Consider the following 60,948-nt stretch of genomic DNA (forward strand, 5'->3'; position numbering starts at 1 on the left):
ACCTTCCTGGAGAGAGAGGCTGGGTCTTGGAACAAGAATGAAAAGATATTAGCAGCCTATAAGCCAAAATGTACATGCTAATTCTGCCTAAGGCAACAATTCTGAGGTCCTACAATCTCCTGTGTCTGATGTAATTAACACATTACCTTGTCTTTTATTCTCCTCTGGTCTCACTGTCTACCACCTCATCTGTATGATGCATCTTAATCCTTTTTATTAAAGCTCTATAGAGATAGGAGTGTTGGATTTTTTTAGAAGGTATTCCAGGAAGTTTCCCTATTTCTAAACCTCACCTCTATCACACTGTTTTAAAATCAGCTTGTTGTGATCTTTCTCACGATTGCAGTTGGTGGTCAGAGATTTGATACTGAAGAAAAATTAAGGGCCAGGCCAGGCATGTCTCATGCCTGTAATCCCAGCACTTTGAGAGGCCAAAGTGGGTGGATTACTTGAGGCCAGGAGTTCAAGATCAGCCTGGCTAACATAACGAAACTCCATCTCTACTAAAAATACAAAAAATTGGCCAGGCGTTGTGGTGGGCACCTGTGGTCCCAGCGACTTAGGAGGCTGAGGCAAGAGAATCGGTTGAACCCAGGAGGTGGAGGTTGCAGTAAGCCAAGATCGCACCTCTGAACTCCGGCCTGGGTGAAAGAGCGAGACCCTGTCTCAAAAATAAATAAATGAATAAATAAATCCATATCTTAAAAAGGGCCAGTTTTTCCCCCAACAGTAATCTTACATCTCAAAGAGAAAAAGTCTAGCTTGAGAAATCCACTTAGCAATAGTTACGTAAATTCTAATTATCCTTTCTCAGAGTTAAGAGAGAGGCTGGAAAAAAGAGAGCTACCAGACAATAAGAAGGGTGGGTATTGGTCCAGGGAGGCTAAAAATACTGCAGAGATGAATATTATACTCAACTTGCCCTTTTAGTTGGCACATGACACAAAATAAAGATAGCTCGAAGTAGTAGCAGTAGGAGGTCCTCAATTCCAAAGTTATGTGATTCCAGTAACTACGGTGAGGAATCAAGCCCAACATGTGCCTAAAGCTGTCCTTTCTTCTCAGTAAAAGGAAAAAAGAGGTCTGTCTAGGCAGCCTTCCTCGTGAATCCACCTCACCTCAAGCACCTTGTTCTCACTGCCAGGAGCAAGGAACATATTTAGAGCTTATGTTTCAGAGACTTCAGGTGCAGGTAGGATTTGAGCCCTCTGGTCACTCGATGTGTTTATCCCTGAGAGGAGGCTGAAAGCCAGCCAAGCAGATATTTGTAATTGCCATGCAGTGGAAGACCTCCTACCAAGTACAGAGATTGCTTAGATGTGCCTGGCATGAGCCCCTTTACCTGCCTCAGATATAAGTGCATTTGCTTCTGTTATTTTTCCAAAGTGAGACAAGCTGCATGTTCCCTAATTAGCTGGAAATCAAAGATTTTACTGTTGAATCCACAAGACCAAACCCAGTCCCATGCAAATTATCCAAATGTTGTCTATCCTGGGGAGGCCATTGTGTTAGTCCATTTTGTGTTGCTGTTAAGAAATACCCGAGGCTTGTTGATTTATTTTTTAAAAGTGGCTCGTGGTTCTGCAGGCTATACAGGAAGCGTGGCACTAGCATCTGCTTCTGGTGAGGCCCCAGGGAGCTGTTACTCATGGGGGAAGGTGAAGACGCAGCAAGTGTCTCACATGGTGAGAGAGGGAGCAAGAGACAGAGGAGGAGGTGCCAGGCTCTTTTAAACAACCAGCTCTCATTTGAAAAGAGCAGTAACTCATGGATTACTATGGGGAGGGCACCAAGCCATTTATGAGGGATGCCCCTATGATCCAAACGCCTTCCACCAGGCCCCACCTCCAATACTGGGGATCACAATGTGACATGAGATTTGGAGGGGACAAACATCCAAACTATATTACCATCCTATTCTGATAGTGTTTGCTTCCATTGCTAGACCATGCAAAAGAAATAAACTCCTTATCAGTCCAATAGTGCTGTCATTTCTGCCACGGTCACTAGCGGCCACTGCTGGACATCAGCCCTGTGGTGCTTGGTAAAGGCTTATTCACTGGTGTACAACACCCCGTGGCCCAGATCCCTACCAGTGCTGCCGTGGGCCAGGGCTTGAGCCCTGAGTGGCTCTCAGTTCATCTTCATGATCTTTGGCAATGCATCCCAACCACGGCCCTTTGCTCTGTTTCAGAACAAGCTCTACTCCACAAATACACAGGCCAGAGGTGTGCAAACCTTAGGGCCCTGAGAAGCACTGAAATAGGCTTATTTTTTAAATGCAAATTTCCAGGGTCTTCCCCAGCACATTATGATTCAATGTCAAGGATAAAGGGTGATGCACATTTTAACAGTCACATCAGGAGAGAAGATGCACTTTCTTGGCAGATCACACTTTGAAAAACTCTGCCTTATTGCCCGATGGTAAAACCAGTTTATTAGCCCAGATTCCCTCTCTCATGAGGACCTCATGGTGAACTTGGGGTCCTTTTCTACCAGTGAACCTTGACTGAGTCACTCCATTATTCATCAAGAGGTTTTCTCCACAAAGAGTCTTGGAAGTAAGGATCTGAGGATTTCATCCTTTTCTTGAAACCTAGGTCCCTCCTCCCCCAAAACACACACACACACACACACACACACACACAGACACAGACACATACACATACACACACACAGACACACAGACACATATACATACACACACACACAGATGCATACACATACACACAGACACATATACATACACACACAGACACACACAGACACATACACACACACACAGACACATATACATACACACATACACACAGACACATATACATACACAGACACACACATACACACACACAGAGACACACACATACACATACACACAGACACATGCATACACACACACAGACACATATACATACACGCAGACACACAGACACATAGACACAAATACACACAGACACAGACACACACATTTACACATACACACAGACACATACATACAAACACACACGCATATACACATGCACACACTCATGCACATACACACACACACACACAGACACACACACAGTTCTTGTAGAAATGTTTTAACAGAAGCATTGCATACTGAGCCAGCCTGGCACAATAAAGTAAATATCCACATGGCAAGGGAACATTTATAGAACCAAGGAAGGGCACTGTCCTGAACCTTGCAGCACAGGAGACCTGCTCCAACGTGGCTTTCTATCTCTCTGTGAAGAGAAACCCTAGAAGCTTCTCTCCTATAAAAAAGGGGAGGCACATAGCTGGGAGTGGTGGTGCATGCCTGTGGTCCCGGCTACTCAGGAGGCTGAGGTGGGAGGATCATTCGAACCTGAGAGGCAGAGGTTGCAGTGAGCCGAGATCGTGCCACTGCACTCCAGCTTGGGCGACAGAGCAAGACTTCATCTGAAAATAAAAACTAAAAAAAAAAGGGGGTGGGGGGCAGGGCATAGAATGTAGGCCCACTGCAGTCTCACAGAAACACGGGTCAATCCTGCACTCAGCCTCCTGCCAAGTCTTCATACCACACTGCAATCGCCTCAAGAGTAAGGGCTGTGTCTGTCCCATTTATTACTCTCCCCCGAGTACACCCGCGGAGCACTGGGAGCCCAGGAAAGGGAGCCACAGACGTGTTAATTTAACTTATCTGGACGATTGTGCAAGTGGCACTGTCAGAGCTTGGGCTGCTGCTGGTCAGGAGCCTCACCAGACACCTGTGCTGGTCAGCAAGGCTGCCCAGTAAACTATCCTGATATCCAACCTTCCGATAATGGCAGGATGTTCAGGACTGTTTGTCCTGGCCCCCTGGTGTTGAGTAGGGTCAGAGGTCCCGTTCTGGCCCCTGAGTTGTGAGCAGAAGGGATGAGTGTCACCTCTAGGCCATGCTCTTGGCTCTGGTTTAAGATCCTCCAGGACTCACTTCCCCTCTGCACGTCCACCAGCAGCATCTGGGAGGGTTTTGACTTAGCCTGAGGCCCTGAGTCACTGTAAGAAGCAGAGGCTCTTGTCATCATGTCCTGTGAGCAAGACACATTCTCATGCTGTTTCCAGTGGCTTAGACTGTAGGTGGTTCTAGCAGCATAACTGAACCTGTCTTAGCTGATGACACCCCCAGAGCCAGGGACCAGGGCAGGACAGAGGGTCAGGAGCTCAGTCCTGCAGAATGGGGAACAGGGGACAGGAGTTGGAGATCAGATGATAGCAGTCAGTTTGGATGACAGAAAACTGGCAGGCTTGCTGTGTAGCAAGCAGAGGCCACAGCCAGTCCTACCTAGGGATGAGTTGCTCCCCAGTCTCTCCTGCCATCTGGCTCTGCCTCCGAGACTCCACCCTGGCCTCTCTTGGCTCCATAAATCTGCTCATCTTTCAGCACAGAGCCCTTTAGATCCCTTCAAGCACCGATGTTCTGGAGAATCACTGGTTAGGTCACTTCTAAACTGGAGTACAGTGGGGTCAAAACAGTCAGTCATCACAGGGGCTTAAGTGGCGGTAGCTCCTGTTTGCTTCTGCCCGTCACATTAACTCACGGCACTAATCCCCCATACCCGGTATGAATGAGAGGTCCCAGCAGCAGGTGAAGACGCTCACCTTTGTGATTCCCTCTTCCCTCCTGAGTCTCCTTCCCTCCCCCCGGCCTTGTCCCATCCTCCTCCAGTTAAACAAGGTTCTCATTGTCCCTTCCCTTCCCCACTCTTATACCTCCTCTTGGGCAAGCATCTTCAACCTAGGGTAGCTGTCAGCATACTCACTCCCTGCGGGAGAGCCAGAGGGTCCCAGCACAGGGCCTGGCCAGGTACTCAAACAATGACTAGCAACATAACCTCTCCAAGCCTCATCCTCCTCCATGGCAAAAATCAGGTCCATGATGTTTAACCCACATGGTCACTGTGGGCCATGCTTGGTAAAGTACCAGGAACTTTGAGGATGCTTTCTTGATGTCCAACAAGGCTTTGCAGCTCTTGAAGGAAGCAATGACTTTGTTCCCATCAGTGAAGGTTCCAAGACACAGATAGGTGCTGCCCCTCTGATAGCCATGAGCACCTCGGTCACACTTCAGAGACTCACCCTGCTGTATGGACCTTGCTGCTGACTGGTTCCCAGGCCTGAGTGTGAATCATGCCCACTCAACTTACTAACGCCGTGCTCAGAGCACACTCATCGGAAGCTAATAACAAGAGGAGTTTCTCTTTTCCCCTTTGAAGAAAATGTCAGGAAATCCATGGGCAGACACTCTGCTAATGACTTGCCCCAAATCATTTCTCTTTATCCGCTGGGAGAGACTTGCTAACTCTGTTTCTTCCTTAAACTTGTACCTAGGGCAAGGAATGCCCCAAAATGCCAAGACCCACTGTTGCAGGTGCTAATTGAAACAAGTAATGAGTTCCTCTTCCTAAAAAGTGTAATAGGCTCCTCTGCGTTATTCAGTAGCTTGAATATCCAGTGTTTCTTATTCCTTTTAATCACAAATACCCTCCTTAGAGTAGAAGAAATTGCAGCTCATTATCTTGCCTAATTTGCATGCTTGCCAATTACATACCTAGCAATACAAAACACAAAAATACAAATGTTTAGCAGCAAACAATGATTTAAGCCTGGAATAAGCAATTCTCCCTGTTTTCATCATCAGTGTCATACCCTTTTCTTGCTGCCAGACACAAACAGGAGACCAAATCCACTTTAGACAACGGTCTTTGGGGGCCTCTGGGGGTCTTTTTGATTCTGCAAAGCTTTGAGCCAAGGAGGAGGCATTTAGAGAAAGACAAAATCCACACAATAAAAATACTTGTTGGCTGTTAATTGGAAATTCAGAATGCACGGCTGCAGGGCATTTATTCCTGCTGGCAGCCTCCCCGTCCCCAGCCCCTCAGTCCCGGAAATTCTGGAATCTGAGGGTGAGACGTTTTGCTGGCTTTGGCTGGGACATTAAGCAGAGGAGTAAAGGGGTCACAGGGTGATTGTCTCCGAGCAGAGAAGGAAAAGCCCCCACTGTATTTCCACCCATTGCACCCACCAAGTCCAGCAGGGGAAGCTCACGCTGGTTTCTCTCAGACCACCCCACACCCACAGAAATCCCCAGGCTTCCCCTTCTACTTTTTAAACCTCAATCCATGGCCCAGCCCTGAATTCGCGGCAACACAGCCAATTCTCATTCCCTTTTCTTTCCCCTCAATCTGTTTCAACAATCTCCAGCTGCAGAACATTCCAGACCTCTGTGTTCTCCACACTGACTGCCCACTTAGGAGGAGCGTGAGATGAAATCCCCCATCACCAAGGCTGCTGGCACCGTCTCATTGCCTGTCTCAGCTGAGCCTTCAGTCTTGCTTGACTAACTTTTTTTTTTCTTATTCGTCTTCATTTCTCTTTTCATTCTCTACCGCAAACATTCCAAATAGTCATCAGGTAAAGCGCTAAACAGGTGCATTAGTCTCCCAGGGCTGCCTTAACCAATGACCACTAACCAGGTGGCTTCAAACAGCAGGGATTTATTCTCTTGCTAGTCCTGAAAGCTAGGAGTCCAAAATCAAGGTGTCAGCAGGTGGTTCCTTCTGGAGGCTCTGAGGAAGAATCTGCTCCATGCCTCTCTCCTAGCTTCTGGGTTTTCCAGCAACCCTTAGTGCTCTTAGCCTTGTAGATGCCTCACTCCAATTCCTGCCTCTGTGTTCATGGGACCCTCTTTCCTTTGCCTCCTCTGTGTGTGCCCAAATTTCCCTCTTCTTATAATGTCACCAGTCACTGGGGTAGGGTTTTCACTAATACAGTACAACCTCATCCAGTAAGACCTCATCTTAATGTGATTACTTTTGGAAAGTCTCTATTTCCAAATAAGGTTACATTCACAGGGACCAGGGGTTATAACATCTTTTTGGAGTAGACAATTCTACCCATTATAAGGTGTCTGATATTTAGAAAGCACTTGATAGACTTCAGCTTTCTTGTTAAGAAATCATTATCTAGCCCCTAAACTCTCATCAAATAATTTGCATTTTCTTTCATTAACTAGGTATTTCCTCAGCTTTGTTCCATTTCACCACATCCTCATAGTTTCCTCTCCTGTCTCGCAGGGACCTCCCTCTGTTTCCAAGGCTAGCCCTCCACTTTTGTTTCTCTCTTTTTTTTATTTTTGAGATGGAGTTTCGCTCTTGCTGCCCAGGCTGCAGGGCAATGGCGTGATCTCGGCTCACCGCAACCTCCGCCTCCCAGGTTCAAGCGATTCTCCTGCTTCAGCCTCCCAAGTAGCTGGAATTACAGGCATGTGCCACCACGCTTGGCTAATTTTGTATTTTTAGTAGAGATGGGGTTTCTCCATGTTGGTCAGGCTGGTCTCAAACTCCTGACCTCAGGTGATCCGCCTGCCTCGGTCTCCCAAAGTGCTGGGATTACAGGTGTGAGTCACTGGCCCCCTGCCTTGTTTCTATTTTATCCCTAGCTTCCTGACTCTACTGAAAACCCACCTGACACAATCTTGATTAAAAATCTCCCAAGGTACCCACTGCCTCTAGGAGACATCACTCTTTTAGGAACTACTATCGTGCAAGGCCTTCTTAGCAAGCCAGCCTCCTACCTCCAAAGTGAGATCAGCTTTGCTGGCTTCAAGGCATTCAGAAGCTCACCACACCTCTTGCTTCCACAGTAGGTTGCTGGGAAGGTCCAAGGTCTCTTTCCCAGCACCAGGTGAATGTGCTAGAAGATCTGCTTCTTCTGGAAGCATCCCTACCACCAGCAAACTTTCAGAGTTATTGTAGGCACCATGTGCTCTTTGGCCATTTCTCTGGGAACCTTCACTAACATACTCAGGGACCTCGTGCCTTCCCAAGCTTCTGATTGGTCCAACCCGAATTTCATAAGCATTTAGCTTGCAGTTAACAGGAATCTGTATAAAAGTGCCAAGTATCTTGCATTGGGTTCTAAGGGCCATAAAAGCACCTCAAGAAGACGAGAGGACCTGGGTTTGCACAGACAGTCGATGGGAGGGTTTTAGATGAACTGTGGAGTAGGAGGCATCTTTGAGGGATCACAGAGACCAGGAGTAAATGAAACTGAGTACGAGTAACTCATTTTTGTGTCCCCAACGAGAATGTGAATATGGTGGGCTTTGCAAACTGTAGTTCAATTAGCTTGACATTGATCCCAGAAATAATTCTACTGTGGGATATATTTTTGATGGAGTAGTTAATCCCAAATAAGAAAGCAAGGAAAGCTTTACTGACTGAACAACACTCATTTCCTTCTGTGATGAGTTGCTAGGGTTTTAAAAGAGGGATATAGGCTGGGCGCAGTGGGTCACGCCTGTAATCCCAGCACTTTGGGAGGCCGAGGCGGGCAGATCTCGAGGTCAGGAGTTCGAGACCAGCCTGGCCAACGTAGTGAAACCCCCGTCTCTACTAAAAATACAAAAATTAGCTGGGTGTGGTGGCATGCACCTGTAGTCCCAGCTACTCGGGAGGCTGAGGTGGGAGAATCGCTTGAACCCAAGAGGCGGAGGTTACAGTGAGCTGAGACCATACCATTGCACTCTAGCCTGGGTGACAGAGTGAGACTCTGTCTCAAAAAAAAAAAGAAAAAGAAAAAAAAAAAGAGGGATATGCAGTGACCATTGACTCACTGACTTTCTTCCCGGTGTGTTCCATGATGTCGCCATGCCAAGTGCCCTCCAGCCTCCAATCAAGCATCTTCAGTGACGGGGAACTCATTACCTCCTAGGGCAAGTAATCCCATCTTTGAGCTGTTCAGGCTGCGAGGACATTTTTTTTCTTCTGTCATGCCAAAATTGGGCACCCTGAGCCTTCTCCTCATTGCTATTAATTTAAGTATTCACAAGTTCATTATGTGGAATTTGTCACCACCTGCACCCTGACACTGAGCTCCTTTCCACTACGCCTGACATCAAATTATGATTGCTGGCAGCCACATCTCTCTGCTAGCTCCTACTAGGACTCCTCTCAGTTAAAACACATAGCAGTGGCTAAGCCATGGCCACCCCCATGCTTTATGTGTACTATTGGATTTATTACTCAATGCAGAGTCTGACATTACCTGTGTTCAGTTCATTTTCTTAGGTGGTAGTTCTTAATTAGGACTAGGTGCCAAAACCACCTGCAGAGCTTTTTCAAAACATGTAGGTATGGTCCTCTCTTCAGACAAACTGCATCAGTCCATGTAACACAATATATCGTACCCACAGGGAAGATGGATTATTTTCTCCATTTGGAGGGTCCTGAAACCTAGAACACACAAAACAGCCTAAAAAGAAGGATGAATCCAATATGCAGAAAGTTCTGCAATAGAAGGTGAGGTAGGTCCAAGAAATAAAACTTTATTATTGTTATTATAATCCTATTTTCATCCCCAAGCTGGTGCATTCCAAAAAAGCATGGGTTATTAAAATTAAAAGGAAGGCAAAAAATCAGAGAGCAATATTTGCAATAATCATAAGAGACAAAGAGCTAATATTACAATACAAACAGAGTTCATAAATGTCAATAAGAACAGTAGAAACTCCAGAGGTAAACATGCTAATGGTGTTAATTGATACTTACAGGAAGAGAAATAGAAATGATGAATAAATATGGAAACAAGGTCACCACATGCCTAGTTATCAAAGAAATGCAAATTAAAATAATATCAAGATTGTTTTCAGAGTATTTAAAAAATTTGTTCAATGCTCTCTGAAGCATAATGAAGCAATCTCTTACATGCTGCTTCTGAAAATGGACTAGCAACAATTTCCACTTTGGAGACTCTATCATAAAGAAAAACAACATTCTGAAAAGCATGTATGCCCCTACATATTAATTTTAATAATGTTTAATAGTATTTTTAATGAAGTGAAAATGGAAATCATCTAAATGTTCAACATTAGAGGAATGGCTAAGTCAATTACAATTATCTCCTGCAGAGTGCGGTCTGAGTCCCATCTCCCCGGTGAGCACTCAGGACTTACTTCTTGATCAAATCTCTAATATTCGAGGATCACATCCCACTGTGATTACCTGTCTCTGTATTTATCTATCTATTTGCTTCCTCATCTGTGAATTCTTTGTGGCAGGGATGCTTTTTACTTATATGTCCATTTCCATTATGACTGTACTATATAACTTGTAGTAGAGAGTCAATAAATATTTATTAAATGAATAAGAACAAAATGTACATAGATTATCCTGTATTCATAAAAATGATATTGGGAGCATGTTAGGTCATTAAAAATGCTCATGTGATAATGACAGAAATGTCAGGGAGAAAAAAAGTAGAAAAGGAAGAATGTATTATTGTATTCATAATGATAAAAGAGCTTACATTTATTACGCTCCGTTTATGTTTTGTTTTGTTTTTGAGACACGGTCTAGCTCTGTCGCCCAGGCCGGAATGCAGTGGCATGATCTCGGCTCGCTGCAACCTCCACCTCCTGGGTTCAAGTGATTCTTGTGCCTCAGCTTCCCAAGTAGCTGGGATTATAGGCATGCACCACCACACCTGACTAATTGTGTTTTTATTAGAGATGGGGTTTCACCATGTTGGCCAGGCTGGTCTCAAACTCCTGACCTCAAGTGATCCATCTGCCTCGGCCTCCCAAACTGCTAGGATTACAGGTGTGAGCCATCACACCCAGCCTCCTTTTGTGTTAAGTGCAATTTATATATATTTTGTTTGCTTTTAATCCCTTTAATGATCCTTTGGGGTTCCAACTATGTTTTAATTTTAAAGCAAATAGCATTTTTATTTCCACATCGCAGATTAAGAAGACAAATCTTAGGGCGTTAACAAATTTTGTCAAGATGATACTACCAGGCTTAGCTGGGGCACTTACCCAGGCTGTATGACCCCAGAACTGATTTCCTGAATACCATGCTGTACTGTGTCTAGTGTGAATATGGACAAAACAAAGACACTCAACCCTGCACTGAAAAAGTGTTGTACAAAGCTCTCCAAATATTGACCATGATTGGCTTTGCTTACTAAGACTATAAAGGTTAGTTTTCTTTATTACAAATTTTCTATATTGACCTTGTATGACATTCACAATGGGAAAAGTAATTAATGCTTAAAAAAAAAAAGCAATGGCAATTGAGGTGGACATGTATTCACTCTAAAACAAAAATCTAGCTTAGAACCCACCCAGAGTCCTGTTTGCTGAAACATTAAAAGGACCTTGTCAATAGCCTAGAGTTGGGTGACCCAGATAGCAGGTCGCCCACGCATGCGGGGAATCAGCAGAACTGGACAATAGATTGAGAGAAAATTTTAACTTGAATAACTTACCCAGAAATTAGAAAAACCTGGAAAGAAGCTATTGAAATGTCCAAATGCATGTAGGGATTATTGCACCGTTTGGTTTTGCCTGGATTGTCATTTCACACAGCATGCGGGGACTTATTCTCCAGCACTCAAGGCCTCCATGTTTTTATGTGGCTGAGCAAGAGATATGCATTCTACAAGGCGAGCTCACAGAATGGCTTCAAGAAGGGTTGAACGTTGTGGTCTATTTTCAAACCATAAACCCAGACACGGATGGGGTAGAAGGCTACAGAGGGGAACGAATGAAGGGACATTTCCTATCAAGTGCTCAACATGTCCTATGCACAGGCCCATTGGACTTTTCTCTGGGGCTGTTAACTGGGGGAGCTGAGACTTGCCTTTGAAGTACATCATGCCAAGGAGTTGAATTCGTGTCAGCAGGAGACACTGCACAGGCTCCAGGGTGGTCGAGTGCTTATTGGACATGGCATGAGTAGTCCTGTTGGTATTTCATTGTAATTCACCATTAATTTCAAGCTGATACCAATGAATAGGACACTGTGACAGACTAATGGTTTCCTGCCCCATGCTGATGGCAGCTGAAGTGTTCATTTTTCTAGCTGGAGGCATTGATCTCAGGGCCAGAGGTCAATTACAAAGACTATCGAGTGAATTGTGACTAATGTTAAAACATTTTGCAAAAACATAACATAGTGGGGTTTCACAAAAATGTGATAAACGTTCACAGAGTCTTTGTTCAATTCTGAGAATTCTCAGTAGGATGGCAAGAATAAATGCTGTTTGTTTCGGGCAAACAGAGAGAAACATGAGCAGCTTCCTAGAGGTGACCACACTTTCAAGAGGCTCTGGAAGGTAGCAGGGTAGAAGCACACTGTTATTTGTTTTGTTCATATTAACTGAGTACCCAGATTTCAACAAGAACCTGGATGAAGGAAGGGCCATCAAAAAACCCAATTCTCAAATGTCTCGGTCTGGCCTAATGAAACCCTTAGCCAACAGTGGATCCAATGAACAGGTTTGAAAGACCATTCATCCTTTTCATAGTGGATTAAAAAACATGTGAATAAGCTTTTCACTCTCTTTTCTCACTGGAATAAATACTTAAAACCTCCTCCAACCAACTTGTACATAATTTTCTCACAACCGCAAAACCATGCACTCAACTCCTCTATCCCTGACCTTCCTGAGCTCCGTGTGACCGCACAAAGTCACACGACACTCCTTTTAGCTGAGTGTCTAGAATACCAGTAAATTCTCTCCCACAGAACTCAAGTGAAGGGCCCTTGTGTTCAGCCACATCACAGAATTCTCTGGCTTGTGATCTGATCTTTTTCTAGCATGTGATTCCAGTAAAATGACCCATTATGCCTTAAGTTACAAATATTTACAGGCCTAGGGTCAATTTCCTTAAATTTGATTTTATTTTTGGTCCCACTAGTATTTTTTTCAGAAATTTAAACAGTTATTGCCAAAAATTATTTCCCTTCTATTTCAAAAAGCATGACCAGAATATTTGCAAAACTCATGGACTGTGATTGTTGGATACCATTGTTAGTCAACAGAGATAGTTTAGCATCTCTTGGCCAATCAAAAGTCAGGTTTTCTTAAGATTATATTCATCCTAATTGTTTGCTATTGGGTCTTTTTCCAGTTTGCATTTTTATTATTTTCCTGTCTGTATCTTCCCCCAATTTTATTTAAATGTAATTGACAAAGAAACATTGTGTATATTTATGGTGCATATGATATTTTGATATGTGTGTACCTTGTAAAATGATTACCACAATCATGCTAATTAATGTATTCATCACCTCACATAGTTATTTGTGTGTGGTGAGAACGTTTTAAGATCCATTTTCTTAGCAAATTTCAATTATATGATATAGTATTGTGTTAGTTTGCTCTCGCACTGCTATAAAGAAATACCTGACAATGGAGAATTTATAAAGAAAAGAGGTTTAACTGGCTCACGGTTCTGCAGGTTGTACATTAAGCATGATTCTGCCATCTGCTTGGCTTCTGGGGAAGCCTCAGGAAACTTACAACCATGGCAGAAGGAAAAAGGGGGAGCTGGCATCTCATATAGTGGGAGCAGGAGGAAGGGGCAGGGAGGTGCCACACACTTTTAAACAAGCAGATCTCACGAGAACTTGCTCACTTTCGCGAGGACAGTACCGTGTGGGGGGATGGTGTTAAGCCATTCATGAGAACTCTGCCCCCATGATCCAATCACCTCCCACCAGGCCCTACCTCCAGCATTGGGGATTACATTTCAACACGAGATTTGGGTGGGGACACAGATCCAAACCATATCAATTATTAACTCTAGACACCGGGCTGTGCATTAGGTCTCCAGAACTTATTCCTCTTGCATAATTGAAATTTTGGATCCTTTAACCAACATCCCCCCATTCCCGCTCCTCAGTCCCTGCAACCATCATCCTACTCTCTGCTTCTATGAGTTTGACTTTTTAAGATCATCACAGTTGTTTTTAATTTGACATTTAAAAGCTCTTAGCAATGAAGAGACTCTCATTTAAATAAAATTATGAACACACATTTTTTCTTTTTCTTTTTTTTAAATAGAGATGGGGTCCCACTTTGTTACCCAGGCTAGTCTTAAACTCCAGAGATCAAGTGATCCTCCTGTCTCAGCCTCCTGAAGTGCTGGGATTACAGCCCCACCACACCCAGCCCATTTTTTATTTTATCTTCATATTTTCCTCTTCCCTTTCCCCCCAGCACCCTGTCTTCATTCAAGTAGATCTGTAGCTTTGAGCTAAAGAGGAGACATGGGACGGGGCACAAATCATAAATAAATAGACAAATAAATAAAGCAGAATGAATAAATCTTCTCTTTAAAAGCCTAAGCCCTTAAAACACCATAAAAGGTTTACAGCATGGACAAAACGTTTCAGAAATATGGGTGGGGTTTCCTTAGAGACAGGAACGCATCTCTGGACTGGGGGAAGGAAATGGATAAATGTTGAGGAGAGAGAATGTTGGTGGGTCTCAGACAGAGCCACTCTCGGGTGGGCCCTGGAGGGGCTGAGACCAGGTGCTGTCAGTGGGGTCAGGGCAGGTAAGACATTGGGTAACCATGGAGGTGTTTTTGTGCCTGAGAGAGGGTGGCACTGAAACAAATGCATGTTTCCTCCCCCACAGTGATGCTGAGAGCTGCACTTGAAGGGGCCAGGTGGGCAGACAGATAGTTCATGGTAGCAAGGCCAGTGCCCTCCAGCCAAACCACCAGGAGCACAGCTGCAGTTGAACTCAGTTGGTTTCACTGACACATTGCAGTAGGCAGAAGAATCATGGGCACGTAGGTAAGAGGCATTGGAAGGACCTATTATAGAGCCTGGGCTCATGTTAGGTAATGCAGGGAAGGGGTCAAAGAACCGGGACACCAATCCAGGTTGGATGCTTGCAGGAAGCAAGCGTGATTCTCTGAGTGCATGCTTATTTTTATCTGGAAGGAGGAGGGGGTGCAGAGACTAAATCTCCCTGGGAAAGAGGCAGCTGAGGCACATCACGCTTGCTCACTTTGCGGCATGGGCAATCCTCATGCTCTGTCTCTGTTCAGGTATGATGATGGAGCGCGCTCGTCTGAGGGTCACAGAGTGGCCTGGTGTGGTGTGAATGCTCTGCGAAATTCTGTTCAACAGGACACCCAGGACCTGTGGTGAGAGTCACACAGCTCCCAGCAACTTTCAGGACCAACTGATAGTTCCAGGCCTGCTCCCTTTCTCCGCAGAGACCTGTGCAGCTCAGTAGCTAAGGGCAGATGAAGGCACACCTGCATGGGTTGACAACCCGAATCTAGAGAGCCCCGCCCTGCAGTCCCACCAGAATGCTTGGTGATACGCAATTTTAAAGGACCTGCATTCTTGAGGAGCCCATATAGACTGAGACTGTTTTCTTCACTCCGACAGAGCTGAGGGTCTAAATAGAAATTAATCTGAAGCTACAGGATAAAGGCAATCATATTTCTTGCAAACCTGAGTTGTGGCAGAGACTGCTAACAGTTGGATACTCCAGGTCTACACCGTGAGCTGGCTACAGACCCTCAAATTAGAGCCATGCCATTTCTAGGCAATGGCTGTGGTCTTTTAGCGGCCAATGCTGATTTCAGAAATGTCAGTGGCTTCAGGTGGCATTTAGTTTCAAAGTTTCCTGCAAAATCTTCTACATTCCCCAAACATATCAAGACCATGAGCTGAATAATGAGCTGATGGAGCTTCTTAGGATTTTCTGCTGACTTTAGTTCTTTGTTTCCAGGAATAGTCCTAGAAAGGATTCGGGGCATAGAGAGTTATCTAGAAGGCCCCTAATACAAAGTTGGAAATTCTTTAAAAAAAAAAAATAGAATCTTGGCTGGGCACAGTGGCTCGTGCCTGTAATCCCAGCACTTTGGGAGGCTGAGGTGGGTGGATCACCTGACATCAGGAATTCAAAATCAGCCTGGCCAACATAGTGAAACCCCATCTCTATTAAAAATACAAAAAATTTGCCGGGTGTTGTGGTAGGCGCCTGTAATCCCAGCTACTTGGGAGGCTGAGGCAGGAGAATCGCTTGAACCTGGGAGGCAAAGGTTGCAGTGAGCTGAGATCATGCCATTGCACTCCAGCCTGGGTGACAGAGTGAGACTGTTTAAAAATATATATATAATCTTTTTCCTCGGCGATGGAAGTGTAATTCCTGTGATACCTGCTCTAGGTTTCAGGACAAGGGCACCTGGGTTCCCCATCAAATTGGCAGTCCCTTTAAGCATTCGCAAATTCATCAGCTCAGGCCATATATGGTCAGAGAACTGGACAGAATAACAAATCAAAAGAAAATCTCCCAAGCAGAAGTTTTCCAAGACAGCCACTATGCATTTAAACAAGCAAAGCTTTCCACCTGTTTACTTTGCTTGTGGCAAAACTGACTACTTCCTGCAAATGGTACCCGTGAAGAGAACCAACAGTGGATGTAGCAGCCATGGGGGGGCTCCAGGCAGCTAGGATTCTAGAAGATTCTAGAGAAGATGCTCCTCTGGATCTTAGTCATCACTAGAGAGTCAAGGTTTAGAGACTGAACAAGGAGAAAGGGAGAAGGAGGCTGCTGGCATTCAGGCAGGGAAGCCAGCCCCCAGCTTCTGCCCTAGATTAAAGACAGGGTCTCCCAGGACACTGCTCTTGTTTGAGGTTCAGGGCATACCTGGGCTAAGGGGAGTTGTTTCTGAACTGGTGGTTGAGTTTCTTGGGGGGGAATAGAGCTATACTAGAAGGAAAGGCAACCTTCTCAGAAATGGAGGGTGGCACCAACTCCTTCTTCCAGGGTGGGAGCTGAGGCTTCAACCAGCACCATCAGAATCCAGGGTATGTACCTGGAGCACCAAGGGCCACTGCCACCCCAGGAGGTAGTGTACAGGAGGTGGGTACCATCCTGGGACACCAATCTGGGACAGAAGCTCATGTTCTATTCCATGTGGATGGGAAGCCCATGCTTGCTAGTATATTTGTGCATATATACACGTGCACAAGGTGGAGGGATAAATGGCTTTCTCCCTTCAACCCCCTCTCTCCTCACTTTCCTACCTTTCACGAGGACAAGCCCCTTTAGCATGATACGTAAGACTTAAGTGATTACAAGGCGATCAGTATCACAGCGACAGTGAGCTTGTCTTATCATGCTTGACTCTGAAAATGATGGGGACTAAGCCCACAACTACCCAGGCTTGGTCACAAAATGCAAGCAGGACTTGCAGTCCTGGCCCACACACAGAGGGGATGGTGAAACCAGGACTCAGGTGGGAGAGTGCAGAAAAAGAAAGTGAGTGAGAGCCTAAGCCAGAGAGGGCTCCTGGGTTCTTGTATAAGGTGGACACTGGACGCCCTGCAAGGTGAAGAGATGGGAACTATAAAGGAAAGCTTCCCACCATTTCCTGTTCTCTGGGTGTGCTCAAGTTGACTTCGGGTAAGTGGAGCTCCTGATAATAATGGACTTGGCCAGCAAAGCTTCTGAGATGGTTTAAACTTGCTACACACACACACACACACACACACACACACACACACACACACACACCATACTGATGCACACACACACACAAAAACATACACACCACACCCATATACCACACATAAAACATACACATGCAACACACACACACACATTTGTGATACAGTTTTTTTCTTAGTCTTTCTGAATTGTCTATTCCTAAATTCAATCTCTATTCCTTCAGGAGCCCCTAGCTCTAGAAAGCCCAGAACAAAAATAGGCAGCCATTGTATGTTTTGTAAACTGTGTACTACCCGTCTCCATTTCTTTCTTTTCTTTTCTTTTTTTTTTTTTTGAGATGGAGTTTCACTCTTGTTGCCCATGCTGGAATGCAATGGCGTGATCTTGGCTCACTGCAACCTCCACCTCCCGGGTTCAGGCAATTTTCCTGCCTCAGCCTCCCGAGTAGCTGGGATTACAGGCATGTGCCACCATGCCCAGCTAATTTTTGTATTGTTAGTCGAGACGGGATTTCACTCACATTGGCCAGGCTGGTCTCGAACTCCTGACCTCAGGTGATCTGCCCGCCTTGGCCTCCCAAAGTGCTGGGATTACAGGCATGAGCCACCACACTTGGCCCTCTGTTTCATTTTTGACTGTAAAAGTCAATGGGGTGGTGTCCTAATGAGACAAAAATAACTGAGGCTTGGGACAGGAAGCAAAGATGAATGTTCCTACCCCTGCTTGTCTCAGGGAGTCATTTGTAATTGAAAGAGAAAAGTGCTTTAAATTTTTCTCTTTAGGCCAGCTAACCACAACATGTCCTACTTTTTAAGCTCATGGGTTGCCCTCTTCATTTCTAAGGGCACATGCCTACCATGTGGAGCATACCAAGAGCTGGGGTTCTGTGGATAGGGGTTAGGCCCTGCTCCTGACTGCAGCTGCAGAGAGTTTTCTTCTGCCTTCTTGACCCCGACACTCTAAGTCCTGGCCAGATCCTCGTGGCTTGCTCATGGACATGGTAGCCTTCCTGCCAGCTGGAGGAACATCTCATTTCCCCACATATTTGAGAGTGGTCATTATCCAGTAGCAACATGTACATCAAATCCTTCCTCTACACAAGCAGCTAATTTAAAAAAATCAAGAAAGGGGGCCGTCTATGAGTGGGCCCATAAGACTGTTCTTCCTAATGGATCCTGGGTCTCTGCCTGCTTTCCTCGTCAGACACTCCCACTTTATTAGATGCTAGGATGTGCCACTCCCTCTAAGAAATATGTTTATGGCTAAGGAAGCCTCTTCCTGGGTTTCCAAATGTTTATGCTTCTGCACATTTTCATGGATCCTCCTTTGAAAGAAAGGCCAATTGTTTAAGTACCACCATGGAGGTGGGAAGACCTTAAGTGTCCCCAAATTGTCAGACCCTAGAGCAGACTTCATTTCACATTGCAACTACAGTTCATCAGTATAGTATGCAATGACTTGTGAGTGATACTGGACTCACCTCTTAGAATACATGCACTGAGGAGGTTCCAGAGGTCAGAGTAGACCTAATTCAAAGTTAAAGTGAAGGTGCCGAAGGGAAGCCAAAGATGTCAGATCAATGTGTTTCATTCTAAGAAATACATTGGGATCTCCTAATGGAATATCCTAGTGGGAGCTTTCATACGATGATAAAGTCATGAGGAAATGACCATGTCTAAAGAGGCAAAGGCCCATCATTAAGATGAAAAATTATTTTGCATTTTACTAAACCATTCTATTTTCTTTAAAGTGTCTCTTTTTGTGCTGTACTTTCATATAAGAGCCACAGTGATCATTTTCCACACTCCATCCAGCCACCTAAAGCCTTACTTATGTTCTGAGACTATGGCCCGAAAGACACAGCAGCTGAGTGTGCACTTTCTGTATGGAGCTAGACTTCCTCTGGGATCACAATCTCCCCTTCTCCCTCAGTGCCTGGGTGGGGTGACATAGAAGGGAGGTCAATGAGTCAAATGAAGTGACCGTCGGGGGGTGTGTAGACGGGAGCCTGTAGCTCTGCTCCCAAATTCTTTTCGAGCACCATGGTTGTCTACTTCTCTTGGTTGTCCACTTTTCTAGCTTAAAAATTTTGCTCTATGCAAAGTTTTTTATGAAGACGGGCTTTGAGTCACCTTGCCCACCCCCCCCCACAAAGAAACCACTGCCCTAAACCCCTGAAGTTCAGTACTTTATTCATTGACTGTGCAACAAGGACAACTGTGTCCTTGTTGTCAGCTAATATCTTAGTTTGGAACCTTCCAGTCACAAAGACTTGAATGCAGGAGTTACTTGAGGGGTGGGGGCTCATCCTGAGAAGCATGAAGGAGGGAGTGGAGAAGGTGAGACTGAGAAGCAAGGAAATGCAATCATGGTGTTTGCTGAGCAAATCTCCACTGGGCAGCTGAGGCCGGCCCCACAGCATCATGCAGAACACGCTTAGTGGCTGCCCCTCCGATGGAAGGAAAGCTGGGATATTTATCTCTAATTCTCATGCCTCATTCGTGGAGGGTTTATCCTAAAGGTGTCAAACTACCTAACGGGTTCTCCTTGTCCACTGCCCAGACAGAGCCGATTTATCAAGACGGGGGAATTGCAATAGAGAAAGAGTTTAATACACACAGAGCCAGCTAAACAGGAGACTGAAGTTTCATTACTCAAATCAGTCTCCCCAGAAATTCAGAGACTGGAGTTTTTAAAAAATAATTTGGTGGGTAGGGGGCCAGGGAGTTGGGGGGAGCTGATGGGTCAGGTTGAAGATGAACTCTTAGGGGGTCGAAGTGGGTGGGTTGTTCTTGCTGCCTTCTGTTCCTGGGTGGGACTGCAGAACTGGTTGAGCCAAATTAGTGGCCTGGGTGGCTCCAGATGGTGCATTAGAATGCACGGTCTGAAAAATATCTCAAGCACCAGTAGGTTTTACAATAGTGATATTATTCCTAGGAGGTTTGGAATCTTGTGGCCTCTGACTGCATGACTCCTAAACCATAATTTATAATCTTGCGGCTAATTTTTTTGTCTTACACAAGTAGCCTGGTCCCCAGGCAAGAAGGAGGTTTGTTTCAGGAAAGGGGTGATATCATCTTTGTTTCAACGTTAAACTGTAAACTAAATTCCTCCTGAAGTTAGGTCAGCTTACACCCAGGAATGAACAAGGGCAGCTTGGAGATTAGAAGCAAGATGGAGTCAGTTGGGTCAAATCTCTTTCACTGCCATAATTTTCTCACTGTGATGATTTTTGCAAAGGTGGTGTCAGTGTTAGATCCCAGAATTTCTGGGCTTCTTGAGCTTGGGCTGAACAAGACCTGAGGTGCAGTGCCCAGCAACCTCGTGGGCAGAGAACCAGTGAGACACAGCTGGGAAGCTGTCAGTGGGCAGGGATCTGTCTGCGAAAGCTCCAGGGACACTCAGGTGTGTGCGTGTGGCAGGAAGTAGGTACGGGGTGGTCCATCAACAGCACATGCTGCAATTAATTTTCATAAATTTACAGAGGTCCTTGGTTGCTGATGTTTATACGCAACTCCTGGGTTAATTATATTCAGAGTTATAGAGAAAAGGTCTCCTGGATGAATCAGGAAAATAAAACTTAACCAAATTGAAAAAGAAAAACAGGGCTGTTTTCCCTTGCCCCTGCCTTTTAACTTTAATATAATGATGTGCTACCACCGTGGGGTGTTTTGCATAGATGACATTCATACTTGCTCTAGTCCCATACGCTGGCAGACCCTCCCACTATAAGGAACAAAGGGATAAATGGAATGAGAGGAAGAGTTGGAAATTACTAAAGCTTTTTTTCTTTTGTTTTCCCCTGAGTGTGGCATCCTTCAGCCTTGGCTCCCAGAGAAACAGCAGGGTTGAAATTAACATGAAAACAGAGGGAATCCAAAGAAAAGAAAGCAATTTCAGCTTATGAAATTCAAAGTAGGATTTCACAGAACTAGTGCACTCTCCAAGACGAGGCAGGATTGTAAGAAAGGATTAGCACACTAAGAGCCAGGCCGGGACTATGAGGCCATTATCATGATGATGATTATTAGGCCATGGACTTTAATGTAAAGAGAGTAGGTGGGCCCCCCTCCTCACCCATGGGAGAAGTTTATGGGAAGCTGTGGTTCTCATTTCCCCTTCCCGGATCTGACTGAAAGGGGGCTATGCTAGACAGACATAAGGTGGCCCAACATATTTCAGAGGGTCAGCGGCATGGTCAAAGAGAGTGCTTTGGGTTTGAATCGTTGAGTCTCTGGAAGCTCCCAGGTGGCCAGGACCAGTGGCTGAGGCCACACCCTGGGGGGCTGAACTGGATTCTACCGGCATCAGCTGAAGGACAGGACAGAGGCTCAGGGGACTCAGTTGCTCTTCTGAACCTGGAGGAGGCACATGGACAAAACCAGGCCCTGACTAGCAGAGAGGGAACAGAACATGAGCTCGTCCACTCTAGAAGTTGGCAGAATACCCAGCGAGGGGATAAGGACAACCTTCCCCTGGGGGACAGCAGAACTGCCACGCCTCAGGCGCGATCTTCCCTCCACCACCTGGCACAGTCTGGTGGGGATGCACTCCTGTCAGCCAGGATGGTGGGTGATTGTCATTCTGTGGCTTGGTTCTTCGGTTGATCTGTGTTCAGATGCGCCATGGGTGGTTTTGGTCTTACTCTGTGGTGGGCACAGTCTGATGCGGATGCTGATGTTCTGTGACGTCATTTGTGCTCAGCAGGAGAACGCCAAGACCAGGCTGGGTGTGCCATGTGGCTCCCTGATGTCAGGGGCTGCCTGTCTCTTTTCCATCAGAACCTAGATTAGCTTCATGTGGACAAGCATATCAACATAGTCCGTTAGATAGCTTCCAAGCACACTTTACTATAGAAAAAAATGTAGCTTCCCAGGAAGAAGGAATATGAATCAGGTAGAAATGGAGTCCTTATTCATCAAATAGCTTGGTCTGTTCGTTAACTATTTGTAAAAAGAGCAACTTAGATCCAGACTTAGCAACATACTGCACGAGAAATTTCAGTTAGGTTAGAGAAAATTGTGCTTCAGAAAATCTAAGAGCTAACATTTTAGAAACACACATTAAATATATTTTTCAAATCCTCGAATGTCACAGGATTTTCCAAGTTGAAGCACCAGCATTTATCTCAAAGACAGTCATCGGTATAGTTGAATCCATCAAAATTTAAAATAGTATGTGTCAAAGCACACTATAAATAAAACGAAAAGTCAGACATCTCATTTTAAAAAGTGTTTTAAACAAAAAATGAGAAATGAAAATATCAATAATATTTAAACAGCTCACATACATCAATAGAAAGGCACTAAAATGGACAAATGCATGATCAAATGTATACCAGTTTGATATATAAATGATTACTAAATATTGGGACAAATGCCTTGCTTTGCTAATAACAAAAAGTAAACAATCATAATATACAATGAAAAAACAATCATACAAACAACAAAACAAAACATAATTCCATGTCCTAAAACCGTGAACAATATTTTTTAATTGAAAATGCCAAACAACCACGATCATGTGTTTAAAATGAACACTCTCAAATACTGTTGGTAGGGTTATAAATTGTTCCAACTTTCTTTAAAAGTAACTTAGCACTGCATATACCCATGTCTTTTAGACTTCTAATTCTACTTCTAGAAATCTAACCTGGAAAAATATTTTGAAATGCAAAAGTTTTTGCACAAGACGATCATAGAATATTTATAATAAGTAAATATAATACAATATATAATATAAATATAAATATAATGTAAATATAATAACAAAAGAAAAAAACCAGAAGTTACTTAGGTAACAAAGGGAGGGTGGCAAAAGTCATATGGCTTTCTATAAAATATAATGTTATGAATTGTATTTCACAGAGTCCTAATGGCTTGGGAAAAATCTTTCTATTTAATGTTTATTTGTCCCCTTCAAAAATACTTTAATATTTTAAAATATTAAATATGATATTGCATGGTCATGTTTGACCTTTAAGATATTAAGGATTTTAAAAGGAGTTTTTTTTTTTTATCATGAGTAAATTTTTTTGTTTGTTTGTTTTTGTTTTTGTTTTTTTTTGAGACAGAGTCTCACTCTGTAGCCCAGGCTGGAGTGTAGCGGCGCAATCTCGGCTCACTGCAAGCTCCGCCTCCCGGGTTCACGCCATTCTCCTGCCTCAGCCTCCCAAGTAGCTGGGACTACAGGCACCCGCCACCATGCCAGGATAATTTTTTTGTATTTTTAATAGAGACAGGGTTTCACCGTGTTAGCCAGGATGGTCTCAATCTCCTGACCTCACGATCCGCCCGCCTCGGCCTCCCAAAGTGCTGGGATTACAGGCATGAGCCACTGCGCCTGGCCTATCATGAGTAAATTTTAATTTGTCATCTAATATAGAAAAAAAACCTACTGATTTAAAAAATACTGAAGATTTTTTTGAGGATTTCTTTTTCTTGGTATTTGAAGCAAATAACTGAACCCTCCCCATCTCAGCAATTAGACTCTACCTTTGGATGGAAGCACACATTCAGTAGAGTTTTAAATAATTACAAATGATTCACTGTGTCAAGCAGCTTGTGTTTTTTCATTCTGACATATGTGTAAATCCTTTTCTTGAGGAAAAACAATTTGATCTTTATTATTCCAACACAGCGTGGGTGTCTGTCATGAATGAAAATGTCAATGCATTTTCATAACAGAATATACCTTTTGGTATTGGCAAAGAAATTAATTCTTCATTGCACCCGCTGCATAAAGAAGCGACTTTCATCCTGTGTAATGTGTGAGCCTCCATGTTGCATTATTAATGTGCACTATTTACAGGCGTACAATGCAGACAGCAATTTCCCATAAAATTGCTGAGTGTTTCGTCTTGTTCATTTGAAATGATTTGAAAATGGTCATTCAACCAGATTGTTATGGTAATGCTACAAATTTAAGTAGTATTTTAGAAACAATAATGTAAAATTTGGTAACACAGTGAATCATGAAAGCAGGTGTTTAAAAATTACCACCAAATCCTCTAAGTCAGAGACAGAGAGTTGTATTCCACCAGCCACAGGTGGCTCCTGGGAGTTGCTGGTTGGGCTAGAGATGCTGCTATTTCCTTCTTATTTTGTCTCCTGCAGATCCTCTCCTCCTGCCACTGGGCAGCCCCATGTCCTCTGTGCCTCCCTCACCCCCCACCTCATCCCTACGCCCACCACACACACAGGCTGATTACATTAGAAGCAATGCCTACTTCCTCTGGGCCAATTAGATTGTCTGCACAAGGAATTTGAAATTGAGACTTGAAGGCAAGTTGGCATGCAGTGTAGGGCACTGGAGCTATAAACTCATTGTGATCCTCAAACACAGAATGACCATGTGGCTCAGCAATTCCACTCCGAAGTATATGCTCAAAAGCACAGAAACACATACTCAAGGACATGCATGTTTATGGCAGCATTGTTCACAACAGCCAAAAATGTGGAAACAATCCAAGTGTCCATCAACAGATGAATGGGTCCACAAAATGTGCTCTATCCATACAATGGAATATTACTTAGCCATAAAAAGGAATGAAGTTCTGACACATGCTACAATGTGGATGGACCTCAAAACATCACACTAAGTTAAAGAAGCCAGTCACCAAAAAGCACCTATTAAATGACTCCATTCATATGAAATTCCAGAAGAGGTAAGTCCACAGAGACTGAAAACAGATTCGTGATTGCTGGCAGCTGAGGGGAGGCGGCAGATTCATGGGCATGGGATTTTCTTTTGTGGTGATGAAAATGTTTTGGAATTAGCAAGAGGTAGTGGTTGTACAGCATTGTGAATTGTGCATGTTTAAGTGGTTTATTTTATGTTATGTGAATTTCTCTTCAATAATAAGAAATATATATAGATTTGGGGTTCAGAGTTGGTACCCTGCAAAGACAGATGCCAGATGAACCATGACGGAGCATAAATGAGGAGGCCAGCAGAAGAAGCTGGCAACAGAGAGGATGTTGAGGTGGGCATGCAGAGAAGCAGAGGCAGGTTGAGGAGGTGGAGATGGGTGGAGCCAGAAGTTATTGGTGACATTCCAGTTCCTACAGTCAGAGTTCCCCGCATCCCTGCAGTAAATATCCTCTTATCTCAAGTGGAATGGGCTTCTGCTTCTCGCATCCCAACAGCCTCAGGAGGTCCTAACGACATGTGCCTAAGGTAGTCGGGGCACAGCTTGGTTTTATACACTTTAGGGAGACACGAGACATCAATATGTGTGAGATGAACACTGGTTCAATACAGAAAGGCAGGACAACTTGAAATGGGGACTTCCAGGCCATAAGTAGATAAGAGACAAAAGGTTGCATTAATTTGGGTCTTTGATCAGCCTTTCACTGAGTACACAATTTACATGTGAGAAGGGAGTGGAGGAATAGTCACTTCGGCCCCAGTCTGCCTCAGTGAATCTGCATTTTTACATAAACAATAAGGCGGAAGAAACAATCAGATACACATTTGTCTTTAGTGAGCAGAGGGATGACTTTCAGTTCTGTCCTTTGTCCCACATCTGTGAAGATAAGCGATCATCAATTTACATTGCCGGGGTGAAATTCAACAGAATTGTTTTAGGGTAAAGATCTTGAGGCCGACAGGGAATTTTCTTGTGGACAAATAGTGATGGAGGTATGTAGCTTTTTACTCTTCGTAGCTATCTTATTTAGTAATAAAATAGGAGGCAGGCTTGCCTGATGCACTTCCCAGCCTTAGTTTTCCTATTGGCTTAGTGATTTGGGGGTCCTGAGATTTATTTTCCTTTCACAGGCCTTAAGCTGTGTTTGTCAGCCCTCACCTCCTGCGAGAGAATGCTGATGGTCACTTCACAATCATTTGTAATTCAAGGTTTATCAAGGGCCCAACACGAACCCATCACTTGCTGCGTGTGATAAACTCTGGGTTGAAAAAGACCTCTTCCCTCCCTCTCAGGTAATTCACAGCACCTGTGAGATCTGGTGCCTCTAAGATCATTCCTATTACGTAGGCAGTGAAACTGGAGCTGGAGAAATGGAGACACTTGTCCCAAAGTCTTGGGGACAGAAGGAGTGAGAGAGCTAGGACTAAGCCAGAGAAAGCACTCTCAACAGCCCCATTTTCTAGTTCAGTTTCATTTGGAGCTTCCATACAGATGAAGAGTGATGTTGTCAGGACAAAATATGGCACATCATGGTGCACTTGTATGAAGAGAGCTACACGATAAAATGGAGTCTTTCATGGAAGACATGCCAGAGCAGATGGGACATGCATGGAAAGTCTGGAGTCCTGGCTCCTCGTCTTTAACCACCTTGGAAGGCAAACTCCCTGGAGTAGAGGCTGTGGGTACTTACATCTCCTTTCTGCTTCCCTTCCAAGACCCCAACCAGGTCACCCCTTTGCTTTGCTTATTACAGGTTCCATGCCAAGTGTCCCAGCAGCTCATGGCCTGGAGGAAAGTCACAGCGGCCAGTCTGAGGCTGCCCATTTCTCATGGGCCTGGAGAAGACCTGTTCTTCCAAGGTCAGAATGAAAGTGATCATGGATGGAAGAGAGGCTCTCCCATGGCCTTGAGCTTTCAGCTGGTCTGGGATTGTCATCTAAACCCTTCTTCACTAGCAGGTAAATTAACCCATCAGGGAAATTTGGCAGCTATTACATTTGAAATGATATTTTTTAAAAAGTGTTTAGTGGTGATTTTAACCTTGGCTGATATTCAAGTAATTTGTCACATACTGCCATGTTCTTACCCATTTGTCAAAGCAATGTTGCAGAGCCATTAGCAAAACTCTCCAAAATTGTGCAGGGTATCAGATGGAGCAAATCAGTCCTGATTAAAAGTGTGATCTTGACTTTTTTTTTTTTTTTTTTTTTTTTGAGATGGAATCTCGCTCTGTCACCCAGGCTGGAGTGCACTGGCATGATCTTGGCTCACTGCAAGCTCCGCCTCCTGGGTTCATGCCATTCTCCTGCCTCAGTCTCCCGAGTAGCTGGGACTACAGGCACCCGCCACCATGCCTGGCTAATTTTTTTGTCTCTTTAGTAGAGACATGATTTCACCATGTTAGCCAGGATGGTCTCGATCTCCTGATCTCGTGATCCACCCGCCTCGGCCTCCCAAAGTGCTGGGATTACAGGCGTGAGCCACTGCGCCCGGCTGACCTATTTTTATAAATGTTAATCAGACCACGACACTCACCTTCTAGAATCCCCCTTCCATCTAGAATAAAACCAGCCTCTTCCCCAGGCATGCAGGCCCCAGGTGACTCAGCCTGGGTCTGCATCCAACTTCATCTCCCTCAACTCCTTCACTGGGCTCTTGTCCTGCCAACCTGTAGCTAGTGGGAGCACTTGGTTCCTCCACGTGACAGCTTTCTTCACTCTTCCCAAACTCAGTTCCCATATCCCCAACATTCGACGTCTGCAACGATCCATTCTCGGTCCCCAGCATGCCCATTGCTAAGAACCAGGTTATTCTCCATCTAACGCATGCTTGTTTAATGCCTACCTCCTGGGACACCTGCAGGCCAGGGGCCATTTCCATTTTGTTCTCTCTCTGTACCTCAGGTCTAATGTACAGCAGGTGCTCGGCAGACATTTGTGGAACAAATTCACTGAAATAATAATGAGTAGGAAATTTACAGAGGACCCTCAAAATAGTGGCCTGTTCCAGAATTTCCAGAATCTAAGGTCACGGACTCAGATCATCAGAGCTAGAAGCAGCCTCAGAGTTGTCAGGTCCAGCCAAAGCTGCCCCAGCTCTGAGGCTTGGGACCTGGCCCAGCTGTCTGCAGAGTCAGCTATGGAAGCAGGGCTGGCCCAGGGCTGGCCCAGGCCTGGAGCGCCTCCTGTTGCTCTTGCCTAGAAATGACGCATCCACAGGGAAACCATTCAGATCAGAGAAGGAGTTCCCAGCAGGTGAGCCTGCCGGGAGCCAACCTCAGCTCCCTGTGGCCACAGTGGTGGTGGGAGGAGGTTGAGGGAGGCTGCCTCCTCCATGCTGGCCACCAGGTCTGCGGCCACCTCCCTACCTCCCATCTAAACAGCATGCACTGTTTGGAGCTGGAAGTGCACAGAAGCCAGTACTGAAAAGACTGCCAGTTTTTGGCTCATGCCTGTAATCCTAGCACCTTGGGAGCCCAAAGCAGGTAGATCACTTGAGCCCAGGAGTTGAAGACCACCCTGGGCAACATAGTGAGACCTCATCTCTACAAAAAAAATACAAAAGTTAGCTGTGCGTGTTGGTGCACACCTGTAGTTCCAGCTACTCGGAAGGCTGAGGTGGGAGGATTGCTTCAGCTCAGAAGGTTCAGGCTGCAGCTCAGAATTCAGCTGTGTTCATGCCACTGAATTCCAGGCTGGGTGGAAAAAAATGATAGTCAGTTCTCAAAAATTCTCTCTTCCTGTTAATTCCAAACAGCACTTTCTCTCTCTGGCTCCCCTCTCTCAGTCGATGTCACTCCTCTGCCTCGGCTGCCTAATTATCTTGATACTCTCAGGGGCCTGGCCCTGGGCACTCTCCTCTTCTTACCTGGTACAGTCTCCCTGGACAATTTCCTCCACTCTTTGACTTAATTAACATCCATTTGCCTACAGTAATTAAATATCGCTGTGGTCCAGAACTCTCAGCTGAGCTGCAAACCTGCAGGGCTGAGCACAGCAGGCCTCCCGGACGTTGCTGCACCAAGATGGTGCTCCCAGCCACCTCCTCCTCCGCTCGTTTTTCTCCTGGCCAATGAGAACTCCAGGGCAACACTTGTCTCCTCCTCCTCCTCTGCCAACCCCCATCCTCATGCCTCAGTCATCAGTCCAGGTTCGCCTCCTGAGTATGCTGGAATTCTACCCCACTCCTCCACCCCCTCTGCTATAACCTTAGCGAAAGGCTTCCTGGCAGTTTTCCTCCCCACACAGTGCCATGAGAGCAAGATTTTACGAAGTCACATTTAATCCCATTTGAAATGGTCCCATATTTTAATGTCGTCTGCAGAAGCAAGTGCCATCTCTGTGGTCTGGTGCATCCTCATCCCCTTGTGCTGCTCTTTTCTTTTTTGCAGTGTTTCCTCTAGGCCGGGGCTGCCTCAGCCCCTCACAGACGTGGAGAGATGGCAGAAGGCGGCCTGTGCTCCCCAAATACACCACGTTCGGCCAGTACCCCAGGGCCTTCGTTCGGGCTGCCCCCCAAATCCACAGCTTCATCCTCTCCCTGTCTGCCTGATAAACACCTCCTCTTTTCTCGAGAGGGTTCAAGGACCACAAGAGTTCTGTCTATGAGAGTTCACTGAGTGCCAGCTGCACAGGGCACTGCGGATGCCTGTCTCAGGACTGGCCTCATGGAGCTGCCACCTCTTTGTAAAAAGGACAGAGACGCAGGATATGCAATTCATTGTGTCCTGAGTGCTGCCCAAGGGAAGCATCAGAGGAGACACCCAGGGTAACCAACCATCCCAACTGGCCCAGATTGTCCCCATTTTAGCAGTAAATTCTCATCTCCTGGGAAATCCCTCGGTCCCAGCAAACCAAGATGGTTTGTCACCTTACACCTTGCAGGGTCAGAGAAGGGAGACCCAGGAGAAAAGTCGGTGTTTGTTAGAGGGCAGGAGGATGGAGAGAGGTTGCAGGCAGACAGAAGTACCTGGGAGAAGCACCTGAGAGAGGTGGGCGGGAAAAGGCAGAAGGAGTCCTGGTCGGGCTGCAGTGAGTCAGGCCTCTCTGAAATGACCTTTCCACCCTCATCCGCTACCCTCAGCTCCCAGAAATAATCATTCTCTCCTCTGAGGCCCTACCGAACACCACGCCTACACCAAACATAGCACATACATTTCATGACATTTTCTTAACTTATTACTTTATTTACTGCCTTTGCCAACTTTCCTGCGAGTGACTGCGGACAGGAGACCATTATCCAATCCCCTGTGTCTCAGAGTTAGCAGTAAGAGCACAGTAAACATTGGGGGGTGTGGGGGGGACGACGCTTCAATCGTGCTTCAGCCTCCCAGAGCACCTTTCACGCATCCGTAAAATCAATGTCGCATCAAAGCAGAACTATTTTTACATGATAAGCAGGGGAGCATATCCTAGCAATGTGTTTCCAAGGCTCCCCGAGACACAGGAGAGCAGAATGGCAGGAGATACCCACAGCCAAGAGTGCATAGAGACAATTAACACACAGCAAGAACATTATCACGAGCCTGGGTTTAAAGGAAGATTCCAGATCAGACTGAGATGCCTTGGGCTTTGCTCTCCCTTTTGCTGTCATCAGACTCAAATTTCCACGAGGACAGAGACCCTGTTGGTCTTGCTGACTGTGTCCCCCAGACCTACAAGAGCACCTGGCGCTTGGAAGACATGCTCAGTCTTTACTCTCTGAAGCCGCTTCAATAAAGCCCTGCTGTGGCAAGTGTGGTCTCTACGGCATTGGTGCCCCTTGAGACTTCAGCCACATCTACTGAATCAGAATCTGCATTTTAACCAGGTTTCTGTGCTATCTCTTAACTTTTCAGAAGGACCTTTTGAAAGGGCTTGGTCATCCCAAGCCAGTGACCTCAGCTGCCTATAAAAACCAATTAAAGGCCAGATGCGGTGGCTCTTGCCTGTAATCCCAGCACTTTGAGAGGCTGAGGAGGGCGGATCACCTGAGGTCAGGAGTTCGAGACCAGCCTGGCCAACATGATGGAACCCCGTCTCTACTAAAACTACAAAAATTATCCAGGTGTAGTGGTGGGCACCTGTAATTCCAGCTACTCAGGAGACTGAGGCAGGAGAATCGCTTGAACCTGGGAGGTGGGGGTTGCAATAAGCCAAGATCACATCACTGCACTCCAGCCTGGGCAACAGAGCGAGACTCTGTCTCAAAATAAATACATAAATAAAATAGGAATAAAAACTAATAAACCCAAGGCCTCCTTGCTTATCTGGAAAACACTTCTTCATCTTTGGAAACCCTGCTCAGGAGTTCCCCTTCTGAGAAACTTCACAAACATCACCCTTTCGCCATCAGGGTTGATTGCTCCATCTGCCAGGCTGTGCTCACCCCGCCCTGCGTTCTCCATTCTGTCAAGGCATTTATCATGCAGCAACACAATCTGCTTTACACGCCTGTCTCCCCACCAGATGGGTCAGCCAGACTGATGTCTTTGAAATAAGAAAAGGAATCTTATTTATCTTTGCATTCCAGGTCTGTTCCCACATGGAACCGAGTGTGATCAGTCATGTGTGTCGGCCTGTGGGCTCTCCCTTTGTGTCCCACATTCTAGAATCCCACACTTCACTAAAGAAGGTCTTCCCGGGCTGGGCGCGGTGGCTCACGCCTGTAATCCCAGCACTTTGGGAGGCCGAGGCGGGTGGATCACAAGGTCAGGAGTTCAAGACCAGCCTGGCCAAGATGGTGAAACCCCGTCCCTACTAAAAATACAAAAAAATTAGCCAGGCGTGGTGGTGGGCTGTAATCCCAGCCACTCGGGAGGCTGAGGCAGAGAATTGCTTGAACCCGGGAGGTGGAGTTTGCAGTGAGCCGAGATTGCACCACTACACTCCAACCTGGGCAACAGAGCAAGACTTGTCTCAAAAAAAAAAAAAGAAGGTCTTCCCTCACTTCCTCCCTCTCTGTCCCTCCATTTCTTCCTCCCTCCTTTCTTCTATTCCTTCTTCCTTCCTTCCAATGGAAAGGTAGAAACTCAAGAAAACATTTATTTATGTGAGCTAGGTACGAAAATTACTTGGTACCATTGCGATGGGATAGAACACATATTTAACATGAATAAGGAGATTCCCAAGATGATTTATGAAGGCATGACAGGAGAATGGCATGGCATTTCCCTGGGCTGCCCAGATTTCCTAGCCATTCCTAGATGCCGAGGATGCGGCCACTCTAACCCAGCAGTCATGTTGCCTCATCCACATGGACCTCTGAGAGTGCAATAACAAAATCTAGGGATTCAAGTCAAACTTGCTGGATGTGGCCGGGTGCGGTGGCTCACGCCTGTAATCTTGAAACTTTGGGAGGCCGAGGCAGGTGGATCACCTGAGGTCAAGAGTTCAAGACCAGCCTGGGCAACATGGTGAAACCCCTTCTCTACTAAAAATACAAAAATTAGCTGGGCACAGTTGCATGTGCCTGTAATCCCAGTTACTCAGTAGGCTGAGACAGGAGAATCGCTTGAGCCTGGGAGGTGGAGGTTGCAGTGAGCCGAGATCGCACCACTGCACTCCAGCCTGGGTGACAGAGTGAGACTCCATCTCAAAAAAAAAAAAAAAAAAAAAAAAAAATTGCTGGATGTGACATGCTTCAGTCCTTAAGTAGATAGGTACGTCACCTGCTTAGACTGTGAACTCCTTAAAGACACGTACTCTGCCTTAGACACATGGATGTCTGTGGTGGTTCACATGGTACCCAGCTCAACAAATACTTTGTTAACCATGAAATCCAGAAGAACATCACAAAGGTGCCCATCTGCATGCAAAGCAGGTGGATGCAGGGCTCCAGCTCAAGCACAGCTCTCTGTGTGTACCCCCCAGCAAAGACTGCACCTCGTTAAGCTGCGGGTTCATTGACTGGATGTGACGCGATGCAGCTGACAGCAATCTCTCATCACCTCCAAGGTCATGTACATGGACAGCACTAGAAATACGCCAGAATTTTGAGGATCTTTTTCAATTTGCCGTCTTCTGCCTGACGTGCTGGTGAAATTGAAATTGCTGAAAATTGATATGAATCAGTAGGGCATTAAAATGTTGTTAACTGAAGTATGAGAATGGTCACGAATAACTATTGTTATTATTTAGGTTTTTTTTTACACATTCTGTAAACTCAAAAGCCTCTAGGAAAAGTAAAATGGAACAGGTCTCATTAAACACATCATCCAACCATGCAGGGTGGGTTTTTTTTTAACCTCTTAAGAATATCCCCCAAAAGGCCTTTTCTAACTAATACAATTAATTTGACCACTGCTTTATAGCCCGTAGGAAAGTAAATCTGGTTATGCTTCAGGATTATCTGGGGAACCTGACTCAGCCCTGAGTGGAACACAGTGGGTAAGCCAAGCATGGCCTGAATTTCAGCCTTTATTGTCTTCCCCTGCCAGGTGCCTTTGTGCAGTGCGCAAACTTCACAACTGTACATGGCAGCTCTGCAATGGAGTCCCCCCAGCAGATTCTGATTTGAAGCGTCTTGAGAAAACTTAGGACCAATAATTTTAGGAAGTTTCCCAGGTAAGTCTAGTGCACAAGCATATTTGAGAACCAGCACTTTATTTCGTATTTCCCCAGCAATCATGATTACAGTGTATCTCTGTATTTATGTACCAGTGCATTATTACAGCACTCTAGTAGTTCCTACACATGGAAAGATAAATGGAAGGTATTATTTGAAAATTTGCTACTGTGTTGTACAAAATACCTCGAGTCAGTATCGTGGCTGAAGAGCACTGATATGTGTGTCATTGGATGCTGACGCTGACGTGAACTAACTAGGCTTGTAAAAGATCTGGCATCAGCATCCCTTCCAAGCCCCAGGCACATATCACTCTGGGTAGGAGCCTTCTTGGCCCCACTCAGCACAATTCTTGCAATGCCCTGCTTTGCAGCTGTCTCTGCGCACCAATGGTCACCTGGAGATAATTAGGTAAAATGAAGTCTTGTGAGCCTCCCAGCAGAGCAGAAACCATCCCTAATTACAGGAACACACTATGTTTTTCTCTGCCCTAATGCACGTTGAACTTAAAACACAATTCCTTGAAAAACTGTAGCCTGCTCTGATAGTGGGAATGCCAATAGCAGAGTCCTTGTCCTTTAGCTTCTGCCTGCTGTGGGCAGCAATGGCTGCTGGGTGAATCATATACCCGGCAGAACTCACTGGCAGTGCTGTGGACCCAGGGGGGCTCTGTCAGTGGTCAACAACAGTGTAATTGAAACGGGAGTGAGGCCTGAATAAGTTTGGCTGCCTGTATGTTGCCAGAAACACTGCTCTTCCAGAGTAGATGAATGCCATCTAGCTTATGATGCAAAGAAACATAGGGGTGACTCGTGGCAAGCTCAGGCGTCTTCCCGCCATGGGTGTCAAAGGCACAATCACGTCTCACTCATGATCAACCGGAATCATATAAGGAACTTACTATCTACATCAAATTTCATCTAGAAAAGTAGTCTGGAAGTCTGATGTGCATGCACTTACTTTACTGAACGTCCCCTGCTCCACTCCTGGCTGCACACAGGCCCCTCTCTGTCTCAGTCCCTGACCTCATGAGCCCTGTGGTTGTGGCACCTCTCCGTCCAGGCCCCTGAGTGCCCCCTACTCTTGTCTCTACCAGCAAACATCTTCTAACTGTACATTCCCTTCCTCTAGAGGAGCCCAGAAAGGGTCTCTGGAGAAGTCTGCCAAATGTCTGATGCTCCAGGAGGCCCCTGCTAAACTTTTTCTGCCTAATCTAAGCTCACCCACCTTACCTTAAATGCGACTTTTCACTTTTCTCAGGACAAAAATGATAATAACAAAGTAAGACTGTTAACTGCCGTTCTCAAGCAGTTTTAACCAAGAACTGGGAGTGCCTTCCTCACAAAGATAAATCTTACATTACTGTCACATAAGGAACAGAACGTTTAATAGCTACTGATATGGTTTGGCTCTGTGTCCCCACCCAAATCTCATCTTGTAGCTCCCATAACTCCCATGCATTGTGGGAGGGACCTAGTGGGAGATGACTGAATCATGGGGATGGGTTTCTTCCATACTGGTCTTGTGACAGTGAATAAGTCTTACGAGATCTGATGGTTTTAAAAAGAGGCATTCCCCTGCACAAGCTCTCTCATTTTTTGCCTGCCACCATCCACGTAAGACGTGACTTGCTTCTCCTTGCCTCCCGTCATGATTGTGAGGCTTCCCCAGCCACGTGGAACTGTAAGTCCAATTAAACCTCTTTCTTTTGTTAATTGCTCAGTCTCAGGTATGTCTTTATCAGCAGCATGAAAATGGACTAATACACCTACTGAGTCCCAGTAGGAAATCTTCTGTCCCCAAGTGGTACCGGCTTGCAGTTTAAAGTTGCTACTAAAGAAGAGAGAGAGAGAGAGATCTGTCTTTTAATCCCAAAACTACACATGAGTTATGATTGCATGTCATTATTGTCAATTCCTTCAATCAAAGGACAAGTTATAAAATGTGCCAGGATAGCACTCTTCGCCCCCAGATCTTGGTTTCTAATACCATTCTCCAACCAAAGGAACCAGGGATCCAGGGAAAAATGAATGCTTCTAGGGCTGGGGCAGGAAATAAACAAGGTGAGCCTGGAGTACCTTGTAATGCCAGAAAGTAAGAAAGTGCTTAAAAAAAAACAAAAAGTAATAGTAATTATAGATAAAAAGCAGCCATTGATGTCAAAGGGGCACAGGAGCCCAGGAGCTCACTGAAAGAGCCCCCAGTGGCCAAAGCTGGAACAATTCAAACAACAACATCAGTAAAGCAGTATTGGATTCTAAACCAAAGTGTAAGGTAAATATTCACAAATCCTTGCCTACATAAATGATCGAGTAGATTAAATAAATTAGGGAGAGAAGACATTCTCCTGTATAGAAAAATTCCAATTACTGTGTAGACACTTCATCCTACAGTAAAGGGAAAACGTAACTCCTGATTCTTCAAGGGTGGGCCACACATAGTGATTTCCTTCAAAGAGTTTGTGATGGAGGAGGTGCAATAAAGCTGACTGAAGTCTATCTACTGATGCACATGGAAGCTGTGGAAATGCCTCATGTAGTGCTTACTGGTAGCAGAGACAGTCTTCCCTCAGATCAGGTCTGTGGAATGGCTGTTATTCTTGGAAACTTAGCCTCAAGTCCTGTTCTCTATGCCTCCTCATGACTCTGTAAACCCCACAATCTTTTGAATAAACTCCTTTTATTTAATTAGCTAAAGCCATTTTCTGTTGCATTTAACTAAAAACGTTGATACATTCAGCTAGAAAAAAAGTGAGCACAGAAGGATAGCAAGGCACATGGGAAGTTATAATGAGCTCAGAAATTAATATAAACTATGGTAGTAAGTATGACACATTATGGACTATAAAAATGTGTGTGTGACACATTATTGACTATAAAAATGTGTGTGACACATTATTGACTATAAAAATGTGTGTGACACATTATTGACTATAAAACTGTGTGTGTATGTGTATGTGTGTGTGTGTGTAAAGAGGATAAAATAAAAAGTCTTAGGATGATAATAGGAGTGTGGGGTTTTTCAGTGGGTAGACGCATGACAAAATTCTTGCAGAAATTTGAGGAACAGAGATAGTAATTACTGTAGAATTTGCTAGGAAAAAAATGAATAGTTAAAACTTTAATGGTAACCATTAAATCAATGAAAATATAATCATGGCTTCTTCATCAACAGAGGATAGAAGTAGGACAGAGGGGTGGATATAGAAAATTTCATTAATCTAACAAAAGGAAGGAAAGGGTAAAAAGAAAAGAAAAGACAAAAGATGGTAAGTAGAAAGTGCACCATCTGATGGGGGAAATGAGTCTAAAAATATCATAAACTCAATAAATATAAATGGATTAGACTCACCAATTAAAAAACAGAGACTATCAGGTAAGATATTTAAAAATCTAGCTAACACTACTTATAAGAAGCACATAAAGACGTATAAAACTACATAGAAAAGTTTAAATCAAAAGATAGGAAATGGTATACCTTACAAATGCTGACAAAATTAGGATAACAATTAAAGAACAAATAATATTAGACAAAATAGAATTTAAGATAAATAGCACTAGTAGAGATTAAGGACACTCTATATTAATAAAAATAACAATCCAACCAGAAGAATCATAATTTTGTTCTTAGCAATACTGCCTTGAAATATGCCAAATTTTAAACCATTGAGAAAGATTTCAACACATTCATATTAGAAATTAACATATCAACTATATGAGACAAAAATTAATAACCAGCAAAAGTAAAATATATATAATATATATGTAGAAAATGTCTCATCACACCAAAATATAGAAGATATATTCTTTTCAAGAAAAATTAATCATGGCTTAAAACACAAAGAAATTGCCAATACATTTCATGGCATCGATAAAATACAGATCATGTTTGCTAAGCATAATTCAACTACATTGAAAAACAACAATAAAAGATAATGGAGTAGACAACACTTTCTGCTCTCCAGATATGGAGATACTTAAAAATACATTTATTAATAACTCACAAATTAAGGAGGAATTCATAATGCAAATTACAGAGTATCTAGAAATGAATAGCATGAAAATGCTGTGGACCTCAACACATGAAGGCTCTAGTTAAATTAGTACTTGGGGTTTAGATTATAGCCTTCATGTATTTATTAAAAACAGCTTTTTTTTTTTTTTAACAAATGAGTTCATTCATTTTAAGTTTAAAAAGAAAAATTACTAAAGCCTAAAAATGTTACAAGAAGAAAATGACAAATATAAAAGCAGATATTAACAAAATGAAAAAGAAACAATAGAAGATCAGCAAAGATCAATTCCTTAATAAGCCTATAAAATAATATTAATCATTAAAACAGGAGAAAAGCGGCACCAACAAGAGACAGGGAATAAAAATGGGGCTATAATGACATGATCAGTTATTTAAAAACCCTAAGAGGCTGCTATATGCAACCTTATGCCAGAAAATTTAAAAGCTTAGTAAAAACAGAAACATTTCAAGGAGAACACAATTAAAACGTAAAGACAATCCACAGTATCCTAAAAATAATTTAAATTAAAAATTTTAAAACAAAATAAAATAATAAAATTGAGAAAAAACAAAAAGTGGAGAAGAAGGCTGGCGGTTCCCTGGTGTCTCATCATCTCATAGAGCAGAGCACTGGGGACAGGCCGATGCTTCTGGATGTGCAGAGGGTTCAGGTTCTAATGAGGCACCTGCCTCTTCTTATAATACCTTGTATGGAGCAGGAGAAAAACCATCAGGTGGGTATGTATAAACAGAAAAGGTTTGGGTGCCAGGCTCTTACAGGATACAGGCCAGCTGGACAGGAGTTTTGGGAAGGCACCTGCAGCTTGCTGGTTTCTTATACTACCCCAACAGGAAAGGAACCCCCATCGCCAGGGAGATTGACTTCAAGCACAGACCCTCCCACTGAGAAGGGAGAGTGTCAGTCATTCTGGTGTTAGGCAACCTACACTTTGGAAGCAATTCTGCTTGTTTCTCTTCAGGTTACCAACACTGATTCACAAAGAAATAGGAATTCTCATTAAAACCATACACACTGAAAACAATAAATTAACTTGTAGTCAAAAGATTCCTGCTTAAAGAGACACACACACAGTAGGATTGGATGGGTTTATGGTACCTTTTGCCATCCCTTCAAAAAATAACTATCTTAAATAACTGTTTAAGTGATTAGAAAAGGAAGGAAAGCCTCCAAAACTTGTTTGAAAAATCTAGCAAATATCCTTTTCACCAAACTGGACTAGAAGAGTATAAGAAAAGGAGAAGATAGACCAGCCTGTCATTGCATCCATAGATACAATAATCTTAAACAAAATGTTCGCAAATCAAACTCAACTTTATATTTTAAAATAATGCATGTTTATTCTGGGAATGTATAATTTTCAAAAACAGAAAAATTGTTATTATAATATTCCATATTAAGAGAATAATGAGAAGAAAACAAAGGAAAATCTCAATAGATGTACCTAGGTCAGTCACAAAAGTCAATACCAGTTTATGATCTGAAAACTCTCATGAAATTGGGAAAAAGAAGAAACTTGAAAAGCCTACGGCACACACTAATCCTAATGGTTAGCGTCTAGAAGCATTAGCACCAAAGTCAAGAACAAGGGAAGGATGGCCTCTGTCGTCATGTTGAAACCCGCCTCTGCAAAATTATGACAGACAGTGAAAGAGATCTAACTTAACTGACTCCATCTTCCTTCTAACCTCCAAGCTGTCCTTATTCATTCCTGGGCGTAGGCTAAACTAACTTTGGGAGAAACTTAGTTTATAGTTCATCATGTAAACAAAGACGGTAACAGCCCTTTCCCAAAGCAGACCTCCTTCTTGCCTGGGGACTAGGCTGCCTTTGTAGCACTAACATTAGCCACAGATTAGAAATTATGGTTTAGGAGTCGTGCAGCTGGAGGCTACAAGATTCTGACCCTCCCTAAACTGCTCCTAAGATCAGTGCTTGAGATATTTTGCAGACCTTGCACTTGATGGATCAGCTGGCACCGCCCAGATCAATAAACTGGCTCATCTGATCTTGTGGCCCCCACCCAGGAAACAACTAAGCCCAAGAAGACAGCTCCGACTTCCTATGATTTCTCTGACCAATCAGTACTCCTGGTTCACTGGCTTCCTCCGACCCACCAAGTTATCCTTAAAAACTCTGCTCCCCAAATGTTTGGGGAGACTGATTTGAGTAATAATAAAACTCTGGTCTCCCACACAGCCAGCTCTGCATGAATTACTCTTTCTGTATTGCGATTCCCCTGTCTTGAATACTCTTTCTCTATTGCAATTCCCCTGTCTTGATGAATTGCTCTGTCTAGGCAGAGGGCAAGGTGAAGCCCTTGGGCGGTTACAATGTTCACCAAAAATGTTCTGTAGTCACTAGCTAAATAAGAAAAGAAAAAGAAATAATATGTATACGAATTAGAAGGGAAGAGATTATACCATCTTTATTTGCAGATACATGATCTTTTTGTAATATAAAATACTTAACAGAATGTCCAGACAAGCCATGAAAACTAATACAAGAGTTTGGCGGCCAAGTGCAGTGGCTCGTGCCTGTAATCCCAGCACTTTGAGAGGCTGGGGCAAGAGGATGTCTTGACCCTGGGAGGGGGAGGCTGCAGTGAGTCGTGATTGCACACCACTGCATTCCAGCTTGGGTAACAGAGTGAGACACTGTCTCAAAAAAAAAAAAAAAAGAGTTTGGCAAGGTTGCTGGATACAAAATCAACATTTAAAAAGCAATAGCATTCCTCTATCAGTAAATAAAAGTAGAACATGCAATAGGAAACCTCTGGACTTCTGGTCATGGGGAGGAAGTGGTCCAGGATCACCCTCCTGCAGTAGACAACTAGAGAACCGAACACACAAAAAGCACAGCTGTCAGACAATGAACAACACACAGCACAGGAGAAAGGGCAGGAAGTGAGACGGGCCCTATCCTGGCCTAGGCTTTCTGCCTGGAGAAGTCCCTGGACTGTGGCTTATGGAGGGGACCCACACAGAATCTAACATTCCTGCTGCATTGAAGATACATACAACTGGAGTTCAGAGACTATGAAGACACTAGAATCTGTGGGCCAGAGAACCTGAGAGAAAGAAGCTATGTACTCTTAAAAGAACTCAGAAATCTGCATGGGGTCCCCTGAGTCTTTGGTTGAAAATCAAACTGCACATACATAGAGTGAAACTCCCAAGACTGGACAGGAACAATTTCTGAATAAAGAATAATTTACAAGGAGTGATGAGAAAATTCTATGAGCTTATGGGGTGCCTGAGACCTTTCAAGTTTTCTCTAGCCAGAGTGGAGAGACTGTTGAACTCACAGGGCTTTCAACAGAGATCCTGGCTAGGCTGTGTCTTTTAAAATGGAGCTTAATTAGCCCTGCAAAGAAGGTGTCTTTAGACTCTTCCCAATGCAGCTTAGAAACAAGCCATGGATGGATCATTCATCCACTAAAAAACTGATGGCCACAAATTGTCCAATCTTCTGCTAAGGAATACAAGAAAATCCAGCACTCAATAGCATCTGGGAGGAAAGTGCCTATACCTCAGAGAAGCTGCGGGGCCCAGCCGGCAGTAGCAGCAGAAGCGAGGAGGGCCCATACGGAAATGGATTCAAGGGCTTTTGATCAAGGGGGATGGATTGTAAGGTTGGATAACGAAGAGTTAGTTGATTTGGCAGCATTCTCCATAAAAACAGGATGCAATACCTTGGCAAGGACTTCGAGTAACGGCATAAATGTGCGGTCTGGATGGCTTGTGGGAGCACAAAAACACAGTGGGCTACACTAAGTCAGGTAGAAATCTCAGAATTCCTGTGGCAGGTGATAGAAGAGAGAAGTGGGTATGCTAAAGGGTATATAGCACCTAAATCCAGAAAACCTACCAGAGTACTGTGTGCCCAGAGAGGCACCCAGAGGGTACACAATTCAGCAAGGCTGTAAGAAATGTGCTGGTATGGGGGACACCAAGGATGCTAAGAGCAGAGGTGATTCTCCTCTGTATGCAAAGGCTGGTGGTAGGAGATGCCGTTAGGGACTGGGCTCACCCGCAGCAATGGGAATGACAGGATCCCAAAACAACAGTGGGAAGGTGGCAACACCTTGTCATCGGAAGGCAGGTGGATTAAATTATCATGAGCGTGTTGGAGGGTAGCCAGAGGGGCCTGGCTGGCTGAAAGTTATTGAGATGTTTATTTGAATGTGGCTTCCCAAGGGGAAGATGACTAGGCAGCCAACAGGGGTAATATCAACCTATACAATCAGAAGAATCAAGACTGATGACCAGGAGGCTGAGATAATTGATCTTTGTAAAGTAATATCCTTTACCTGGTACCCAGTTTTAGGATTAATGGGAAGGTCGGCCCCTGGAGAAAGGACCCTGCAACATCATAGCAAATGTTCATGAAAAGGAGTCCTCAGTCTTTCCCTGCAAGGACCTGTGGCTGTTTACCTTGGTCACTGCACAGTGTGGAAAGGGGAATACAAAACATTAGGTACTGTTAGAGACAGGGTCCTGGTTGACAATGATAGCAGCGTCATGGTACCCTCTCAGGGGGCCACGTATTAAGTGGAGTCCTGGCCCTGGTTTAGCTCATGTTACAACCACTGAACTACAAATACCTGCAGTGGTCATTAGCACAATTCCTACACTGGTTTCTTGGCCTAGGGATAAGAGCTATTATAGTGGGAAAAAGCAAATAGAAACCCCTGAAACTGGCCTCCTTTCCCCCACCCACTCACCAGCCAATATAATTAATCAAAACCAATATCACATCCTCAAGAGAATGGTAGAAATTAGTGCCATTCTTAAAGAAAAAGTACAAGGGGGTGCTTCATTATGCCTCCTTACAATTCACTAGTCTGGCTCCTAATCCTAGAGGTCAACAGTGAATGACAAGAAACTCAACCGCATAGTAGCCCAGTGGCAGTTGCTGTGCCTGGTGTAGTATCTTTACTAGAGCAGACTGACATAGCCTTGGGCACATGGTGTGTGGCTATTGATCTACCAAATACATTATTTTATCCTTATCAGAAAATCAGATCAGAAATATTTTGCAGTCACTTGGAATGAACAAGAATGTACATTTCCATGCTTGAATAAGGGCTGTGTCAACTATTCTACTCTCTCCTTAATGTAATCTAAGAGACACAGGCCTACTAGTCACCTTTCAGAACATTCTGTTGGGCTACATTATGAATAAAGTCATGGTAATTTGACTGGATAAAAAAGAAGTGGGCCAGGTGCGGTGATGGCTCACCCCTGTAACCCCAATACTTTGGGAGGCCAAGGCAGGTGGATTACCTGAGGTCAGGAGTTCAACACCAACCTGCCCAACATGGCAAAACCCCATCTCCACTAAAACTACAAAAAATGAGCCAAGCATGGTGGCAGGCACCTGTAATCCCAGCTACTAGGAGGCTGAGGCAGGAGAATTGCTTGAACCCAGGAGGTGGAAGTTGCAGTGAGCCGAGATGGCACCATTGCACTCCAGCCTGGGCAACAAGAGTGACTCTCCATCTCCAAAAAAAAAAAAAAAAAAAAAAAAGTGGCTAGGATATTGGAGACTTTGGCAAGACATGCATTCCAGAGGGTGGGAAAGTAACCCTATAAAGATTCAGGGACTTGTTATATGGGTTACCTTTTTAGGTGACCAATGGTATGGGGTATTCTAGAACTTTCACTCCAGGTTAATGTACAGATTAACATACATTATCCTCCCAAATACAAAGAAACATAACACCTGGAATTTGGGCACTATTGACATAATATTTCTCAGCACATATACCTACATACCGGCCAACATGAAAACCTCCCATCTTCCTCTAGACCAAAAAAAAGGAATGATATAATTTATTAAAAAGACACCAAAAATTCCACTAAAGGAACATCAAAAGATAGATACATTTGATTACATTTAAATGAAAACTTCTGCACAAAGCAAATAAAGTGAAAAGATAAGCCAGGCTCAGAAAAGATATTTGCAAAAAATAAAATCAAGTAAAAAGTTTCAATAAATCAACAAGAAGAGAAAAACAACATAATAGAAAAAGTGCAGGCTGGGCACAGTGGCTCACGCCTGTAATCCCAGCACTTTGGGAGGCTGAGGCGGGTGGATCACCTGAGGTCAGGAGTTCGAGACCAGCCTAGGCAACATGGTGAAACCCTAGCTCTACCAAAAATACAAAAATTAGCTGGGTGCGGTGACGAGTGCCTGTAATCCCAGCTACTCAGGGGGCTGAGGTAGGAGAGTTGCTTGAATGTGGGATGCGGAGGTTGCAGTGAGCCAAGATTGCATCACTGCACTCCAGACTGGGCGACAGAGCGAGACTCCGTCTCAAAAAAAAAAAAAAAAAAAAAAAAAAAAAATAGCAAAGAACATGAATAGGCAGTTCCCAGAAGAAAAAACTTAAATGAAAAAAACTTGTATTGGCAAAAATTAACTAGATTGATATGATAATGCATGTGTGCAAATCTAGAGCAACACAAACCACAAACTATACTTTAAAAGATGAGATAGCACTATCAAGGAAAATGAACAATACTCACTCACCGGGCCCTAAAATTCAATTTCTGGAACTGCAGCCTAGAGGACTTTTCACATGTGTGGATGGATAAGGACAAGAAGATCACCAAAGCCATGCTTGTGATGGCAAATAAGACCTACCTCCATCAATCAGAAAACGTATATGTAGTTGTCATATAGTCATATAATGTACTTACTATACAGTAGCAAAATCAAAATGAATGAGACTGAGCTACACCTATCATCATGAAGAAATATAATTTGATCAGAAAAAGCAAATTGCAGAAGGATATGCAATATCCAGTAGAGATGAAGACGACGATAGTGGCAGTAGGGCATTGGTTATATCTCTGTTCGCTCATGAATTTTTTGCAACAATCCTGTGAGATAAGCACTTTAATTATTTCCGTTTTAGAGATGAGGAAATTGAAGCATGTTGAGGTTAGATAATGGGTCGGAGAGTTACGGAGCTAGGAAATGACATAGCCAACACATCCTGTGAGTGTGAGTTTATGATACTCACACAAAAGTGTAGAATTAGTGAGTCAAGGGGTATACATAGTTTACATTTTAAACGATGTTTCTAGATTACATCTTTAAGAGGTTGCAGTATTTCACACTCATACTAGCAAGAAGGAAAGAGTATCTTTCCCTTCACTCTGCATAATACTGGCTTTTATCATCAATAGGTAAAAAATAGACTTCTGGGTTTAATTTGAAAATTTCAGACGATAAGGAAGCTGTTTACAGAGGGTTTGGATTTCTTCTGTATATCACCTGCTCATATTCATTGAGCATTTTTATATTGGATTGTATTTGTTTTGTTCCTCAAGTTATAGCAGACTTCTTTATATTAGTAAGATGAATCCTGTGTCTATCATATCTTGCAAATTGTTCTCTTAGTCTATAGTCTGATTGTTTAATTCCTTAATGGTTATTCTTGCCATATTTACATTTTTCTTTTCTTTTTTTTTTTTTTTTTGAGATGGAGTCTAGCTCTGCTGCCCAGGCTGGTGTGTAGTGGCGTGATCTCAGCTCACTGCAACTTCTGCCTCCCAGAATCAAGTGATTCTCTTGCCTCAGCCTCCTGGGTAGCTGGGACTACAGGCACACACCACCATGCCTGGCTAATTTTTGTATTTTTAGTAGAGCTGGGGTTTCACCATGTTGGCCAGTCTGGTCTCAAACTCCTGACCTCAGGTGATCCACCCGCCTTGGCCTCCCAAAATGCTGGGATTACAGGCGTGAGCCACCACGTCCAGCCCATGTATACATTTTTCACTTCCTATGCAGACCATTTGAATCTGGCTTCCACCTTAATTATTTCACGCAAATTGCTGCATTCAAGGTTCCCAACAACCTCCATATTACCGAATTTAGTGTCCTCATCTTGCTCAACCCAGTTATAAATCCTCTATTTAGCCTCTCCAAATCTTAGATTTTTCATTTGTAAATAAGAGACAACACCACCAGCTTTGCAAGCTCGTTGTTAGGAAATGCTTATGCATAGCTTGTAGCACAGTGCCCACTGTTATTACTGGCCGAAAGCCTGACCTCCCACTTTCTGCCTCAGCACCTTGGAAAATTGCTGCTAATCACAGGAAAAAGCAAGACGCAGGAGTGAGCAATAATGCAAGCCTGGTGTGCCCTGGGGACTGTGCTATTCACACCTCGTAGACTTCCAGATGTAAAGAGCAATCTTAACAATCATGAACATCATGAGATTTATTGAGAGTTTACTATGTCCCAAACACCTTGCTGGGTGCCTTCTAATAAAGGATGCAATACACACAGAGCACTTAGCCTGTCTGGCCCGTAGGAAGTGCACTATGTCATCTCACTCTCATCTTCACTGCTGCCGTCATTTTAGAGGCTGCATCTTATTAGGCAAGGCCAGCAGAGTTCTCCTCCACCTCCAGGCAAATGAGTGGACCACATGTGCATCCTGTCTTCCATCAAGGGGCTTGGAAAAGCCTTCTTCACTCCAGGAAGAGTCAGCAGGGACCATATGGAACCTCACAGAAAGTTCTCCCCATAGGAGAAGGCTTTTCTGCTAAGCCTTAGCTAAAGACTAGAGGCCAATGGGCAGAACACTGGCCAGGAAACCTTTTGCATTTGCCCTCCCCACCCCTGGATTGGCCTAACATTGAAAAGTCACAGCATTTCACCTGGAAACTGGAATTTTCCACTTCTGTGGACAAGTCAGACAAGGAGCTCTGACCGTCCTTCCAGCCAGCCAGTGGTTCCACTCATTGCAGATGCCTGCCTGGCCCTAAAGGCATTTGGGTTCCGACCTCTGACCCTGAGGCAGGAGAACAGGGCCTGGAAGCAGGGAACATAAGGCTAACCCACGCTGACTTCCTAGGCCGGGTATGGTGGCTCATGCCTGTAATCCCAGCATTTTGGGAGGCCAAGGTGGGTGGATCACCTGAGGTCAGAAGTTCGAAACCAGCCTGGCCAACATGGTGAAACATCATCTCAACAAAAATACAAAAATTAGCCAGGCATGATGGCAGGTGCCTGTAATCCCAGGCAGGAGAATCACTTGAACCCAGGAGGCAGAGGTTGCAGTGAGCTGAGACTGCGCCATTGTACTCCAGCCTGGGAGACAGAGTGAGACTCCATCTCAAAATAAAATAAAGTAAATAAATAAATAAATGAAAGCACTTCAGCAATGACAGGAATGTGAATTGCTTTGAAACTTCACTTCATCCTCCATTTACATAGACCACACATACAAAGTAACATCTTCTCCATTTATAACAGGGCGCATTCTGAGTAAATGACTCTGTAACTTCACTTCATTCTCTTCATTTACATAGAACATACACCGAGTAACCAATGGGAAACCTCTAGAGTATTGAAACCGCAGAAAATTATGTAACCAGAGCTCTTGACCCCCTCTTCTCAGGCCCACTCCCACACTGTGGAGTGTACTTTCGTTCTCAGTAAATCCCTACTTTTGCTTTCCTTGCTTTGTTTATGCATTTTGTCCATTTCTTTGTTTGAGACGCCAAGAACCTGGACACCTTCTACCGGTAACAACCCCAGCTCCCTGCCCTCAAAGAAGAGGTCTCGATATAACAGACATACTCCACGAAACAGAGGGATTGTTTTCAGAAAACCCCCACTCAGTATTCTCTGTGTGACTCAAGAAGACGCAGCTCTTGTTTAATTCTCCAGGGTAAGATAAGGATAGCTCAGTCCTAGGAACAAGTTCATAGATAAAAAGAACAGAGACAGATATTAAATCCACACCAGAAGGGAAAAATCAGGCTCATTGTTGAAGGAAATCAACTCAGTAAAGCTGAAGATGAACTTGAGTGACCTTATACGATCACAGAGGAAATGAATAAAAAGATTAAAAGATAAGAAAAATAAGATAATAGAAGCAGAGGACTCACCAAGGAGATCCAATCCATGAATAAAAGCTGCTCCTGACAAAGCACGCCCTGGAAATTAGAATGAAGCAACAATAAAAGGTATTAGAGAAAACTTTTCTGACCTGGAAATAGACTTGCCCGCCAGGGCAGGGGCCCGCAGTCCCCAGGCTCCATTAATGAAGAGAAATGGGCATGAAGACAAGGCTGGCAATTTTTTATAATTTCAAAATTAACAAAAGGATGCCTTTGAATTTACCCTTGAGGAAATGAATGTCAGGTAGGTTGGACTAAAATTTCTCCCCTGCCATATTAAACACCAGGAGATAACAGAAAAGCATTGGTAGAGCTGAAGCTAAAAGTGCCTGGGCCGGGAGTCACAGGCCCTGAGTAGACACAGCATGGGGCTCATTGTTCAGCTTCTCCGGGGTAGGCAGAAAGGCCATTTCATTAGCGTGCCACTAAATTTGGCAACTTACACAGGAAACACCTCCTGATGACATGTACCCTGGATGCAGTTCCAAGAGGGAGCCTAGGAAGTCCGGACTGAGGATGACGGATGGCCTGACCTCCCCTTTGACTGATGCTGGGATCTGATGGCACCTATCCACAAGGTCAGCACAGTCCTTGGGACTGGTAATGAAAGTTGCAAAACTTATGTCACAGGGAGCACAAAGCTAGTTTCCACTGACATCACTGGGTAAGCATGCTGATGTGCCATAATGAACAGGACACTTGGTGGGTAGAGTTTCATCTGGGCACACCACACAGGCACCAGGGAGTGCCAACTACTATGATATGGTTTGGCTGAGTCTGTACCGAAAGCTCATCTTGAACTGTAGTTCCCATAATCCCCGTGTGTCATGGGAAGAACCCGGTGGGAGGTAATTGAATCAGCATGGTTACCTCCATGTTGTTCTCAGGATAGTGAGTGTATTCTCACGAGATCTGATGGTTTTATAAGGGGCTTTCCCCCCTTTTCTCTGCACTTCTGCTTGCTGCCGCCATGTAAAGAAGGAACGTGTTTGCTTCCCCTTTGCCATGATTGTAAGTTTCCTGAGGCCTCCCCAGCCATTCTGAACTGAGTCCATTAAATTTCTTTCCTTTATAAATCACCCAGTCTTGGATATGTCTTTATTAGCAGCATGAGAATGGACTAACACACCCTGCAAATTCTGAAGGAGCAGGCTAGATGGAGAGCAACATCACCAACTCCCAGCCCCTGCAGACTTCGTGCTCTGTGGCTTCCTGAGTCTCCTCCAGGGTGTGAGCACTCACTTCCATCCTGGGGCCCCCGTATCCTTGGGCCTGTCCTCTAGAGGAGCCAGAAGACTGTAGCTCACTTGCTGGGTTTCCCTCTGTGTGTTCCACAACATGGATGTTCTTACCTTCCACCTGATCCTCTTAGACTCAAGGAACAGGTCATTTGCTTGGCTTGTGACTGGAGGGCACTAAGGCTCTTTGGGTTTGTCCATGAGGCAAAATTTCAACGATCAGCCCCTGAGTTTGGGCCATCACCAATGTCTCCACCAGCTGAGCATGAGCCTGTGGGGTCCACCCTGGCCTTATGCTCTATGTTGCCTGATTGCAACGTCAATGTCTTCAAAATTCCCTCTCATGGGAGCACCACCTGCCTGTCTTGCTGTTTATATGTGACTGTGTTTCAAACTCCATCCTGTGTTGATATTTTTCTAATTTAAAATGTTTCACTTTGAAGGTTTATTTTGGAGGTAGAAAAAGCAATTGTGCACTGAATATAATTAAGCAATGGCATATTGATTTACCCACCACTATAAATATGCTTCAATTCTCACTTACCATGTTAGCTCCTAATGAGTTTATCCTTAAATAGGTATTTATTGACATCTTGATAGCAACTATATCAAGGTGCCCAGAGACCCATCCAAATATGTGCCAAACTGAGCTTAAGTTATTCATAATGCAGCTATCACCTGGGTGCTGTGTTGCTTGCTATCTTTATGAAACAAATAGGAAAAGGATTGGAATTCAAGGAAAGAACCAGGTTCTGTTTTCCATATATCATAAATGAAACAGTACTTCTAACAAAACCAGGTCTATTCTGACAGTTAACACTCATGTCCCACAAGCTGTGTGTCATTTAATAAATAAACTGCTGTTCTTTGTAATGAAGCCAAAATAATGGTGAGAAGCACAGTTATAGCCCCAGAAATAAGGCAAGGAAATGTTAATTACAAAGCAGTTTACATGGTAACAGCTTGATAAATGATGCTGAGAAAAATGACCTTCTTGCTCATTCTCCTTTGTCTCTGCTAAAGAAGAGAGACTTAGAGATTTGAAATGGCAACCTGACGTCTCATTTTTGGTGTCAGGTTGCCCTTTATAAGTTTCTCCTTATAGACCATCGTGTTGGTGGTGGGAACAACACAGTAGCTGGAGACAAGAAAAGAGGACACCTAGAGGAAGAGCTATTCCGAGTCCCTTCCCGCCTGCTTCTTCCCCATGCCACCCTCTCCCAGGGATGGCAAGGTCAGGACTCCTCCATTCCTGGGGTGCTTTAATACTTAGAGGACTGAGTCAATAAGGGGCGTGGCAGTCCTACATGGACAAAGTGTGGCATGTCAGCTCTAGGACTGGGGCGTGGTCACTGGGGTGTCCCAAGGTTATCATTCCCTGTGCTGAAGCTTCCATGGAACAAGGAGGCTCTCAAGAATGCTCTGCTCTTCTTACTGGAAGCTCTGAGGGGGTGTCGGCTGCCATTTGCCCTCCTTTGGAGTTTGTATTTCCAGATGTCTGAGCTACTTGCTGCATGGCAGCCCACATCCACGTTTCTCCTCTGAGGCCACAGGTTTTAGATGAGACAATTCTGTCTGTCCCAGACTCCAGGACTGGAAGGTGGTACCTAGAGGAAGCCAGTCAGCACTTTCCAACCCTGGCATCAGTGATTGGCTCAGAGGTGGACATGTGACAAGAACAGGCTCATCAGGACCAATGAGATTCAATTCCTGAGCCTGTTTTATTAACTGGGCAGAAGACTGCCTCTCCAATGGATATATGGCCTGAGGTTTGAGCAGCCATCTTTCAATATCTTTTTAAAATTCCTAATATTGATAACTTCTACTTCTGTTTTGTTCTAATCAGTATGGCAAATGTACTGACTATTTCAAAGAACAAGCTTTTGGTTTCATTGATTTTCTCTATCATATTTCTTTTCTCCATTTCATTGATTTCTGCTGTTCATGCTATGATTTCTTTTTTTCTGCTCACTTTGGGTTTAATTGGCTCTTACTTCTCTAGTTTCTTAAAGTGTAAGCTTAAATCATTCATAAGAGAACTTTCTTCTTTCCTAATATGGGCATTTAATGCTATAGATTTCCCCTCTAAGCACGATTTTAGCTGTATTGTACAAATGTTGATATGGATTTCATTTTCATTCATTTCAAAGTATTCTCTAATTTTTCTCATGACTGCCTCTTTGATCCATGGATTATTTAGAAGTGTATTATTTAATTTCCATGGCTTAGTTGGTTTTCCAGTTATAGGTCTATTTTTGATTTCTAGTTTGCTTCTGCTAAGCTCTGTGACTCATACAGGGGAGAAGGTCCCAGGTGTGCCTTATGCCCTTATCTCTGAGGCCACTGTTCCTTTCCACCAGGTGCACCATGAGGGTGGTTTTCTCCATCTCTGGGTCTCTTCTGATCTTTCTGGTGAGCATGCAGTGAGGCGTGTGGAGAAGAGCCTGCTAGTGGGTGTGAATTCCTCTTGTGTCTGCCATGCTTAGGGCTTCTCTGCACCCACTCTGGCCATCCCTTGGCCTTTAGCACTTTGTCAAACACTTTAGCTTAATCCTTTTTACTTGGCTTGTTTGGCGTCCGTTTGCTTCTGCCCGAGGTAAGCAAGGATTTACATCCTGTCTCAGGAGCTCTTTTCCTTTGATTTTGTTTTGTTTTTTAACTGAGGTAAAATTCACATAACATAAAATTAACCATTTTAAAGTGTACAAGCCGGGCGCGGTGGCTCACGCCTGTAATCCCAGCACTTTGGGAGGCTGATGTGGGGGATCACCTGAGGTTAGGAGTTCGAGACCAGCCTAGCCAACATGATGTAGAAACCCCATCTCTACTAAAAATACAAAAATTCTCCCAGTGTGGGGACTGGTGCCTGTAATCCCAGCTGCTCAGGAGGCAGAGGTAGGAGAATTGCTTGAACCTGAGAGGTGGAGGGTGCAGTGAGCCGAGATTGTGCTATTGCACTCCAGCCTGGGCAATAGCAAGACTCCATCTCAGAAAAGAAGAAAAGAAAAGAAAAGAAATAAAGTGTGCAATTCAGTGGCATCTAGTACCTTCACAGTGAGTGCAGCCATGACCTCTATCTAGTTGCAAACATTTTCATCATCCCCCAAGGAGACCCTGTACTCAGCAAGCAGGCACTCTCCACTCCCCTTTACCCAGCCTCTGGCAAACAGTAATCTGCTTTCTGTTCCTAGGGATTTCTCGATTCTGAGTATTTCATATAAATAGAATTATGGAATATGTGACCTTAGTGTCTGGATTATTCCTCAGAGTTTGGGTTAGTTTGGTGGTTCTGCAACCTCAGCTTTCTGATAGGGTTGAAAAAAGTGGTGCTTCTTGCAGATGACCTGGCATGTTGTTACTGCTGTTGTTAGAATGCCCTTTCCATCTTTCTGCATCCTAAGCAGAAGCTGGAAGCCCAACAAATTCCCTCTTGCAATTTTCCCCAGATCCACATCTTCTTCCTGAGTTGCCAGATTTGCTATTGTTATGTAAAGCAATTTCTTAATTAAGTCTTCAGCTCTTTGGTGTTTTGTTGTTGTGAGGGAGAAGTTATATGCTCTTATATAGAGGATATTTCTCTATTTTTGCAAAATCACAGTCAAAGAAGTGTCTGATAGGTTGTCCTACATACCTGAAGGTGTATAAAGATCAATGTAATGGATTCCACATAGATTTTAGTGTCCAAATATGTTTCTTTTCAGAAACCATGTTGGCTTTGCCTTATCACATAATGAGAAATGTAAAACTCATCATATTTTTCTATTTCCTTGGTTGTCAAGATGCTAAATTAACTTTCAATTGGATTAACTGATTGTATATTTCTGGAATATTTATATCTCTTTACCTTCTAAAAAATTTCTGATTTTTAATTTTTATTTTTTGAAAACATAGTTATGAAACAAAATGTGTGTAGTATGATATCAAATATTTGCATTTAAATATCTATATAGGTAAATTACAAAAAAAATTTTAATGAAATTATATAAAGTTGTCATGGACCTAATTCTGTATCAATACATGAAAAACTAACTCTTTTGTAAATTTCCTCAAGAAATCTGTGATAGATTACTCTCTCTCTCTCTCCATATATATATATATATATATATATATATATATATACATACACACAGTAAAATAGATATGCATGTCCAATACATGCACAGGAGGGCAATTAAAATATCAACTATTTATAAAAACAATCTGTAAGGAAGTATGAAAATGATAGGGAGGAATGCTAAAGGGTTATTTCCTTTATTATTGTTTAAACTTCTGTATTGTTTGAACTAGCAATCACAGATTACTGATATGGACAGGAGACAGGGAAATACTGAGTAGAAGAGGGTGGTTCCCTAGGAAAGGCCTCACTGTCAATTTGTGGCCCTAAATGGGAATAGGCATTTCTGTTTTCACACCCAAAAAGTTGCCTTTTGGCCTGCAATGCCCCCCTGTCCTGTACCCATATAAACCCTGAGCCCCAGGCTCCAAGAGCAGATGAGGAGACAAGAAAACAAGCAGATGAATGGCAGAATGGCATGGCAGAGAAAGAGAGAAGAAAAGGAATGTCTGAACGCTGAGAGGAGTTCAGCTGGGGGCGGTCAGAGAGGAGTTTGGCTGCTGGGTGGCCAAACTCCAGGGGAAGATCACCTTCCCACTCCATCCCCCTCCCAGCTCCCCATTCATCCCACTGAAAGCTACTCAGTAAAACTCTGCATTCATCCTTCAAGTCCACGTGTGAGCTGATTCTTCCAGGACCCTGGACAAGAGCTCAGGATACAGAAAGCTGTCACACTGGTCCTCTGCCCTTGCAGAAAGGCAGAGAGGGCACTGAGCTGGTTAACTCTTAAGTCATCTGTGGGCCACGTAACTAAAAGAGCATTGTAACACTGGGGTTGCAGGCACCCACCCTTAGACACTACCATAGGGCCAGAGCTGAAAGCGCTTGCCCTGGTTCCTGCACCTGCCCGTCTGTGTGATACCCCTCCTGTCAGGGGTTTGAGCATTGGTAGCGACTGAACAGGTGAGCCACACCCCTGTGGCACATTCTGCAAGGGGGACCAGGGAGCTATCCTGTTTTTTCACTTTTACTGTTGTGAAAGGAAGAAAATATGCTATAAAGAATAAATGAAATAATACACATATATAGTAAATGCAACCAAACACATAGCTAGCTCAAAGTGCTCAGAATCATGACACTGAATCAAACAGCAGCCACTAAAAATCCTCATCCTATGCTCTTGCAGAATGCTTTTTCCGAGGGAGGCTTTCTATCACCTAAAGACATCTGAGATTCACAAAATAATGTCTTGTCACAGTACTGAGGCAGAGGCCCGCTGTAGATGCTGCTAGAGGAGGCTGTCATGATTGAGCCTTGAGATGCTTTCCAGTTCTAAGATTTTATGACTCAATTCTCTCTCTGCTGACAATTTCAGACTTACTGTTGGGGGCCCACACATAATAGATCAATGTCAAAACAAAATTAAACACACGAGGCCTGTTGTAAACAATGTTTCTGCATAAAATGAGCCTGGATTTCAATTCTATTACATAAATTCTATTAAAGCTGTCTTCTAAGGGAAGAAGTTATGGTGCAGATTGTTAAAGATGAACAACATTTTCAAAGGCAGGCCAAAGAGATATAAATTCCTTTTGTTAATTAAAATCATGGTCATCTGAACTATGCCTATATTTATAAGCATTCACCATAAATTTTCCCTTGAATGACTTATCTTAGTTTGTGTTAACTCTGGAGTCCTCTTGCCTGATGTCTTTTTCAAAACATTCTTCAGTTCTGTTAGGTGTGTGTGCATGTTTCAGTAGTTGAGAAACAGGCACACAAAAACCAATGCAGATTTTTTTTACTCTGGAGCACATTGTTATTGTCCAAAGGCACAGTTCAACCTTCATTATTAAAGGAGGTATTTTTGGTTTTGAATTATTATTTGTATTCATGTATAATACAAATGTATAATTCATGTATAATTCAGAGCTGCCTAACTGCCAGGTTTCTAGAGGTGCAGAGGATAAGATGAGGATGTAGAATTTGAAAGTCAACCCAAACATCTTAAAGTGAAATCGCATGATGAGGGAAAAGCGGGCTTAACAGAATAATTTTTCGTGACTGCCGTAGTGCAAACTTGAAGAAATTTACAGGACATTTGCAGGAGTGTGGATAACAATAAACCAAGCACACCTGTGATTGTTTACATGGACAATGAAGTCAAAGTTACCCCACAGTCGGTACTGTCTTATCTAGAATGGTTACTTTCCAATTGTCTAAGAATTTAAGAGACTCATAATGCTCTGCTTAGTAAGTTTCTATAATGTAGCCTCCCTAAGGAAATAGATGTACTTTGTAGTTAAAATGAAAAAATAAAAAAATAAATATTAAAAAAACAGCTTATGAATAAACAATGGAATGTGAAACACCTCAGGCTAGAGATCCAGTTCTGAGCTGGCCACTCCCCTGACCTCTCAGCATGTTAAGAAAAAGCAATAGCACATCTGGCTCAGCATCCAGCCTGTCTCTCCCGGCAGCTTGAAATGCTGTTCTTCCTCAGTCTCAGAAGCAAGTTTACTAACAAATCTCACAAAGAGGAGGAAAACAATCGGTTGGAGGTGAAGTAATAAGCAAGAACAAATCATAATAACTGTGACATTTCCAGGCTCTGCTTTCATTCCCCTTGCTGGTTTTAAATTCCAGGAACCAGCCAGCCGGCTCCGTGTGTCAGGGGCAGGAAAAGTCCCCGTGCTGGGAAGCCGAAGTCACTTCCAGCTCTGGGACTTTTATGAAAGGTTCCCAGACTCCTCATTCCTTAACTGGGGAGAAGAACCTCTGTTCTGACTGCCTTTCTGAGTCACTGGTGAGAAATTGATGAGGGTCGGGACCTGGAACCCCGCGAGGGGTCAGTTTCATCTGCGGGCAGTTGTTTCCCCAGTGCTCTCTCAGGGAAAAACACAAGTCTCCCAAGCACCTGCCCTACCTTCTAAATTTAGAGCTAGTAATGCCTGGTAGAGTTTTTATAATTTATTTATTATCATAATTGTTGTACCTAGAATGAAAATTATTTCACAATTTGAGATAGTTTTGGTTACAACTTTCTTAAGAAGTGATAACAATAACGGGTTAACTTAAATTCACCTCATACTAAAATGTATTTACTGGTTGCCAGAACCCAAGGAGCAGAGCCCTGAAGCATATGGTTTTTGTTGCTGTTGTTTGTTTTTGTTTTTGAGACAGGGTCTCACTCTGTCACCCAGGCTGGAGTGCAGTGGTACGATCACTGCTCACTGCAGCCTCCACCTCCCAGGCTCAAGCAATCCTCCCACCTCAGTCTCCCACATAGCTGAGACTACAGATGCACGCCACCACACCCAGCATGGAAGTATTTACACGACAGCAAGCAGCAAATGCTACAAACCAAGGCTTCCTCCCCCAAATCCAGATGTTAAACATTTGCTAGCACATCACTGGTCTCCATTCTTATGCATCCAGACAATTACAGCACAAGGGCTACAATGTCAGAGATAAATCCATGGTCTGAGAGCAGGTCTTGACTCCTGCACACTGAACTTCTACAGGCACAACAGTTTCTGGGTAGGATGCTCAGTTTCTAGTAGTTTCTAATAGATGAGCATGAAAACGGACAAGTTTGAGTCCCATTTCTTCACCTTCTGGTGTCAAAGGCTAACAGGCAGAAGGGGCAAGAATCTGAACCAACTGGATGATCAGTGCCTTAGCAATGGATCAGTCTTCTTTTTCACCATTGGTCATTCAAAGCCCAGGTTAACAAAATGTTTTTAAACAAAAGAGGTGTTTGCAGAAGTGTAAATGGAGGCGCTCCACGAGAAAGTGGGAGGGGATCGGAGCCTACCTGCTGGGATCTCTCTTCTTGCTCACAGCAGGACTGAAAAGGGAATTCCTCCATTGCAGGGTATACGGCATGGAAACCTCTGCCACAGCCAAGAGCAGATGGTTGTTGATGCTAAAACTCACACACCAGCCTCGCTTCCACCCACGAAAGCAGTTTTCCCCAGCAGCTATTTACAGAGGCGCCGGTTTCACCTGAGAACCAAAGGTTCTCCACAGTGAGGATCTGTTTTGAACGAAAGAAGGGTTTTGTGTAATGACTTCTAGGCCCAGGAAAGCAGCCTGGTCCCCATGCTGATGGCAGGAAGAGGCGCTGCGTAAGGCATCCTCTGTTGCAAGCGAGTGAATGCTGGTAAGAAACCAGGAGAGACCAAGCGGAAGGTTGAATCTTAAAATGTCTTGTTTAAGTGTGTAGCCGGCACCTGGGGAGAAAAATCCCAGCCTTGCTAAAAACATTCCAGTAAGATCAGTAAGATCACAAATAAGCTTTGTCTTCGGGTTTCTGGGAAATGATCCAGGATCCGTGGATCTACAAATGAAGAGAAGTTAACCCCAAGTCTGTGTGTATAGGGGGGGATAACCACATACACGTGTGGAATACTTTCAAACACTGGTGTGTCCATACTTTTGCCAGTCATCATAAAAGTCATTTACTTGGTTAATTTGTGGGTTTCATGTTTTTTTTTCCCCCAATATTGTAATAGTTTCTAATCCTGTACCGTTAAAGCTGTAAGAAGAGTCATAGTTTACACTGTCTTCCTAATCACCCATACGCATGTAGTTAATGGCTTATCTTTTTTCTGCCAGTTCTAAAGCATTCCAGTATATAGACTTGACCACAGTTGAACATTTTGCAGATGTGTTTATTTTCTTTGAGTCTCCCTAGGCTTCTTGCACCAAGTCTGCCTGTGTGTCTGTGTGAGCTGTTTACGCTCTGCAGCTGCTTGAAACTCTGATCCAGCCTCTTCCTGAACATGTCACTGTCTATGTGGCCAGATCTTCTCTCCCACCAGCCAAGTCAGTCTTCCCGAATTCCTGTGCTCTGTCCCATTGCCACTGCTGCTGGTGCCAGCTCTCAACAGGACAAAGAATAGGATTGGGAGAGGAGAGAACAGGCAGGGGGTTGTGTACCATCAGTCATGTTCCATCCACCTTTCCCATGATAAATTCAGAAAGAAGCACTCTGGTGTTATACATCTGTCTCTTGTGAGTTAGCACAGTATGTGTTCTTTTACCCCATCTACTCACTTCACATAAAAAGCCTCCCTTCCAGGGTAACTGGATTCAGGGCTTCTTTGTAGAGGAAAGCCCTGTCTTTGTTTCTTTCTCTTCTTATAGCATAGAGTACTTGCCCCCAAATTCAGACTCCTGGGGAAGTGGAAAATTCCACTTGGGCCTACAGTCCCAGGCTGAGTTCTCCATTCCAGTCTAATCAAAAAGGCCCGAATTAAGCCACTGAACCAAGTACTGGCCCAGCCACAGAATGGACTTTTATGTCCAGTTCGCTGACGTCCCTCATGGATACAGGGTGCTGAGGTGGGACTCAAGTTATATAGGGGAGTGTTAGAAATTGAACCCTTAAACCCGAGCTCCTCGTGCAGACAAACACATCTAATTCCAAGTTAAACAGAATCTGAACCAATAAAAACATTTTACCCTGAGGATAGAAACATGCAAACAAGGTGAATCAAAACAAAGAAAACCTGTTTGCCTTGTCTTAAACATCCAGAACTATTTACCTCTCTCGTCATTAATAAAATCTCTGTATAAATATTTCCCCAGGAGGCAGCTTCTGGTGACGCACAAATATTTTTCCATTAAAGGAGACGAGACATTGCCTTCTTTTTGATATCACCATTCTGACTCCTGATGGAGAGACTGATGCCTGTGAGGCATACCTGTCCCCAACAGGTAAATCCAGGAGTAGGGATTCTGCCCTCATTTCCCCTCGATTGCTACTACATTCTTTTTTTTTTTTTTCCCCGACAGAGTCTAGCTCTGTCGCCCAGGCCGGAGTACAGTCGTGCAATCTCAGCTCACTGCAACCTCCACTTCCTGGGTTCAAGTGATTCTTCAGCCTCACCCTCCCAAATAGTTGGGATTACAGGTGCCCACCACCACACTCAGCTGATTTTTGTATTTTTAGTAGAGATGGGGTTTTGCCATGTTGGCCTGGCTAGTCTTGAACTCCTGACCTCAGGTGATCCGCCCACCTCGGCCTCCCAAAGTGCTGGGATTACAGGCATGAGCCACCATGCCCAGCTGATTGCTACTACATTCTAATGGTTGCTCTTGGAAGTTCCTGATGTACAGTGGATACTGAAAATTAAAGTTAAAAGAGCTTTTAACAAAAAGCAGTACTGGAACAGGTGAAATACATCTTGGAAATGCTAACTGTAGGCAATGGAAAGTCATTGAAGGTTTTGGAGCAGAAGAAATTAATGATCTGAGTAATGGGGATAGTAATGTATATAGTGATTCTGAGGGGAAACTTAGAAACAGGAAGATCAGATTGGCAGCTAACAGGAAGAAATCAGAATTAAGGTAGTTTGAGTCAGAAAGGAGAAAAAATTCTTTACAAGACAAAGTGAGATGAACAACATATTGATAGGCTATGAGGGAGATTATCTGCCATGTTGGGATAAGATGAAGACAGGAAAAATATTTTTACTGAAAAGAGTTGGGTGAAAACTAAAGTAACTCCACATGTAATGCGTTTAAGTATTTATGAGAGACTCCAGTGTAGATAACCAGCAAATTACTGGAAATACAGAGTTACAGTTTGGGAAAATATTAGGTTTGGATTTGAGATCTTGTATTTAGAGGTGATTTTTGAAGAGGGTGTGGCGAGAAAGAACAAATGGAGAACTTAGAAAAACATATTGATTCTCTTTATATTATAAAAGGAATGCTGTTATATTGGATGCCATAGCATCTCCCAGGTCCAAATATTAGGTTTGGATTTGAGATCATGTATTTAGAGGTGATTTTTGAAGAGGGTGTGGAGTGAAAGAACAAATGGAGGACTTAGAAAAACATATTGAGTCTCTTTATATTATAAAAGGAATGCTGTTGTATTGGATGCCATAGCATCTCCCAGGTCCAAATCCACCAACTTTCTTTGCCCTGATTTGTGGGACTATAGCTGGACCTTGTAAACATTTCTCCTTCTCCAGCTGCTGGAATGTTAGGCTTCATCAACAGAGGGTGCTGGAGTGACCCTATCAGGCCACAGCAGCAGAAACTCTTCCACTTTGCAGTCTATTCAGCATGGGACCTGATATGGTTTGGCTGTGTCCCCACCCAAATATCACCTTAAATTGTAATAATCCCCATGTGTCAGGGGCAGGGCCAGGTGGAGATAATTGAATCACGGGAGCAGTTTCCCCCATACTGTTCTTGTTGTAGTGAATAAGTCTCACAAGATCTGATGGTTTTATAAATAGGTGATCCCCTGCACAACCTCTCTTCCCTGCTGCCATGTTAAGATGCGACTTTGCTCCTCATTCACCTTCCACCATGATTGTGGGCCTCCCCAGCTATGTGGAACTGTGAGTCACTGAAACTTCTTTATAAATTACTCAGTCTTGGGTATGTCTTTATTAGCAGTGTGAGAACAAACTAATACGGTAAATTGGTACTGGTAGAGTGGGGTGCTGCTGTAAAGATACCCAAAAATGTGGAAGTAACTTTGGAACTGAGTAATAGGCAGAAGTTGGAACAGTTTTGAGGGCTCAGAAGAAGAGAGAAAAATGTGGGAAAGTTTGGAACTTCCTAGAGACTTGTTGAATGGCTTTGACCAAAATGCCGATAGTGATGTGGACAATAAAATCCAGGCTGAGGTGGTCTCAGATGAAGATGAGGAACTTGTTGGGAACTGGAGTAAAGGTCACTCTTGCTATGCAAGGAGACTGGTGGCACTTTGCCCCTGCCCTAAAGATTTATGGAACTTTGAACTTAAGAGAGATGATTTAGGGTATCTGGTGAAAGAAATTTCTAAGTGGCAAAGCATTCAAGAGGTGACAGATCATAAAAGTTTAGAAAATCTGCAGCCTGACAATGCAGTAGAAAAGAAAAACCCATATTGGGGGAGAAATTGAAGGTGGCAGCAGAAATTTGCATAAGTAACCAGGAGCCAAATGCTAATCACCAAGACAACGGGGAAAATTTCTTCAGGGCATGCCAGACACCTTTGCAGCAGTCCCTCCCCTCACAGGCCTGGAGCCCTAGGAAGGAAAAATGGTTTCCTGGGCCAGGCCCAGGGACCCCCTTTTCTATGCAGCCTCTGAACCTGGTACCCTGCATTCCAGCTGTTTCAGTTCCAGCTGTGGCTAAAAGTGGCCAACCTACAGCTCAGGCCATTGCTTCAGAGGGTGCAAGCCCCCAGCCTTGGTGGCTTACACATGGTGTTGGGC

General features: G+C 43.9%; 1 long non-coding RNA gene across 1 annotated transcript, besides 4 other annotated features; it reads right to left on the reverse strand.

Annotated features, from left to right (window-relative positions):
- Window positions 1–20,459: 20,459 nt before the first annotated feature.
- On the reverse strand, window positions 20,460–56,965 carry LOC105373936 (uncharacterized). The gene is made up of 3 exons (XR_923998.3): window positions 56,538–56,965; window positions 47,417–47,464; window positions 20,460–22,067 (listed from the first exon to the last, which is right to left on the reverse strand). It is a non-coding gene; the product is annotated as an uncharacterized LOC105373936 (long non-coding RNA).
- Window positions 20,647–21,187: an enhancer, noted in NCBI's record as "OCT4-NANOG-H3K27ac-H3K4me1 hESC enhancer chr2:235505034-235505574 (GRCh37/hg19 assembly coordinates)". NCBI's record gives its function as "activates a minimal SCP1, AML or CMV promoter by ChIP-STARR-seq in naive H9 embryonic stem cells {active_cell/tissue: H9 hESC(naive)}" and the evidence as "EXISTENCE:reporter gene assay evidence [ECO:0000049][PMID:30033119]".
- Window positions 21,188–21,728: an enhancer, noted in NCBI's record as "OCT4-NANOG-H3K27ac-H3K4me1 hESC enhancer chr2:235505575-235506115 (GRCh37/hg19 assembly coordinates)". NCBI's record gives its function as "activates a minimal SCP1, AML or CMV promoter by ChIP-STARR-seq in naive H9 embryonic stem cells {active_cell/tissue: H9 hESC(naive)}" and the evidence as "EXISTENCE:reporter gene assay evidence [ECO:0000049][PMID:30033119]".
- Window positions 27,778–28,729: an enhancer, noted in NCBI's record as "H3K4me1 hESC enhancer chr2:235512165-235513116 (GRCh37/hg19 assembly coordinates)". NCBI's record gives its function as "activates a minimal SCP1, AML or CMV promoter by ChIP-STARR-seq in naive H9 embryonic stem cells {active_cell/tissue: H9 hESC(naive)}" and the evidence as "EXISTENCE:reporter gene assay evidence [ECO:0000049][PMID:30033119]".
- Window positions 47,046–48,245: an enhancer, noted in NCBI's record as "BRD4-independent group 4 enhancer chr2:235531433-235532632 (GRCh37/hg19 assembly coordinates)". NCBI's record gives its function as "activates an origin of replication core promoter dependent on BRD2, P300/CBP, MED14 and CDK7 cofactors, and independent of BRD4, by STARR-seq in HCT116 cells {active_cell/tissue: HCT116}" and the evidence as "EXISTENCE:reporter gene assay evidence [ECO:0000049][PMID:35650434]".
- Window positions 56,966–60,948: the final 3,983 nt, after the last annotated feature.

The sequence above is a fragment of the Homo sapiens genome, chromosome 2 (genome assembly GCF_000001405.40).
Source record: "Homo sapiens chromosome 2, GRCh38.p14 Primary Assembly".
Taxonomy (NCBI): Eukaryota; Metazoa; Chordata; class Mammalia; order Primates; family Hominidae; genus Homo; species Homo sapiens.